We start from the raw sequence: 72,089 nt of genomic DNA, 5'->3' as shown, positions 1-72,089 counted from the left end.
CAAGCCGTCCATACCAAATCCTAGGCTCCACTATGCCAAGCCATCCGCGTCATTGGCTTTGGACCCACAATGCCGGCCTTCCCTATGCGGCTACAAAAACGAAAGCGTGCGACGATCAACGGCCACCCTTCCATCCTAGATGCAAATCCTAGACGTCCAAGGTCGCCAAAAAACGCACAGTAACCTTTGGCACAAAACCATAGTTTTGGCCACGCCAAACCGCGCCAAGGCATGGCATGCCACATTTGCCAATGGCATGCCAACCACCTTGCCGCATCATACCATGCCGGCCTTCCCCATGCGGCTACCAAAACGAAGGCGTGCGACGATCAACGGCCACCCTTCCATCCTAGATGCAAATCCTAATCGTCCAAGGTCGCCACACAATGCATGGTAACCTTTTGCCCAAAACCCTAGTTTTGGCCACGCCAAACCGCGCCAAGGCATGCCATGCCACATGTGCCAATGGCATGCAGACCACCTTGTCGCGCCATACCATGCTGGCCTTCCCCATGCGGCTACCAAAACGAAGGCGTGCGACGATCAACGGCCACTCTTCCATCCTAGATGCAAATCCTAGCCGTCCAAGGTCGTCAAACAACGCATGGTAACCTTTGGCCCAAAACCCTAGTTTTGGCCACGCCAAACCGCGCCAAGGCATGTCATGCCACATGTGCCAATGGCATGCCAACCACCTTGCCGCTCCATACCATGCTGGCCTTCCCCATGCGGCTACCAAAACGAAGGCGTACGACGATCAACGGCCACCCTTCCATCCTGGATGCAAATCCTAGCCGTCCAAGGTTGCCAAACAACGCATGGTAACCTTTGTCCCAAAACCCTAGTTTTGGCCACGCCAAACCGCGCCAAGGCATGCCAATGGCATGCCAACCACCTTGTCGCGCCATACCATGCCGGCCTTCCCCGTGCGGCTACCAAAACAAAGGTGTGCGACGATCAACGGCCACCCTTCCATCCTAGATACAAATCCTAGCCGTCGAAGGTCGCCAAACAACACATGGTAACCTTTAGCCCAAAACCCTAGTTTTGGCCACGCCAAACCGCGCCAAGGCATGCCATGCTACATGTGCCAATGGCATGCCAACCACCTTGTCGCGCCATAACATGCCGGCCTTCCCTATGCGGCTACCAAAACAAAGGCCTGCAACAATCAACGGCCACTTTTTCATCTAAGATGCAGATCTTAGCCGTCCAAGGTTACCAGCTAACACATGGAAACCTTTGGCCCTAGTTTGGTCGTGCCTAAACAAAGCCAAAACCCTAACTTTTGGCCGCGCCTAAACTGGGCCATATTAAAGCCATACTGATCATACTTTCATGCAACTGGCTACCAAACGAAAGGTTGCAATAATCAACGGCTAACTTCCTCTTAAGATGCAAAATCTCGACCGTTGAAGGTCACCACCGAGCCGGAAAGTCTCCCAAGTTCAACTTTCCATACAACAACAACATGCTACATGTTTTCCACGAAAATACTCGAGACATCAACACATGTCACAAACTGGGGGATGCTCATTGGGTATTGGTTTGGCGGTTTACAGCGTGCGGCGTACACTACGCTCGTTATAAGAAAGTGTCATACGGATGAGGCGGTTGGTAAATACAGAGATTAATAGTGAAACACTTTCTTTTATGGAACATCAATTCCAAGCGTTACCGGTTACCACCTCCTCCCATTTACTCACATGTTTTACATTTCTTAATGAGACCAGAGTACGTTTCACTTCGACTTGTATAAATAGGCATTACCTATTTACACCGAACAACAAGTTCAGATCAGGAGGATACAACACTCAGAAAACATTTGCTAGCTTTCCATCTGCTAGCTTCCCACTTTCTGATACAAGTCGTGAAACAACTACTCTTCCAGAATCAACTATTCTGGTCTCAACACTTTCTTCGCTTCCCTCCTCAAAACCAACCCTTCTCCTTCACTTTGTGAACGAAGCAAGTCTGGAACGGACATTTCTTTGTTTAGGCCGGATTTGTACAGATTGCAGTACATTGTTTAGGGTTTAAATTCGTTTCTCACCCACACACCCGAAATTACCAAAATCAGCAGAAACCGTTTTCACCCTCAAACAATTGGCGACCACAGTGGGAGATTAATCTTTCGGTTACAATGTCAATTTTCGACCATCGGTCTCATGCTTCGACCCAGACATCAAGGCGGTAGAAGCAGGCGATCCGTTCAGGGATCGACGACTCAGTTACCAGACGACTCGATTATCAGATGAGACGACTGGGGGTTTTTTTACAATCACGGCGGTGCCTCCCGTAAAACTCGGTCTTACACCCGGAAGATTCCCTTTTCATCAGGAGACCTGAAAAACCGAGTAAGTCTTACCTAGACAAAATACATGGATTTTTATTTCAAGTTTTTACGGGAATGATAAAACCGATAGCCATGTTATGTTTCACCCCATGTCATCTACCGACACGCAACGCTCACGGTTCCATGGTTTTTCTGGTATGTTTGCGTCACTTGCAATCGCAACCAAGACAACATCATTCCCAAAACAATCCATTCCAAAACAATTCATTCCAAAAGAATAATCCAAAACCCTCAAGGTAACATTTGTCTATCAACCCAAAAATCCAGGAAATCAAAACCATAAACTATGCGTTTCATTTGCCTTTCAAAAAAAAAATCTAAAAATGAGAAGTTCAGAAGACAGAAATACATTCAAGAAAAGTTTTTCAACAATGGCTTGCTATTCTTAGCAAGAGCCTCCTTCGTGCTTTGGAGAGCCGCCCTCTTCAACTTCAGCTTCCTAGATAATTTTTCGACTTCCGCTTCCTGCTTCTTCACCATATCCGCAGAAGGACCCTTCGACTGTTTCGACCAGCAACTTTTCAACCTCAGAGAAACCGTCAACGAACCAAGGAACATTGAACTCGAAGTTTACACACATGTCACAATGGAACCTCCAGCTCGAGATTACATCCTCAGAAACAGTATTATCGGTCACGTTGCACATGTCGTCAATCGAAGACAAAGCTTCCTCCACACGCTTAACCAACGCAAATCGACTAGACCTTCTTGGTCGTGGCGATATGTCCGCAGCTTTCCCATATCTTGGTGTATAGCGCCGCATGTTTGGCTGGCACGCTAAATCCCCCGATCAACACATGATCCGGATAAGGAACCAGGTATAAAGGGTTGAAAGTGGCGTACATCAGCAACCGGCAAGGGATGCCAACCATGCCAGCCGCACCATTGTGCCAATGGCAACCCATGCCAGCCACGTCTACCGCGCCAAGGCATGCCAACCATGCTAGCCGCACCATGCGCCAATGGCATGCCAACCCTTTGACCCACCATGCCAAGCCAACCGAACCTTGCCTTGGCCCCAACCATGCTATCCGCACCATTCGCCAATGGCATGCCAAACCCTTGGCCCCACCATGCCAAGCCAACCGCGCCTTTCCTTGGCCCCACCATGCCAAGCCGTCCGTACCAAACCCTAGGCCCCACTATGCCAAGCCATCTGCGTCGTTGGCATTGGCCCCACCATGTCGGCCTTCCCTATGCGGCTACCAAAACGAAGGCGTACGACGATCAACGACCACCCTTCCATCCTAGATGCAAATCCTAGCCGTCCAAGGTCGCCAAACAACGCATGGTAACCTTTGGCCCAAAACCCTAGTTTTGGCCATGCCAAACCGCGCCAAGGCATGCCATGCCACATGTTCCAATGGCATGCCAACCACCATGCCGGCCTTCCCCATGCGACTACCAAAACGAAGGCGTGCGACGATCAGCGGCCACCTTTCCATCCTAGATGCAAATCCTAGCCGTCCAAGGTCGCCAAACAGCGCATGGTAACCTTTGGCCCAAAACCCTAGTTTTGGCCACGCCAAACCGTACCAAGGAATGCCATTCCACATGTGCCGATGGTATGCCAACCACCTTGCCGCGCCATACCATGCCAGACTTCCCCATGCGGCTACCGAAACGAAGGCGTGCGACGATCAACGGCCAGCCTGCCATCCTATATGCAAATCCTAGCCGTCCAAGGTCGCCAAACAATGCATGGTAACCTTTGGCTCAAAATCATAGTTTTGGCCACGCCACATGTGCCAATGGCGTGCCAACCACCTTGCCACGCCATAACGTGACGGCCTTCCCCATGCGGCTACCAAAACGAAGGCGTGCGACGATCAATGGCCACCCTTCCATCCTGGATGCGAATCCTAGCCATCCAAGGTCGCCAAACAGCGCATGGTAACCTTTGGCCCAAAACCCTAGTTCTGGCCACGCCAAACCGCGCCAAGGCATGCCATGCCATATGTGCCAATGGCATGCCAACCAACTTGCCGCGCCATACCATGACGGCCTTCCCCATGCGGCTACCAAAACGAAGGCGTGCGACGATCAACGACCACCCTTCCATCCTAGATGCAAATCCTAGCCGTCGAAGGTCGCCAAACAACGCATGGTAACCTTTGGCCCAAAACCCTAGTTTTGGCCACACCAAACCGCGTCAAGGCATGTCATGCCACATGTGCCAATGGCATGCCAACCACCTTGCCGCGCCATACCATGTCGGCCTTCCCTATGCCGCTACCAAAACGAAGGCCTGCAACAATCAACAACCACTTTTTCATCTAAGATGCAGTTCTTAGACGTCAAAGGTTACCAGCTAACACATGGCAACCTTTGGCCCTTGTTTGGTCGAGCCTAAACAAAGCCAAAACCCTAACTTTTGGCCGCGCCTAAACTGGGCCATATTAAATCCATACTGATCATACTTTCATGCCACTGGATATCAAACAAAAGGTTACAATAATCAACGGCTACCTTCCTCTTAAGATGCAAAATCTCGACCGTCGAAGGTCATCACCGAGCCGGCAAGTCTCCCAAGTTCAACTTGCCAGACAACAACAACATGCTACATGTTTTCCACGAAAATACTCGAGACATCAACACATGTCACAAACTGGGGGATGATCATTGGGTATTGGTTTGGCGGTTTACAGCGTGCGGCGTACAGTACGCTCGTTATAAGAAAGTGTCATAAAGATGAGGTGGTTAGTAAATACAGGGAGTAATGGTGAAACGCTTTCTTTTATGGAACATCAATTCCAAGCGTTACCGGTTACCACCTCCTCCCATTTACTCACCCGTTTTCCATATCTTAATGAGACTAGAGTACGTTTCACTTCGACTTGTATAAATAAGCATTACCTATTTCCACCGAACAACAAGTTCAGGCCAGGAGGATACAACAATCAGAAAACATTTGATAGCTTTCCATCTGTTAGCTTCCCACTTTATGATACAAGTCGTGAAACAACTACTCTTCCAAAATCAATTATTCTGGTCTCAACACTTTCTTCGCTTTCCTCCCCAAAACCAACCCTTCTTATTCACTTTGTGACCGAAGCAAGTCTGGAACGGCCATTTCTTAGTTTAGGCCGGATTTGTACAGATTGATCTCTCGAATCTAAAGTACTCCCTTGGAGTACATTGTTTAGGGTTTAAATTCGTTTCTCACCCACACACCCGAAATTACCAAAATCAGTAGAAACCGTTTCACCCTCAAACAATAGGGTATGCTGAGTATACTTCTACATATAGATTTTTGGTTGTGTTCTGATTTTTTCTGACTTTGGTGTGAATATTATTACGGAATCTTGGGATGTTGAGTTCTTTGAACGTGTTTATTCTTAATCATGTACCTCATTAGAGATGTGATGTTGATCCCCTAGATTTATATTCAAATAGTCAGAACTTATCTTAAAGGAAGATGAAGTTGAGGTTGATCCTAAGAGAAGTAAAAAAATTAGACTTGAGACTTCTTATGAAGCCGACTTCATAACATACATTGCTTAGTCTGAGCCCAGACTTGTAAAGAATCCTTGACATCTACTGAAACTTCATTCTGGTAAGAAGCTTCATTTAGTGAAATGGACTCAGTCCGTCGGGACCAGACTTGACCATGGGATGTAAATGAGTTTCTAAGAGGAAACGTTAGGTAGATGGAAATGTGTAAAAATATTAGCCTAAGCTGGTAGCTAAAGGCTATAAACTAAAAGAAGGTATAGATTTTCTTGATTCGTATTCACTTGTGACGAGAATTACTTCTGTCAAGATGCTAATTGATATTTATGCCATAAACAAAGTTGGAGATACATCAGATGGATGTTAAGACAGCTTTTCTAAAGCCGTGAATTAGATAAAGAAATTTACATATACCAACCTGATGAGGACTTTGTAGTGAAAGGTTATGAAGACAAAGTTTGTAAGTTGAACAAATCTTTATATGTAAAAGAGGGGACAAAATAAGAGACAAAACATAAAAGGAGACAAAGTGTGAAAGGAGGAGAAGGAGAATCAGGTGTGTCTTTCATTTCCATTAGTTCCATTTAAGTACAAGAGGGGGAGAGCTTGTGTTAGTACACTTGTAACCAAGGACAAGATAAAGAGCTACGTGTGTCTAGTAACAAAGGACTAGTTCTACATGTATCCACCACAAAAGAAATGTGCCATGCACTTAGCCATAAGGAGTGGTCATCCATACTATGGACCACTTTACTACAACACTCCCCCTTGGATGACCATCACCACAAACTCATTTTCTTTGTCAAAACCTTGCCAGAAAAAATTTACTGATAAAAAACTGGCCAGAGGAGAAAGACACTTGAGCTTCTGAAATGGCGTCGCTTGTCAGGACTCTTCTTTGTAGAACTGTGTCAGGAAAAATATTTCGCACAAAAACCTGAACACTTATAAAGGAAAGAATAACCTCAATCGAAGCTATATCTCTAGTGTTTTTGTTGTCTCATTAAAAACCTTGTCGAGTAACAAAACCCTGTGGGAAAAAGTAACCTCGATGAAGAAAAAGAGTACAACACATTTTGATGTCATCAGTACATCGCTAGATGCTCCCCCTGATGTCGACATCTTTCCATGATTTTCATTTATGGTATTATTGTTGTCTCATTAAAAACCTTTCCGAGTAACAAAACCCCGTGGGAAAAAGTAACCTCGATGAAAGAAAAGAGTTTAACATACCATATGGTGCTCCCCCTGATGCATGAAAATTTTTTTAGTCTAATACGGTCATGGGAGTGGACAATTCTTTTAGTCCCATGGATTCATGGAAGTTCGGACAATCTATTTAGTCCTATGCTTCTCACATGTTTTTCAAATGTGCACTTAGGTAATGACTTAGTAAATAAGTATGCCACATTTTCGTCAGATTTTACTTTACTGACTTGAATGTTTAGAAGACATTGTTGTTGCTGATTGTAAAAGAACTTTGGTGATATATGTTTCGTATTATCACCCTTAATGTACCCTTGCTTCATCTGTTCGATGCAAGCTGCATTATCTTCATAAATGAAAGTTGGCTCTTCAGTGGTAGAACTCAAACCACATGTGCCTCGAATATGTGTAACGATAGACCTTAACCATATACACTCACGAACCGCCTCATGTAGGGTAATGATCTCATAGTGGTTCGTGGAGGTAGCCACAAGGGTTTGCTTGGTCGATCTCCAGGATATCGTTGTATTCCCGATAGTGAACACATATCCAGTTTGTGATCGACCTTTATGTGGGTCTGAGAGGTACCCAGCATCAGCAAAACCAACCAAAACATTATTTGGGATTCCGGTGTAAGGAGTCGCAATTACATTAGCATCTCTCCTTTCGTCTTCGTAGGGATAAAACAAATCCAAGTCAATGGTTCCCTTTAGGTATCTAAATATATTCTTTATACCATTCCAATGACGCTGCATTGGCGCTGAGCTATATCTAGCTAACAAATTCACTGAGAATGAGATATCTGGTCGAGTACATTGTGCTAAGTACAATAATGCGCCTATTGCACTTAGATAGGGATATTCAGCTCCCAATACATCTTCGCCATCTTCCTTTGGACGAAATTGATCTTTATGTACATCTAAAGTTCGACCAACCATGGGAGTACTAGCAGGGTGCACTTTGTCCATATTAAATTGCCTGAGTATCTTATGGACATATGCAGACTGGTGGATTAATATTCCACAAGATCGATGTTCTAGTTCAAGTCCTAGACACATTCGAGTTTTCCAAAGATCTTTCATCTCAAATTCGGATTTCAAATAGCTTGCGGTTTCTCTTAGTTCATCAAGAGTACCTACTATGTTCATGTCGTCGACATACAAAGCTATAATAGCAAATCCGGGACTTTTTTTCTTTATAAACACGCAGGGGCACAATTAATTATTTGTATATCCCTTCCCAATCAAATAATCACTTAGACGGGTATACCACATCCGCCCGGATTGCTTTAATCCGTAAAGTGAGCGTTTAAACTGAATTGCAAACGCACTCCGTGGTTTAGAGTTACTTGATTTGGGAAATGGAAGTCCACCTGGAACTTTCATGAATATCTCTGTATCAAGATCCCCATAGAGATATGCGGTAAACACATCCATAAGTTGCATGTCAAGTTCTTCTGAAACTACTAAGCTGACTAAGTAACGGAACGTTATGACGTCCATTACAGGAGAGTACGTTTCTTCGTAATCAATCCTAGGGCATTGTGAGAAACCTTGCTCCACAGGCGAGCCTTATATCTCAAGACTTCGTTCTTCTCATTACGCTTTCTAACAAATACCCATTTATGTCCTACAGGCTTTACACCTGGTGGGTTTAGTAATACCGCACCAAATACCTGTCTTTTTGCCAGTGAATCTAGTTCAGCACGGATTGCATCTCTCCATTGAGGCCAATCTGCTCTCTTTTGGAATTCTGCAATAGAGCGTGGTTCGATATCATCGTGCTCTATAATCTCTCGAGCAACAGTATATGCGAATATATCATCAATATGCGTGGAGGATCTTTCCATCAACACGTATGCACTTTCATAATCCATAGAGATTTCTTTGTTCTCTGGAATCAATTCAAACTTCGGGGCGTCCCCCAGTAATGATTCATGGACATAATTGTAATCAGAGACAATCTCATGAGATGGATTATCTGTATTAATGATATATGGATCGGTTTGTGCCTTACTCGCCCTTTTCTTCCTTGGCTGAGTATCGATCGAACCAAGTGGTCTCCCCCTCTTCCTTTTGGGTGCCACGGCCTCAGCTACACTTACACCAAGTGCAGCCTTGGTACCTATATCTATGGTACCTTTTCCTTTGTCGGGAATTTCCAAACTTGCAGGCACGTTTGCAGCTGGTATATGTGATCTCGTCACTTTAGCGATATCAGAAAATGCATCAGGCATTGAATTTGCCACATTCTGAAGATCGATAATTCTTTTCACTTCACTTTTGCATTATGGAGTGCGGGGATCAAGATGAGACAACGTGGGAACACACCACGACAATTCCTGTCGTTCCCTTTGGAAGTCCTTTTCCATACCTCCCCCTAACGACGGGAAGGTTATCTCATCAAAGTGACAATCCGCAAATCTAACGGTAAAGAGATCGTCTGTCAAAGGTTCTAAGTAGCGGATAATTGTTGGGGATTCGTATCTAATATAAATACCTACTCGTCTTTGTGGACCCATCTTAGTACGTTGTGGGGGCGTAATAGGCACGTATACGGCACAACCAAATATGCGTAAATGTGAAATATTAGGCTCATATCCAGTTACCAACTGGTACGCAGAAAATGGTTGGCTAACAGTGGGTCTAAAGCGAATAAGTAATGTTACGTGCAATATGGCGTACCCCTAGGCAGTAATGGGCAGGTTGGAACGCATAACCAATGCCCTAGCTATCATCTGTAACCTTTTGATGGTAGCTTCTGCGAGACCATTTTGAGTGTGTACATGGGGTACGGATGCTCTACGTCAATTCCATTAGACATACAGAAATCATCAAATCCTTTAGATGTAAATTCTCCAGCATTATCAAGTCTGATAAACTTGATTGGATGATCAGGGTGGTGAGACCTTAGTCGTATAATTTGTGTTAGGAGCTTTGCAAATGCAGCATTTCTTGTGGACAATAATGAAACATGTGACCAACGGGTCGAAGCATCAACCAGAACCATAAAATACCTGAATGGTACGCATTCTGGATGTATAGGTCCACAAATATCACCTTGTATTCTTTGTAAAAATGGAATATTTGTTTTGTATCTTTAGCATAGGATGGTCTCGATCATGTCTTTGCCAAAGAACAATCTTTGCAGAATGAGCGATGTGCCTTCGATAAGGACAACGAATAAGAATGAGACAGTGGGTGCGCTTCAATTAATTTTGAAGACGAAGGTTGCGCTTCTATTACTTTAGAAGGCATAAAATGTGCATCATTTACTTTAGAATGCACATTGTTACTCTACATTGTAACAATATTTTGTCTCATTTTCTTTTTCATTCGAAAGAAAGGATGTCCGTGTGAGTTCTTCAAAACACGGATCATCATATCACGACCTGGGTGCCCTAGTCGATCATGTCAAAGCTTATATAAGTCACTGGCCAACAGTTCATCGTTGGCCACCGCATGGGATTCGATAATCCTAATAGTGGTGATATACAATCCACTGGAGTGACTCATTAGTTTCTCTAAGATGCGCTTCCTTCTGCATTCACTAGAGGTCACATATATGTACTCAATTCTCTTTTCACAGTGAGTTTCTAAGTGATAACCATTTGCACGGATATCCTTGAAACTTAGCAAAGTGCGGTGAGCTCTTGGTGCATATAGAGCTTCTGTGACTTTAATCATTGTGCCGTTTGGAAACAAGAATTGAGCAGTATCTCGCCCAATTATTACTTGAGATGATCCAATCATCGTAGTCACAGATGTATTATAAGGAGTAAAATCGACAAATAACTGTCTATTTCTTAGGATAGTGTGGGTGGTTGCACTATCAACTAAACATTCAATTTCTCCTGGAGACATTCCTACAAGTACATTAGGCAGGAATGTTACAAACTAAGAAAAATGAACAAACTATCTCATTTCCTTTAGAGAATTTTGTTCTACTAGAATGGGGTCCTTTCCATTCTAATTTACATGCTAAAAAACAGATTACGGGTCAAATGATACCTCATCAGATGGTTGTATACGAAAGACGGTAGGTTATAGAAAAGAAAAATTCTATAGAACATAATAGAAAATAAGTACTTATAGATAATCTATACACATAACATAAAGATGGTAAGAACATGTTCAGCAATAGTAAAACCTACTCAAACTATTAAATAAACGATAGTCTAAGATAACATAAAAACTTCAAAGCATTTAAAGGTATACAGAGTCTAGCAAGCCATAAAACAAGAAACTAAGTCTTAGGCCCAAGAAAAATCAGGCACATCCATGGTTGGGGCAAAGTCCTCATTTCCCAGGAAGTCTGAAATTGTGAGGTTGACGTCAGGGATCACATCATTTTCTTCCGTATAGTGAGCCTCTTGTTCGAGAGTTTCCCGGTACTTTTTGTAGCTCGCAGCTACATTGGCATTAGCCTTGCAATGCTTGTACCAATGTCCAGAAATTCCACACCTAAAACAAGGCGCATTTTCTTCTGCGGCCTTTTTGTTAGATGGGTTTTTAGGTGTTTTCTCGAACTTAGGATCACCATCACTATGGCCAGAAGTTCCTTCTCTATGCCAAACATTAGAGTAACCTTTACGTCCTCGATCTCGATTATGTCCCTTACGTCCTCTTCCACGAGAGGTGTTATCTTCACGTGGGTATGGATCATGGGGATGTGAATCAGAATTTTGAGCCCTCTTTACTTTGGGATTCTTTCCCTTATTGACCTTGCCATGGTTAGCTTCGGGAACTTTCTTTTTCCCGACAACTCTGGCATTGTTATTGACAAGAATCTCATTATGCCTTTCGGCCACTTGCAGTAGGTTTATCAACCTACTGAATGTGGTGATTCTTTTATTATAGACCTCTAAATGATACTGGTTCGCTAGTATCATGGACGAGGTGGAAAAGGTCGATAGGGTTTTCTGAATCATTTCCTCATCAGTAAGTTTCTTTCCACAAAAGTCCATACGTGCCTGAATTTGCAGCATGTCTTTTTGGATATCATTCACTTTCACATAACCGAGGAAGCGGATATCGTTCCACAGGACGTTCAATTGTGGTATTAAGGAATCATGAATGTTCCCAAAACGGCTATCTAGAGCATCCCATAGCTCTTTTGGCGTTTTCAAGTGATGATAACCCCAACGTAGGTTAGGATAGATATGCCTCTTGAGGAACATAAGAGCATTAGCTTTTTGTTTCTCAATTGCCGGAGCAGCGTCGGCAGATGGCTTGATAGTGGAGGTGAAGTCCTTTGCCACGAAGGTGGTTTCCACATCAGATACCTAACGGTGGTATTCAAGTCATGTTGAGTCCAAAAGTTCGAATTCTGGTCGAATTGGGTCCATCTACATAGACAAAATAAAGGACATTAATATGGTGCTCAAGTCCTTCTGAGTCCACGACAAATCACAGTATCATTTCCCCGTGACCAAATTTCTTTATGGCCAAGATGGATACCAAAACCAAATTTCTTTATGATTTTGTGGGTAATACGGATATGTCATATAGTCCAATCTCTGATCATAACCACGTTCACAAAATTAATTAACCAAGCTTCTTTATGGTTTTAACAGGGGAACTTTGTTTGCAAACCAAATTTCTTTATGGTTTAAAAATTGCAAACAATTGGTTAACAAGGTTGACAAAATAATCAACTGAAAATAGGTCTGTTAAAAAAAATAAAAATAAACTACAGGCCCATTTATCATTTGTATACACATATAAATTATTGGAATTTAAGTCGCATTTAGTTTGCATATTTAGTAACAAACCGTTTGCGGGATAAAAATAGGTTTTGGTCAATATTTGTGACATGCATGAGTAATATTAAACTAAAATATAATATTAAGGATAAAGTACATGTCAAAAATTAAAATTTTATAATTTTGAGGAAGACCTTAAAAAAATAGTATGACATACTAAAGAAAATAAGTATGGTAAATTGTAACATATGGTGGGGATAACATCATGAATGTATACATATATGATGAATATTTGATAAAAATAAAATACTAGAATATTTATGGTTTAAAAGAAAAATAATTAACATACATACATATGCATCATGAGTATAATACTTTTGCTAACAAGTTGAATGATATGATATCCTTCTTAGGTATATCCATACATGTATTTATTTATGTATTTTATTTTTCAAAAAAAAAAATGAAAGAGAAAATACAAAATCACATGAGGAGTTTGAAACAAAATCAGTTGACCCCTATTTATTTATTTTGTATAAGTAAAACAAACCATATTTTTATGTATCACATGATTTTAATTAATTAAACTAGTGATAAAATGTCACTTTCATGTTAGAAGACAAGCATGTGATCATTAAGAAACAAATAAGCTATCACTATTAAGTTGAAAATCAACTAGTAAAAATCAAATGGATTATTTTCTTTTAACTTTTGGCATAACTAAAATAAAGAGTAGGAGCTAATATTATCATGTCATGTGATAGATGAGACAAATATATCCAATAAGAGTAAATAGGTACATGATAATAAAATGAGTGCTTTGAGTTATACCTTCTTTTGGAAAAATCCTACTTATTTTGAGAATGAAGTCAACAACTTTCTTTTGGTTTGTGTTTGAAGGATTGATGCTCAAATGGTTAGGCAAGGGTGTTGATAACGTGTAAAAGAGGGGACAAAATAAGAGACAAAACATAAAAGGAGACAAAGTGTGAAAGGAGAAGAAGGGGAATCAGGTGTGTCTTTCATTTCCATTAGTTCCATTTAAATACAAGAGGGGGAGAGCTTGTGTTAGTACACTTGTAACCAAGGACAAGATAAAGAGCTACATGTGTCTAGTAACAAAGGACTAGTTCTACATGTGTCCACCATAAAGAAATGTATCATGCACTTAGCCATAAGGAGTGGTCATCCATACTATGGACCACTTTACTACAATATTAAATGGATTTTAAAATAAGCACGTAAACAATGACATGGAAAATTTGATCATGTGATAATGAGCAGTGGATTTAAGTTAATGAATCTGACAAGTATGTTTACAAGTAACTTGTTAAGGATGCCTGTGTGATTGTAAGCTTGTATGTTGATGATATGCTTATACTTGATACAAACATAGATGTGATTAATTCCACTAAAAACATGCGCTGAATGAGAACGTTGACTTGAGAAACTTAGGCCCTATTGATGTAATCTTAGGGATGAGGATTAGAAGATAATCTAACGTTTATAGTCTTAGTCGTTCTCATTATGCTGAATTTGTGCTTAAGAGATACAATCAGTCTGATTGTAAGCTTGACTTTTACTCCGTATGATTCTTCTTGTAGACTCAAGAAAAATAAGGGTAATGAAGTATCTTAACTTGAATACTAAAGAGTTATAAGATGTCTGATGAATTTAATGAAGTGTAAGAGTCCAGACATTGCTATATTGTGAGTAAGTTAAGTAGATATACTTGTAGTCCAGAGCAAGAGCATTGAATGCACTTAGTAGAGTATTATGGTACCTAAAATACTCTATTACTTTTTGTTTGATTTATGAAAGGTATCTTGTTGTCCTTCAGGGACTTTGTGATGCAAACTGGATAGTTGAATCAGAGGAGTCTAAGTCTACGAGTGGATATGTTTTCACTCTAGCGGGAGGGTTTATTTTTGGAAGATTTCCAAACATACTTATATTGCTCAATTCATTATGGAATCTGAGAGTATTGCGTTAGATAAAGCACGAGAGAGGGGGCGAGTGCCTAAGATGCTTTTTAGAAGACATTCCTCTCTGGCGTAGGCCTGTGCCAGCTATATCTATACATTGTGTTAGCCAAGCTATAATAGCTAAAGCTAAAAATAACTAATCTCAATTGACGTTATTTCCATTGATTGGATAAAGTCCAAGGAGAATATCGCACAACCTTTGACGAAAGGTTTGTACAAAGAGATAATTAAAAATGCATCGAGGGGGATGAGGCTTAAGCTCATAAATTAAACTTGCCATGAAGGATACTCAACCTTGCTGACTAGAGATCCCAAGATCAAGGTTTCGAATGAGACAACTAATTTGTGGTGGGTAAAGGTAAACACTATCAGAGAATTTCATTCTTTGTTCCTTCCCTATGGTGTAGACGTGATAATGTGACTGCATGTGAAGGATGACTTTTAAGAAGTCTTAACGAGTTCTATAGTTTCAATTTAAGATTGAAGTGGGGTGTAGCGGTAACACTCTTTATGGAAACTCACCTATCTGAATGAGGAAGTGGGGCCTTCCTATGAGAATATGAGCTTTGATTCTCTAGAGCATTCTGAGAAACAGGATATGTCCAGGGCCAAATTGGACAAAACGGCACGAGCTTGGCAGCAACCTTGGAGATATCATCCGTGGTCGTTATCGCGAATTACATCAAACGCTAGCAGTTCAAAACATAGTTCACTGTCTCTAGCAGGTAATTCTGGTAATATCTCACTAAGCAAAGGTCAGGACCGCATGGACACCTCTGCCTAAAAATGATATTTCCTGCGCATTTTATGTGATTTTCGTTTTGATGGTATTGGTATTACTGGAACTTAGGACCTAAGGGTCACTAAGGGTTCACTAGTTCATATTTTTTCACCTTGGTGAAAGTAACCTTTAGTCTCACTTGTGAGTAACTAAAGATGAAAGCTCTCTATACTATATGATTTTTGCAATCCATAGTATGACCCTGGGGTCAACACACTGTTGTGTGAGGGAGATGACGTTGGAATGGCTAGTATGACTTCAACATGCACGATCTGTCTGTCTATTAGGTCAGTTCAGGTCGTGAGATTGGGTTGTTGATTTACCAAGATCTATCTATGTTTTCGTGTTTTATTGAGTTTTCATTCATGTGGGGGATTGTTGGAAAATGATTAATAAAATATTAGTTTTAAAGTTTTATTAAAAATTATAATTTATTGTTTTCTTTTGTGAATGAAAAACTTATTAGTCCCACACCGTGGAGTTTCCATTTTTTAGTTGTTTTAAGAGACTATATAACCTTTTTAGTCCCACATCGGGGAGTCCATCTTTTTAAAGTGGTATTATTCCATTATATAAAGAAATTCACTACTTTTGTAAAATCAATGGGAAGAGGGATTCTATATTTTTTAGAGAGACCCCCAAGAGAAAATATTTTATATTGTTTTCTTATGCGTTCGCGATTTTTCTTAAGGGTTTTTTCGGAGTTGTCAAGCTCAAGTTGAGCAAATACTACATATGCTAGTAGTAGGTGTAGTATGGTGTTTTATCCTGGAGATATCCGTCTTGTGAGAATTATAGCATCACTCTTGAATGTAGCCGGTCGCTAATGTCTTAAGGACAGCGTGTTGAACACGTGACTCACTCTGTTTTTCAAAGCTTTTCCTTGTTGTTGTTGCGGAGATCTGGGGAGATCGTTCGTTTCGTCAAATCGATCACTTCCATCATAAAGGAGCTAAGTATCAGTAACTTTTGCTCATTTGATTTTTCCTTGTTTTTTATTATTGGACCCAACATCATCTTCACGTGGGCATGGCAGACCTGTTTGTCTTCCACAAGTATTCCAGTCCTTGAAGAACCGTAATACAATACAAAGTCAAGAAAAACAGTATAACTGGGCTCATCTCAGAAACAATTTGTAATTCTCATCACAATAAGCTTCACTAGTTTCCATTATTCAATGGACTAACGGATCTGGAGCATTATTCAATTACATAAGAAACATGCCCGCAGTCAAGATTATGTTTGTTTCATTATTGGGAATAGTCATACAGAGAGATGTGGAGTCTCCACTGAAACAAATAACATATGTGAAAACAAGAACTATGAGATTGGTCTCACCTCATATTGATGGGAGATTTTCAGTGGTGATTCCTTCGAAACTGGCCTTTCTTCGGACCATAGTTCCAAGTTAACTGTTCCTGTTCCCCAATGGACCATACACTTGTAAACCTCGTCCATGTTGAATCGGTTCACTAAACCAAATCCCAAACATTTGTCGAACAATATCCATTCTCCTGAGAAGAAATTAAAAATAAATTCACATCTCAGCTTCATAATTTGATAGAACTGAATCAAAAAAATAACTAAGAGGTCTGATTTGCAATGAGGTTGTCATCTAGTCGTAGTCAGCTTTAGTCCATCTCCACCGGTTTAATAAGTCCTTGAAGCCACTTTGAGCCATTTTTGCATGCTCCCTTAATAAACTTTCATCTAGAAGTACCATATCTTACACCATCTTTTATGACCACATGAAATTGATCTAGCCACTTAGTCTTTGGAAAAAGGATTTCTTTGCTATGCTCGGTTAGATTAACTTTTCCACTGTCATCACATGGTTATAAATTCAGCATATATAAAAGGTGCAGTCCATGTGCTACTATACTTGTAATGATAATGGTACTCGTTTATCTGGAAACCTTTTCAGGGTAAATCAGTACCCACTGATAACTCCCTACTATTATAAAAAGCAACAAAGAATGTATACAAAAGTCAAATAAAAGGGAGGTATACCGTTAGGCCGCAGGTCTCCTTCAAACAATTTCTCATCAGATTCTGGCCATAATTCATGCTTAGACCCATCGATAGAAACAAACGACACAAAAACTTCTGTTGGGTGCAAAAGGGTGAAGACTGGGTGCACTCGCAAGCAAACCAACCTTTAACGGGGAAATGTTGGATAAGAAGAATAAACCACTGATAAGTGATAAGTGATAAGAAAGAAATAGTGTTGCTCAACATTAAATGGCTATGTTTTTGACGAACCTTGAAAATCCACCAGAGCCAGCGCCGACGTTACGAGCAATAATACCAGAGTCAATTTGGATAACTTTGGGATCAGTTTTTGGAATGGATATCTGGCGCTCGATAACTAATCCACCACCGATATTTCCTTCTAAGCTAAGAGACTCTTCCTCCTCCCCTGCCAGTCCAACAGTTCTCCTGCAATAACAGTAACATGGACACTTAAAAATACAGAACCCATTTCAGACGGTAGGTACTTTCTTTTAGTATGATAAGCTCAGATTGCACACTATCATATGGGCATGCCAAAAATACAACTGTCCCCTTACTCAATGACAGTATATTCTTCAGAACACCCCGCAGATCGATACTCGACGCCACTGTATTCTTCATATCCATCCACTTCAACCCTGCTGTGGAGCCACTGAGTTCCTGAAAGAAAGCTTTCAAAGTTATAATTTAGGAAGACACCAGTAACTCCATGAGATACGATTTGCCGAATCATATTAAATTTTATTATAAAATCTACAAATTGCTCAGAGCAGACCAAAAAAGGAGAAGCTCGGTATAGATAATGCAAACCCAATTTAAATTTTTTCAAAGTAAATCATAAATAGAGGCAGCTACATTTTTGGTACGAACTATACCTGAAGGAAGATGCTGCATAGAAATCATTCTACCACCAATCCAAGGCACTATTTTGAGAGCCCAATCACCACTTTTGAGTTCTACAGGAGTCTTAGAAAGTTCTACTCCTTTAAGCCCTGCAACCTCCTCCACATCGGGAATTTGTTTCGCGCATTCTGCACATTCCATCACAAAATTGTAGACAACTTATTTATCCTAAAATTATAATAAAATAATTTATCCAATACACGGGAAAAAAAAGAGCAAAAATTTATAATCAGGCTTACAAGAAAATCAACCCTACAAGACGAGTAATAAATAGTGGTTACGCTTAAATCTCTACAATGGAATATAAATATTACCGATAAGATTCTTGTACTGCTCCTGGCTTATGGCTATTAGGTTGGAAATCTCAGGATCTGAAGGCATTTTAATTTGCAGGACTTCTCCATCAATTCCCCATGCATCAACCTTTACAGACGAAAATTATAATAGAAAGAGGATTCAATTTGTCATATAACTTGATTGGTTCGAACATCTGTTGTTTTCCAATAGTTGAGCTTTATATAGCAAGGAAACATACCATAGCACCTCCGCCGAGCAACAATTGAACATGCAAATGTCGTTTTGGTCTAGTCCAGGACCCTTCAGCTTTAGAAACTTTTATTGTAACAACTGATGATTGAAGCTCTGCAGCATAATATGTCAGCAAGTATCCCCCTTCACGAAACTCATATCCATCACCTTCGTCCTCATAGAGAACACCTTCAGCTTTCCCTATACAACGAACTTTAACTTTGAACACTGCTAATACGTATAATCTTACTAAATGAAAAAAGGGACAAGTTGATGCTAAACACGTAGTGAACCGGCTGAGCTGGTGTAAGTTTCTATAGGATAGTAGTGGAGTTGTCTAACAGCTGTAACATCATAGCCACATTACCATGTTGATCTAAAGCCACAATGAGTGACAAGTCATCTGTTGCACTTGCTTCATCAACATGTTGCACAGGAGGACCCACGGGAATCATTGTTCCACCTTGCAAATAGAGTGTTGGCAAGTCCTGGCATTTCAATGCAGAAAAAAGAAAAGAATAAGGAGAACAATATTTTATACATTATCATATAATGGAAAGCATCCACATGATCTATGTTTAATTTTGAAGCATAAGTTACTAGTGCATCCAGACGCTTACGGGATGAGAGTCATCAAAATCAAAACTCAACCAAATGCCTTTAGGAAGCACATGTAGCAACCCATCTGAGCCCTGATCAAGAGAAGTGCTGATTATCAAACCAACGTGGATATTAGTAGCAACACAACAAATAATAATACGTGGAGCAGTTAGAAAATCATATAACCCTTCTCACAGCCCAACAAGTTCTCTTAAGCATCCCCATGAGTATCAAGAGAGCTCTACCTTGCATGTACTAGAAGTGGCCCAAGCAGGAACGAATATTCAATGCTCCTTAATTTGGGATCTTTGGGATCTGCACAAGCCAGTAAATAACATGACCCAATTTCCATATCAATTGAAAGTACTCTCCACGAACTAAAATAAACTAGATGTCAATGTACTATTAAGAAAGAAATCTACCAGCAAAAAAGGTTGGAGCAGCAACAGGAATACCCTTTGTATGAGACAAATAGAAAAGTGTATATATGTGATGGATAAAACGGTAGCGCCTCAACAGAGCCAAGCGACATACTTCTTCACACTAATTAGGAGAAACATAAGTTAGTCGCAATAGAAAGCAGGGCATCAGAAGCACAAGCTTCTTTCCAGTAAAACACATTGTACACATGTTTTGTTATTCACTTATTCTAGTCCAGAAATAGTGAATCAGTGATCACAAGATTATGCGTTTATTTACTAAGATAAAAAACAAACCTCCTTCCCGAAAGACCATGGCTCGTGATCAGTAGTCCCCTTTTCCGAATGGCCTCTGCAAAAAGGAAACATAGAACCCACTCCCATCCATCTTCCATAAAGCTTAGGTGTTGCATCCCCAGCAAACCCACCAATATCAGGACCTGATAGTGGCTGACCACTAAGACCCTGACAATAAGAAATCCAGTCTTTAACAATATAAAGTCTAACTCAAACCTCACTGACATCCTGTTCAAATATCGAGCAAGGCCATGCAGCATAAATCCTTCAAACTTTCTCTGTCAGACTAAGAATAAGATCTTACCAATTGAAGTACCATAGATACACTCATATGGAGGTGCTCCCAATTGGCCAGGTTATCCCCAGTCCAAGTTGCAGCATACCTTTGGCTACCTATAAAGCCAGCTCTAGTAAGAACGAACGGACGCTTTTTCTCATTTCCCAGTTTCATTCCCTCAAATGTGGATCTCGCCATCAGCATACCATAAACCTAAAAGTGCAAGCAATGTGAAAGATTAATGTTCAGACTTTGTTATAAAATCGATACCACCTCCATCCAAGACTTATATATAATACTGTAGATTTCAGTACCCAGGCTTATATAAAATTGGTTCAGAAAGGAAATAAGCATATAATAAAAGCTTCATAACTAGAGCAAAATAAGTAACTACATTGTGATAATGCGAATGATTTTGATGCCCGCCAACTTCAGCATCTCCTCTATGGATGTTGCTCTCAGGCATTGTCTTCGTAACGGTCTGCAGATTGCAAGAAAAACAGCTTGAACTCAAAACCAATAGAAAAAATGGCAAGTTATTGATCATGATCTAGGATCCTTACCTTGAATACAGCAGGTTCATTCATGTCATTCCATATTCCATCAACACCATTTGCAACAAAGTCTTTGACTAATCCGGCCCACCACAAGCGTGTTTTCTCCTGTGTATAATCAGGAAAGACGCATGGTCCAGGCCACACCTCCCCTAAGAAAGAGCCAGAAAGAACTTATGCTCAGAATGCTCAAATAAGATACAAGGCAAGCGCTTCAAGGGCTTACCGACAAAAGGTTGTCCATCTGCTTTCTGGACCCAAACATCATTTACAGAACCACTGTCATAAACAAAATAACCCTCTTCGTGTTTGATCCCTGGGTCAAGCATCCAGATTGCTTTGAATCCATTATGATGAAGGTCGTTCACCAGCGCTTTTGGTTGAGAGAAACGCTCCTGAGAACATTGTTAGTATTAACATTAGCCAAAGATTTCATAGAAGAAAAAAGAAATTTGATAATAATTCTATATTAGTATCACTAGACTTATGTTTGACAAAATGCCTTCATCATTACAAGTTAATAGAAAATAAGAATGGCACAAAAGTAACATCCGTATACTTTATCAAAAGTGAAACAGCGAAAGCCGTCCATGTAATCAATGTCCATCCATATGACATCACAAGGTATTCCCTTCTCCCGGAATGTTCTTGCGACCTGCATGCATATGCACAAGATCAAGTTAAACTGAAATACGCTAAAATATTGTTGAAAAGAAACGCGTCAATTCTCAACAGATTCTAAGCACTTACTTCAAGAACCCTTGAATCAGAGTCGTAGCTCCAACGACATTGGTGGTATCCTAAGGACCATTTTGGAGGCATAAATACAGTTCCTGCATGAAGATGGATTCATCTGTTTAGGAATCAAACAAAAGAAGAAGACAGAGTTGAACAGAAATATAGTATTCGCATAAATGATAGAAAGGTACAAACACATAAAAATGAACGCATCCAAAAAAAAAGCTCTGGAATGTAAACGATATTATTTTAAATGGGTTTTGAAGAAATAACCAATTGCGTGAGACAAAGTTTGGAGGACTGCAGTTGGAGAAGCAAATGGACCAAATGTAATGACAGGATAAGGAGCTAGAGCTTTTATTTTTATCGTTGAATCCTTCCGCAAGTCTATCTGTTTATATGTATGTTAGATCATGGGGCCCTACAGAAACATGTAACGACAATCTCAGACATAAAAGGAAATAATAGACCTCGCAGCGTTGTGTTGTGTCCGCAAGGACCCCCAGTGCCTCTCCATTTGGGAGAACGGCTAGCACCCAAGGATGTGACTGATACAAGGATGTAGTTCCGGAACCATAACCCCATGCATCCGTATTCCAAGTAAAAACCTGTAACTCTTAAATGCTTACAGCCTCAAAAAGAATCTGACAGTTCAAATGATTGTAATAAGAAGGATATTTAACTTACTCTCTTTCCCGTCCGTTCAAGCTGCCCACTAACTTCTCCGGTTCCATACAAAGAGGTTCCAGTTGGAAGCTAAAGCAAAGCAAAAAAGGACCACCAGTTAGTCTAAATCATTTGAAACATGCACTAGTTAAATAAACATAGCAGAATAGAGAGGCGCATCAAGAACTCGTGATAAAACAGCATTGCTTACCTCTATGCTAATAATTTGTTGACCATCCACGCATTCAAAATTAGGGACATATATAGGCACAATGTGAACCATGAGCGGCGTGTCTCTAACTTTGGGATTAGTAAAAGAAAGACTTGGATGTGCTGCACTCCTATCATTTCCAGAAAAATCAAATCGAAAAACCCCTTCCTCCATAATTGGTTGATAACCCATTTTTCCTGAAGAAACATCATCACTAACTGTCTTTGCTCGGTATTCAGACATCTTGCACACAAATCGTTCACACCTCTTCCCTCTGCATGCCAAATTCGTATTCCCTGTTAATTTTAAGTTTCACGAAAATTAGAAGCAAACACAAATAGATAGTACCGAGATCAGAAGATTCACAAGCATGGCCATAACCAAACACACATTCCCAAATGTTAGATCATCAGAAATTATTATAACAACGAAACTAACCTGGAGACTGGATTCAGAGTAGTAGTAGCAGGAATAAACAAGTCTGGATCAACTGAGCTGTGTAAGTAATTGATTGAATTAATGTTCCAGAGCTTTTTCTTCCTCTTCTTGAGAAATCCCGATTTTGAAACCCTAGAAATGAAAGATGATCTACCAACAGTACTAGTACCAGTTAGCGTGAGGATCAGTTGGTTTCCCATTTCTGAAAATCGAGTAAAATAACTTATTTAATTAATTTAATTTTTAAAAAATAGATACTAGAATCTTTTTACTGTGACTTTGTTTTGATGCATTTATGTTCATTATTTATTTTGGATGTTCACTGGGTGTACTGTGCCAACACCTCGACTTCTTCTTGTTTCTCCTTCTCTCTTCTGTATCAGATCATGATATGCACTGCAGTGTGACACGTAGGAAAAAAAAGCTTCGATTTAACATGCTAACCGGATTAGACTTGTTCCACCACAACTCCATTGTGGTTCAACATGAATCTACGGGTTAGACTGTTGAATTCATTAATAGTTATACGTGGGTTAATAGAAAAGATTATAATGTCATGCAAATTTTGTATTACAATCCGCTAAATGATGACTCATTGATTGTTACTAGCTGCCAACTCCACGAAAATTTTAGGGTACATGGCAATAACGATAAACATAGTTTTATCCATGCATGAACTTATGACTAGTTCAAGAGTTGGACTAACAATGATTGATTTTGCAGGAAGAACTACCGAAGCTAGGGGTAGTTGGAGAAATTGTATCACTAGAGAACAGTTAGAAGTAGCAGGGCCGGAGGCGGCTTTTTAGTGGGCAGTTGAAATGAGTGGCTACCGTATCATTTTTCAAAGTGATTCGCAACCCGCTCTCAAGCTGCTGATAGAAATGTATGCTAAAGCTAGAGAAAGAAGATTCAAACAAAGCTCAGACTTTAGAAACAACTCAAACTTTGATATAAATTTTAAAGCTATGGCTTTTGTATTAACACGTAGATTCAATATCATTTGGGCAGCGAACTTGTCAGTTTTTTGTAATAGATTCACTATCCAAAATAATTGGAAAAGTGAAAGTCTCTTAGCCATCATGAACTATTTAGACATCCAAAATTGGAATGTACAAGTCATGAACACAAACGACTTCATCAGAAGACGTTTGTTAACTGTGTAAGTTTGAGGAGTTATCCTCTCTTATGAAAAAAAAAACATGAATCTACGGAATCAGTAATTTCTTCGTTGCGTGTTTCGTAATTGGGATGACAGAAAAGGAATCATGTTTGGGGACTACAATTCTCTACAAGACTGCTACAAACATTACGGCAAAATCAGTTAGCATCGATAAATGAGCACATTTGGCAGACCTGGAGAATGGGTAAATCCAATTTTGGGCAGTGGAGAAAGGGTTTACCGCGAGGAATAGAGTTGACCATTGCTAATTGAGACGAGTCTCGGCACAAGTTGAACTGACACTCGTCTCAACTAGCTACAGGCTAAATCCTAACAACCAAAAAACGGTCACATTTTCAACATCTATAAATATCATGTGCATCTAACTCTCAGTTCACAACAGAATTCACTTTTCTTTTAAATTTTTCTCCACTACAGTTTCTTCGAACTTTTATTCAGCTTCTCTAAATTTCTCAATAGAAATATCTTAAACCTCAAAATAATGGGCGACAAAGAAATATAAAACCACCTCCGAATAAATCCAGTCAAGCTATGCCAATAATGCAACCAGACTCTGGTAAAGAAGACAATTTCAATCTGCTTTGCGAACGAGAATTTTTCAGAGCTCAAGGTCATCTGTCTACAGAAATTGAGCGAGATAGCGATTCCCAAAAACAAAGAGGTGGTTGGTACGACGTTAGCAAAGTTTATGAAGGTCCACCTCCTTTGCGAAACCTTTTATCGGTAGATATTCTTGGATTACTTTCAACCATATTGATCCGAATAAACAACATCCCAAATTATTGTTTGTATTGGTGGAGCGTTGGTGGTATATTACACGCATGTTTCATTTTAAAGGATAGTTTTAATGCGATCAATACGAATATGTGTACGAAATTCACAATTTTAATTTTATAGGAATAATAGAATGAGATTTGTATTTCTTACGTAGGATACCTTTCGGTGTGGGAGGTGATGTTCCATTTAAACATGAAAGTTGGTTGGCAAGAGACAAATATAAAAATGAACTTTTGTTGTATTTTACCGTAACAACCCAGTCGAGGCACTACAACTTAAAAAAGTAGTGGAATTGCTAATTCAGGTTCAAAGGCATTTCTAATGAAAAAATTATATGGCAGAGGCATTTATGATTCGGAAGCGGATGACTCTGAAGTGGATACAGAAATTGCCAAGGTTTTTATTTTATGGTTGCTTGGTACATGTTCTTTTCCCAACTCAAGCGCTAGTACTCAAGAAGGATGACTAAAAGCGCTGCAAGATATGGATAAAGCTCCCACTTATGATTGGGAGCTCGCTATCTTAGACGAGTTTTACATTTCTCTTGATGTCGCATGCTTGGATTCGTCAAGCATCGAGGATCTATAGGACCTCCTCGAGGTAAATTGACAACACATGTCCTTTGGATTTATATTAGTTAAAAAAAATAATTAGCAGGTAACTAATTGTTTGATGTTTACTTTCAGTTTTTGTGGTATACAGATTTTGACATTTGTGTACCAAGACTTTTAGAGTACACCAGAAAATATTTCCTAATTGTAGTGAGGTATAATGCCGATAAATAAAGGAAAAAAAAAAAGAGGAGGGGTAAATAACATGCATGTACGGAAATACCAACATATGTTTAAGAACAAACATATTGTTAGATGGATGTCGTATGAGGATTTTGCGGAGATAATCTATCATGTTTCCCAAAAAAAAATCAAATATTTTTCACTCCACCGCATTTTGTTCTACAACCCAATCAGGGATCCTGGTGTTTATTATTATGGAGAAAGATGTGCTAGACAATTAGGTGGAGTAGCTGGACTGCCAGAAAAGCCTCGATCTATGTCCACCATCTTTGGAACGAAATACACTACAATGAAGAGAATATGTTGGATAAGGTACGAGACATTATTCACCCCTTATGACGAAGACTAATACAACGAGTGGTACAAATTAGAGGCGATAATTGGTCAATATGTTATACACATCTATGAGATAGATTTTGCCGCAGTATTTAAAACATTGCTTAAAGTATCTCGTACAACACGTCCATCATCGATAATCACTTCTTTCACCACTTATCCTTTAGCAGGAGTTTCATCTTCATTAGCGCCTTCTAGAGTATAATCTTCATCACCTGGGTCTAATCTATCTTCATATGAGGTGGGAGCTAGATTCTGTTACTCTATGTGAAAAGAGTCGGATACTTCTAATTGTCTCACCAAGTCTCAATCGTTCTAATTCGTATACATGAACATCGGCTAGTTGTGAACAATTGAATCAAATGGAGTTAAGAGATATATGGAAACTACACATATGTAACCGCACTAGTTACGTAGAATAGGAGAGAGCATGAGCTTGAGTCCTAATTTTCTAACCACTACTGGAACTCCATCATCCCCAGATAGAGTGGAAGACTCACAAGTCAATTATATATGCTAAAAGAAGGCTATTGTTCAGTGCAACAATCTCCATACCGTCAAGTCCCTTAATAAAATTTTCAAGGTTATCAAGATTATATAAGATCATTAAACTTCGAAGGCACTTTACCAGAAGAAATGAATCAATGATTTGTAAATCAAAGGAACTCAAGATGCATGATCATATGGAGGGTTTGAGAGTATGATGCAGGAGGCACGTATAACAGGGAACTGGAATTGGACTAAATATTTATGGTTATTTAAACTTAATGACATTAATTAAAATTATAACTAATTTATGTATAAGAATATTTACATTTAATTATTATTTATTATTTAGAAAGGAAAGTAAAACTAAATACAAGTTCATCAACATCTTGCTAGAGTTGTATGTGTAGTTTTTCACGTCCCATACAGGTTATCAAAAAATTCCTTAAGACTGTATAATGAGCTTCATAAGAAAAATTTGTTCTCTTCCATCTTTGGTGCTCCTCTTGAGCTTGAAATTAACTTCATTGCTTTCACCTTTAAGTCGATATTGACCGACAAGCCGAACTGAAGCTATAAATTCTTCGACTTGTTTTATTATAGTTTGACATCGACAAAACAACGCAGCTACATTACAGTTATTCGGGTTACCAATTTCGGTACATAAGTTTTCATAATTAATGCTCCAATAACTCATACTCACTAAATCATTTTATCATCGTTCCCCACCCCTAGATGGATAACACACTACAAAGTTTCTACATAAAGATAAATCTGGGAAATGTAGAGAATCTACATTGTGAAAGATTGATTTATTATTGATTCAATAGAATTATTCTTACATATACAGAGATACAATGTGAGTTATATACTCAACTCAATCCTACTCCTTCTCTCACGGGCTGTCATTCACTCTCTTACAACTCATACACTCAACACTCAATACACGTGCTTATGGCACACACTCGGTACATTCAGAACTAGCACAATCACAAACCTTACTCTATTATCCCCCCTCAAGGTGATCAATGTGGCTTGTGAAATAAACACTGAGCTTGCGCAGAACTAGCAAATCTAAAAACTTACTCCTTGCACTGAAAAACAAGACGGTAATCCATTGAAGCTGCAAAAAACTGGTGCTGATATACCAGTTGGAAGTGGTGCCAATAGAAGAAGGAATAGCTGAAAAAATAATTGTGTAATGTTGAGATAGTTGTCACAACTTCTTCGTACGAACTCGGAATGACCTCATTCTTTTTGCATTCTTTTTATCTTTCAATTACATTCAATATGGTGATGAGAAATCCTTAATTTGAATGAGTTAAGATCGGTATTTGTCCCTTCTCTTGATTTTGAGCGTTTTGCTCATTTTCGTCGTACTTCTTCCACTTCTCTTAGACTTGGGCACTTGGATACTTCGAATACTTCTCTTCCTATATATTTTTAGCACTTTGTAGCTCTTTTTTGGATGATTCACCTAATAGATACAAATAAGAGAAAACAAGAGTAATAATACGAAAATATGAAAGAATAATATCTAAAACAAGTATGGAATGGACACTAAAATCATATGAATTATGCACTTATCACAGGCTGCCATTCACTCTCTTACATCTCATACACTCAACACTCAATACACGTGCTTATGGCACACACTCAGTACACTCAGAACTAGCACAATCACAAAGCTTACTCTATTAAAATCTACATATACGGTAAACTCTTGAGGATTAGTATATGGCGGAGCCATTCCTCGGAAATCATGGCTGTAAAGGGTGTAATTTTGGAAGTGAAAATAGTTAAATTTATAGAACATGAGGTTAGAATCGTTAGATTGAACTAGCCGTTAACGGAATGACCACACGTAACTCCATCACAATTTCCCATCCACCAAAACAAATAGAGGTAACCAGGTATCACCGGGGCCTATGGCCCCGGCTCAACCTCTTTGGTTGATTTGTATATATTGTTTGTATGTTCACATTGTAGAAGGTACCTACATAATTTTCTTAAAATTTTTGGTTCGACCGGTAATTAAGTACCCTTCCACGATAATATTTTTCTTTAGGTTGTTATTCTTGTTCTTACTCTACTTCCACTGATAATAATGCAAACAATGATGTTTTTGCTTGTGTTTGAATCGATTGTGAAATTTGTTTTTGTTAGCGATCCACGCACCGGAATCATGACGTACGAAATGTGGTTTAAGATTTGGGTTTCATTTCTAGTCTACCAAACTTGTTTGGGAGAAAATAAAAACTTTGTTGTTGTTATCAGTTCGTTCTATTGATTTTTTTTTGTAACGATATAGGTACTTCAATTAACTTTAATATAAAGAGAGCTTATTATTACGTTTCAGCTTTCTCCATAGATGGATCGATGAATGGTGATTTTAAAGTATTAGATGTGAACTTAAATGGATGGTTGGTTATTGAAGGATGAAATAAACCCTCACTATTTGATGGAATTCCCAATAAGTAATCAGTCGTTACTCTAAAATCGAATCAAATATTTTACTAAACCTTAAAAATCGTACATGTGTATCTCCTTTTTAATTCTTTGTACATCAAACTGAACCAAATTAAGTAAAAAGTATAAACCATTAGGTGTTCCCAAAAGTGCAGACATCTTATAAAAGCTTGTTATGAACGTGTTGCAGCAGTCTTGTTGCTGATCTCCTACGCAGAGGTTCTTAATTAGACTTCCACGTAGGATTCTTTACACCCGCTGTTGGAAATATTCATTGCTTCATCACCTAATTATAAAACTTTAAAATTGTTAAATATATGGTGTTTGACATAGAACATTAAATCGTGTATATGGATAGATGTTGTTGGAGAATTTTCGTACTTGGTTTTTGGATTTATTTTCTTCTCTATTGATAAACAAAGAATCCAAAAGAAAAATATGATCTAGTTCATGTCTACTTTTCTTCTTATATATTCGTTTTGATGGAAGCCAGTGGGTAGAAAATTAAATATAAATTGATCCGCAAATATTAAGTAATATCCGCTTATAACAAACCCGAAAATTTTCTTGGTCACTGCAGTCATAGATCATAATCTTTATGGTGGTTTAAGAAGCTAATTATTTGCACATTGAATTTCGTTTTTTCTCTTGTGTATGTGATTGTTTGCACTATGGAAGCTCTTCCTATGTTTTTCTAAGATTGTTTGAACCATCGAAGCTCTTCTCACGTTTTACTAAGATATGTAGTGATCACCATACGTAGGTAGTTACAGTTGCTATAAATATGTAGTGATCATCATAGATAGTATCAGTTGCTACAAATATGATTGTTAAACCAATTCAAGACCTTGTGCGACAAATATGATTGTTAATCTTGAGTTACAAAATTAGAGCATGGATGGCCATAAATATTTGTATATCCATGCTCTAATTTTGTAACTCCTTTTGCTATCATTTATATATGATTTACCAATAAATAAATAAATAACAAGTAACCAGAAACAAATATATTTGATCATGGATTCATTGGATTGGGTGGCACCCATCATATATGACATGGAGTTTTTACTCCGTTGGATTGCCAGGTAAGTTAATCATCATCAAATTTAGTTTTCTTTCCTGCATCCAAAGAGCAGGTTTGGAGTTAGAGTTTGTATTTGAGTAAAACAAACAAAACACGAAACATACATGTTTACAACATAAATTCAGAAATAGAAAGCCCTAACTTGATGGAAAATGGCAGGGGCTTCCACGTTTTCCTATGTCAGCACCACCATAACCTCTGTTGGAACAAAATAAATATCTGAAAGAGAAAATAAAGCCACCATATAAGGACATTATCCTCCCATAATTATCAAGATAATTTGACGTAATATCTTTCATTGTCTCAAATACTTAGGTGTCTTTGAATTCAGTGCCACGATCGCTCCTAATTTTCTTTAGTTTGTGACCATGTTCATTATGGATTTTATTAACAATAATCTTGAACTCACTAAGAGTTTCATTCTTGTGAGCAAGAAAAGCCACCCAAGTGAATCTGGTGTAATCATCCACCATAACTAAAGCATATTTCTTTCCAGCCACAGTAGATTGTTGAATTGAACCGAAGAGGTCCATATGAATTAAATCAAGTGGAGCTTTGGTGAGAATATCTCGAGATGATTTGTGTAGAATTTTCGTTTGTTTATCCTTTTGACAGGCACCACATACACCTTCAACCTTGGCATTGATTTTGGGAACGCCTCTAACAAGTTCTTTGTTAATGATCTTAGTTAGAAGACGATGATTGAGGTGACCAAAACGTTCATGCTACAGGTGTGTAGATTCCACCTTAGTCAAATTGCAACAATTATTAAACTGAGTATCAAGAAGATAACAATTATTTTTACCACGTGATCCTTGAAAAATCACTTTTCCAGATTTGTCAACAATGTCACATCCATTAGCATTGAAGACAATCTTATGGCATTTGTCACATATTTGACTAATAGAAAGAAGATTAGCAGTCATACCTTTAACAAATACGACATCATGTATTTCAGTAATGTCGGGCAATTTGATCGTCCCCTTCTTACTTATGTAGCAGCAGCTTCCATCTCCAAACGGTATTGGTCCACCATCAAAGTCACTTATGTTGATAAACCATAAGAGGTCTCCAGTCATGTGCCTGCTACATCCACTGTTAAGGAACCATTGAAAAGGTGAAGTTGACTTTAGAGCAAAAGCTCCCATGCTAGTGCTACTCGCAAAGTTAGGCTTTCGTATTCATTGTCTTTTAAGAGAAGACACAAGTTGTATAGCTTTCTACGAAGATTACTCACAACTTTTAATATGTTCTTAAAAGGTAAACAAGCATGTTGAAAGTGATTATAAGAGACAAAAAACAAGCAAGTGCCAACATCATTAATCTTGTTCGAAGAATTCTGAGCACAAACAGGTTTTACAAAGCCTATGCCTCGTTTATCGTCTGTCTTACGACAATTGTTTATCGAAGAATTAGAGAAGTTAATTGAAACCATTGAAGATAATTTTACTGATTTCAAATCCTTGAGTTTTGCAATTTCTACAATAAAATCAGAGTTGATCTGGATTTGTTCATCTAACTTCTTCTGGAGATAAGCTACCTCTTCAGAGCATTATTGAACATCAGATTTTTTGATTCGATCTTCGCAATTAAAATTGATGAGGTTTTTCAAATCAGGATTCTCAACCTTAGCAATGGTTGCAAGAACATGCTTGAAGTTGAGTTTATCCTTTCCTGGTGAAGTGTTTTCAGAGACGATATTATTCATCATCAGATCGCTACAAACACAAACTTATAGGGTCTTTAACGTGTTTGCCTGCTCTGATACCAACTGAAAAAGCGGGGTCTAACAACCACAGCCAACAATTCGTTTGGCAATCTGAGAGGACTTACTCTGATACACTTTCTAGAGAATCAACTAGACAGTCAGACTCAATCTAGATAAAAGTATATCAAAGAGTTTAATATCTCTAACTCTTAATTCAATCCGCAATCAACAAATGGAAATATGCGAGCCTGATTGAATATAAGGGGAGTTAACTTGAACGGTACCAAAGACCAATGTTCAAGTGTCAATCAATGTAAATCAACAACCAAAGGTTAGATATTCTAATTGATTGATCTTCACGCACAACCTGTGATATTTCAATTATATAACAAAATATAATGCGGAAAAGAAATAACACAGACACCAGAATTTTGTTAACGAGGAAACCGAATGCAGAAAAACCATGGGACCTAGTCCAGATTGAACACCACACTGTGTTAAGCCGCTACAGACACTAGCCTACTACCAATGAACTTCAGACTGGACTGTAGTTTCCCTAAACAATCTCACACTGATTCAAGTTACAGTTGCTTTCCTTATGTCTCTGATCCCAGCAGGATACTACACACTTGATTCCCATAGTTGATCTCATCCACAACCAAGAGTTGCTACGACCCAAAGTCGAATACTTGATAAACAAATCTGTCTCACACAAAAAAGTCCATAGGATTGAATAAATCTGTCTTCCACAAAAATACCCAAGAGTTTTTGTTTCGTCTTTTGATAAATCAAGGTGAACAAGAACCAATTGATAAACCAGACTTATATTCCCGAAGAACAGCTTAGTATTATCAATTACCTCACAATAATCTAAATCGTATGATGGCGAAACTAGATATTGAGGAATCACAAACGATGAGACGAAGATGTTTGTGATCACGTTTTATCTTGCCTATCATAGAAATTAATCTCGAGCAAATCTTAGAGAAGATAGTACTCAAACGATAAAATCAGGAAAGATCAGAACACGCAACTACAGGATAAATAGTTGGGTCTGGCTTCACAATCCCAATGAAGTCTTTCAAGTCGTTAACTTACAAGGTTTAGGAAAATCTAAGGTTAAAGGAGAATCGACTCTAGATTATGCAACTAGTAACACATAGAAGTGTGGGGATTAGGTTTCCCAGTTGCTACAGTTCTCCTTTATATAGTTTCCAAATCAGGGTTTGCAATCCAAGTTACCCTGGTAACAAAGCATTCAATATTCACCATTAGATGAAAAACCTGATTCAACCAAGCTAATATCTTTCAACCGTTATATCAAACTTAGCTTGTTACACACAAATGAAATATACCTTTATTTAGGTTTATGAACCGTACCCAAATGTGTACACCCATGTTGGTTGAACAATGGTCAACCGAAGTTAGCCATATGATAACTCTCATATCAACCATATTCATCTTTTCCATAACTAGTTCAAATGACTCAAATGAAACTAGTTAAAGAGTCGTTCAATTGTTATATTCTCATAGAAGTTTACAAGAACACAATTGAAACAAAATCGGTTTGATTCACTCGAATCAATTCATGAACATTATAGCCACGGTTTGCAAAGATTGCATTTCTTGTTATACAAATGTTTTAGTTCATGTACACAACCGATTTTATAAAGTAACCCACTCAAGCAAACGGGTACGCATACTTGAGTAGCCGGACTTGAGTTTGGTTACGCCAGTACGCGTACGGGTGCACATACTTCAACACATTCCAAACTCTAGCAGATTTTCACGGACGTGAACTTTCCGCCGGTATGCGTACGGGTACGCATACTTGCCCAGGCATCAGTAACCACCAGTACGCGTACGGGTATGCATACTTCAGGTTCCCGGTTTTGGACTTGTACACTAATGTGATTAAAACACTATTCTTATATCCAAACATGGTTACATGATTTTAAACTCTTTATTTCAATCATTGAAAATTTCCTAGAGGACGTTATATAGTTGTTGTTCACAAACTATTTTTCGTCAAAGCGATTTTCAAGTTATTGAAATTATCATAATGAAACATTCCAAGACGACACCAGATGATTGTATCACAGAAACCATGTAAGATGTGACTCGATAATTTTTATATGATCTTATTTGGACTTTCGTCACGAATGTAAGATGAATTCGGCTGAAGCGAAAGCTTGCCAACACATATTCCGAGAAATATATAAGCGAGATAAACTCAGCTCGAAATCTCAAATGTGTACAATAGAAAACTATATCGTAACATGACTTATGTCTCAATATAGGAGATAGAGTAGAAATAGACTTTCCAAGTGATAGATAAGTTTCAGTCTCCACATACCTTTTATCGATGAAGTTCCACAAGATCCCCTTAGTAATTCTTCGTCTTCAAGAGATGATCGTCGTGAAGTCTAAAGCTCAACTACACAATCTATGTCCTAGTTCCGAGACATCTAAATAGGCTAGAAATCAAGACTCATAGTTTTGATTACTAACATTGACAAACATGCTTGAGATAGCAACGCATGCGAGTTCGACCAAACAATGCTCTAACAATATACACCCCTGCCTATATATATTTTAAAAAGTTCTCTTATACAATGTAAACTATGTCTTAAACTTTTGCTTTGGTCCGCCACAAATTTCCCTAGGATGTAAATATTATTATGTGTTGTACCACTGCCAGAAAGTTACTTACTGACAGTGGGTGCTACTATATATCATGCCCTGAATGCAACAAGATCGTCGAAGATGAAGGCGACCACTGGTACTATTGTCACTCATGTGCTCTTATTTTATGGTTTTTTCCATAGGCTTCCATCCCACACAATATTAATTTACCCCCCTTCGATGTAACATTTCGGTAGGTTGCTATTCCAACTAGAGGCTGAAGATTGAACTGGGCCCACTATCTCCGTTGCTCTCGGCAATGAAGTACATAACTTATAAGCCACATTGCCGCTGAACTGTACTTGGTGGAAGAGGTTTTCCGTTTCAAAACCAATATATTCCCTTAATAGCAAATAATGACGAAGTTGATATGTGCTTCCAATGTATTGAATTCCACGTTCTAATATTTATGATAAAATTGTTTTGGTATAAATAGTATAAGTTGGCTGAAAATGAAGGATGTAAATTTTTGCATATCACAGTTTTCGTCTAACTGATTGTTTTAGCTATAAAATGAGTAGGAATCGTTTGTAGAAACTGAAAAGGATTACTTCTCCTGTTTGGATTGTTGAACTAATCAAATCGTATGACAACAAGTAGAAGTTGGGACTAGAGAAGGTGCATTTAATAACTTAGTGAAAAAATTATTTCTTGGTTGGCAACCCAAAAATCATAAGACACATAACTGCGTTCTGGAAAATTATATAGGGATATGCCAAAATTGCACAGGAGGATGATCATATTTGTATTTTCAAATTCGGCTTACTTTGCACATACATGCAAAATTGAATTTGATAATTCTGTTTTTTTTTGTTATTCCAAAGCCTTGGAACAGAGAATGGGAGAGGCCCTTGCGTTTGTAGTCTTAGGAAGACTCTCAACTGATGAGAAGCTTCTGTATTCGGATGAACTTCATGATAAGGTTTGATTATCAGTCTGCTTTTTGGGTGGGTGGTATAAATAATGAGCGTACTGGGTAGAAGTTGCATGAGAATTGATCTTTTTAGATTAACTGGGAGATGTAATAAGTGTCAGCTGAAATGCATATTCTTCTAAGAGAATTTGTGTAAGCTTACTTATAGTGGATTAGAAGATTTTAGATTGTTTGGATTTTCATATAATTAATAATCGCCATTTAATATATTGTTCGGTGTTTCTCCAAGGTGACTATGTGAAGTTTACATATATCTTTAAATAGCTATTATGTTGCTAAATATTGATTGTAATCGGGTGTAAATAGCCAAAGCGACCATCAAATACTAATTGATTTTGGAACATGAACATTAATTTGTTATATAGATGCAACTACGATAAAACTATATACAGATAAAGTTTAACATGCAAAACTGTTGAGACCGCTAGATTTTTGTTCATGGGATACTTTCACAGCTCCACCTATAATATTAGTTTTTTAGTTCCCATTCGGTTCTTATCATTTGTTCAATTGATGCTTGCACAATTCCATCTCAAACAAACCATACAAGACAATCGAAGAGGTTGAGTCCTGGCCGTAAACCGAGGTGATACGTAGTACAAATATAAAAATGCCATGTACAACATCTCAAGCAAACACCTTAAGAATTTCTAAATAATCCATAATATTTTCTAGAACTATATAAATGTCCTTAATTTAACGGATATGGATGTACAATGAATTTTCAAGGTTGCATCCAGACCCGATCCGTAATCCGATAGATTTCAAAAATTCCATCAACATCCAAACCATTGACCAACGGTTCGGACATCTATCTGTAAAAAAACGGCTGGTCCCATTTAAATTCGCGGGTTACGGGCCAAATGCCCGCCCCTATGCAAGCCAATAGGCCCAATACTAATGTGGATGCGGCCATGTCGGCCATCACGGCAACTGAAAAATACCATAAACCCTGCGTTTGTTCTTAGTTTTTTCTCCACACTTCACTGACTCGGCTTTAAGGTGGAGATCCTAGGAATTGGGGAAAACGAAAAGCTAACCTAACGAAAAAAGTTCAATCCTTCTCTCCACACTCATTTTCATCGGTAAGTTTACTTTCTCATTTAATAAGTTCTTGTATTTCTCTTTACTTAAAATGAATATGAAACCCTAGAATTCACTGTTGAAGACCCTTTCATGGAATGGTAATTGTTGTTTTAATTTTTATTTGATGGTTATTGAATCTATAGATTTAGGTCTGTATCTAGAGTAGTTGTTTCACATGTTAGGTTGTGTTCCTGTATAATTCTGCTGGGAGTTTGGGGTTTACAGATAGCCTCACTGTAATGCTATCTTGTCTCCACTTAGTGTATGTACTATACAGTTATTACTCCTCTTTGGTGGGGCAGTCCTTTAACTATACTGTGTCTATGATCCTAGATTTCTAGAGTTATCATGAATTACTTCAGCCATGATCATTTTTATCTTTATATATGCTAAGCATGAATGCTACTGAAGATACGTTGTTGTGCTCTTTTGATAAGTGATTAAACGTAACATCCTTTTGCAAGAATACTATGGAATATTAAGTATAAAAAAGAGAACATTCTAAAAAGATATTTGGAATGAGCATAATTCTGAGTCCTGCAAGAACAAATTTCAATCTAGAACCTAGCCTTGTGTAGGAAATAAGCTAGACAAAGAAAAAAAAAAAGTAGGAAATAAGCTCTTTTGATTTCTTTCAGTCGCCTCCTTCAAACATTAGTTAATCAGCCTATTATGCGTTGTGGATATCTGGATCATGTTATTAGTCTTGAGTGTACAAACAAACTTCAATTTCGGTTTGCATTGACTACCGAATTTGGCTTAAATTTGAACCTCTTTTCCCGTTGGGGATTTTGACTTACTGAGTTCTCTTTCTTAAGAACATTAAGGGTTTTGTAGTATGTGTGCTACAAAATAACAGGGATGAACTATAGCTGACAAGTGAGTGGTACTCTGATCATGCGCGGTGTCTCACAGTTGGACTGTGAATTGATGGGTTGGTTCAATTTCACATGAGCCATCATTTGTCCTTTCAGTTTCACACCAAAACTTCTCAGCATACTAAGCATCAATCTCTCTTTTAAATAATTTTGTATCTTCTGTTACATTGTGAGCAATAATGATGAGAAGGATATGATCCAACGGTGTCTCTTTGCTTGATACCTATCTGTTGCTTAAGTTTTGTGGTTAGAGTCCCATGTACGGACCCTTTGATGAGTTTAGATCAAAGTATAATAATGCGAAGAGAAGAACACAAAACCTAATCCAGTTTCTTAGTGCAACCATGTTGTCAATTGAATTTTATTTATATGCATTCAAACACTTTTAGGAAATCAATCTTGTCAAAGAGTGGAAGCTTCCTGGTTAATCTAACCACCAAGGTAACTCTGACCAATTTATGCGAGATAGATTTCATTCTTTCTGCAAAATCACGTGTTTGTATCTCGCAAGACTAGCTGCACCGATCGCATTTGCCTGGTTAATTTACCATACATACTTTGTTTTTATCCTCTTTTTTTCCATGCCAGTATTTCATACATAAAATGGTGTAAACTAAAACACCAAGGTGACCACTTTTACGACACAAAAACCCCAACGATAATATAGTTCCATAGACGCTCCAAATTACTATATTAGACAAAAGTGACACAAAAACCCCAATTTTTTTAGAAATATGTAAATTAGATCTTTTTATTTTTTAGAAATACCAAACTCTACCCGCATGTATGTACTTCTTCTACTTCTCTTCCATTACTTTCTTCATTAGATCATTTCGTTAAGATCTTCATTTCACGATGCAGATGGTCTAACCACTGTGAATTCTCTCTAAACCTAATCAATCAATTCATCAAATTCGAACAAGGAAACTATCATTAAATTGCTCCATTTGAATTTTTTACTGTAGTTTGTTGCAATAATTTTTTTCCGTTCTGTCTTCGCCTCTACGGTTCAGATTGCCGCACTGATGGGTTTGTTTGTAGTTATGTATTGTACTATGAAAATTGGTACAACGGTTTGATGTGACACATGTATCAACAAAAAAATCCATCTGGACCTTGAAAAGTTGAAAGGCAATAATACATTGATGCTCTTGAGAATGCAGTTAATTGCTTTGGGGATATGAAAATTGGAGCATGCCCAAACTCGTTAAACATAGACTAATCAGTTTAATGTAGAGTTAGGAAAAGTAGGCACCCTGATTTCGTTTTTCCGTTGGCGTTGGTAGCGTTGGTAGCGTTGATGGCCACGGTCACCCGGTTTAGAAGAAAGGATGAAGAAGAAACGTGACTAAATAGTAGAAGAGATTAAAGTGACCAATCGGTATGAGCTGTCCCGCGTTAGAGGTATCTAGGACAGAAGCAGACACAATGTTAGCTAGGGACCGCATAAACCCAAGAGCAGCTTGAGCCGCGGCATAAACCCAGGCGATTTTGGTTAGCTGGACCAAGCCAAGGTTAGCTTAGTTATTAGGGTTAGTTTTGTTCGGACCACAATATAATCACTACCATCCAGAATTCAGGACGATCTCGGCCGCTCTTTGACCTAGATACATATACACCACCTTTCCTTAGAACATTTGACCTAGATACATATACACCACCTTTCCTTAGAACATTGATTTGGTTTTTACTAGGGGTTTGCTTTAAAAGTACTTCTGCCGGCAATCGGCCTCCTCAATGTTGTTATGAGTTGGTAACAAATGGAGTAGTTGTAAATTGGAAGGTTCACAGTATGAAATAGTAAAAATATTATCTAAGATAAAAACAGAAGGCAAGGGACGCTCAAATTTGAACTTCCTCGGACAAAACCAAAGAAACGAAAATCAGAGTAAAAACGAAGGTTTTTCTTTTCATCCAAACCCATTAGTAGGATTGCAGTTCGTGATTTTGTTTTGTCAGAGAATTGTTTTGCAAGATAACGAGTACAAGAAGTGAAACCAAAGGTGAAATCTAACACTGTATAAAAATTCGAGAAGGTAACTTTTCTTTAAATTTCTTAACCCAACACTGGTTTTGCTTTAATTTACTAGTAGGTTTTTTCATGTTGATCCAGGTTGAAGTTGTTGTTTACTATGTTCGATTTCTTAAATTTAGGATTTACTATTTAGGGTTTACCACGCTTTTTTAACTTTCCTGAGTTTTTTTCTTTTCTTTCTAGGTTGTGATTCATCAATGGACCAAGGATATGAATTACCAAGAGAATTGAAGCTAAAGAAGGCATTCAAGATGATTGCTCGTACTTTGTTAACAGCATGCTCTAGAGAGGTATCACAGTTAATTTGATCCACATTCTTCGTTTTATATACCTAATGGATGACATTAGAGTAATAATAAGGCCTATTTAAATTTCATTACATGACTTTTCCTTACTCCAGTTAGAATTTCTCACTGTCCATTATAGCATAAACTTGGTAACTTCCCCCATGAAGAACAACCGCTGTTTATTTTTGCCTGGTGCATTGGTTAAGAGCTGAAATGTTTGACAATTTTTCACTTTATCGGAAGCTTTGAAGCTGCTTAAAGTTAGTGGTTGCCAGTGAGAACAACACTTCCTGCAACTAGAGTTCAGAACTTAATGTTACTCTTTATTAAGTCACAAGAAGAGATAACTCCTAACTCATAGTTCTATTAGCTAGATAGTTTTGGTAATTAGGTTTTGGAATTCCATACATACACGGGTTGTCTCAAACAGCACTATGTATTCTGAATACTTTTCTGAATCATTTAGAACCAGTGCCATGGATTGCCACTTTTTACGACAATGAATGCTGCTCTACTCCTTTGTGCTGGTTAATCCCTTCATACTGCATAGGTCACACGCCCTTTTCAAGGTCACATGCTTTGTGTTGTAACTCGTAAGTCTTTACGTCTTTTTTTTTGTGATCAGTGGTGTGGGTTGAAATCTATATTAAAGAAGCAAACCTAGCTTTTGTTTTGAAGTGTAACAACATTGATGCACGTACTTGTATTGATCAGAAGCAATATAATTAACCAGTAGCTAATGAACCAGTAGTATAAAACTATTTCCTATTATTATAATCGTGGGTTGGGGCTACTATATGCCCTGTGTTCCTTGTCATTCTTCACGAGAGCGACCAACAGTCCTCAAGGCTTTAAGCTTCATTTTGAAGATGAAGTCATGCTTTTTTTGTATCTCTACTGGATTATTCTGTTAATTTTGGATATGTGGTCTGTGGTGTTAACTTATAACTTTTTCCATTTAGTAGGCATATTATCTGATGTATTTATTTTTTTATAGTCCTTGAGCTTGTCTTACATATTAAGTCTACTTCGCTTTCATGTGAAGATAGTGACAGTGCTTTTGTATATTTTGCAACTTGTAGTATTTGATTGAAAAGAAGAACATGTATCATATGGATTAATTGGTCTGGCTTATATTAGAAGGATGACTATGTGTTTCTCTCTACTCTTTTACTTTTTACAAAATCTTAGGAATTCCTTGAGGCATTTTCAGCATTCCGCAGAGCAAAACAAGATGTTCTATATCAGCTTTTTATTCACGTAAGTGTTCTTTTGACTTGTAAATTAGTCACTTGCTTTAGTATATATGAACTACAAATGCTGGTATTTATGGTTTTTGAGTTCTGACTAATGGTTGATATCTGTCCTAAATTTTTTGGCTTTGACCCAAGTTTGCATGAGTTTAGGTATGTTTGGATGGGCTGCTTAAACTGTTCTATTTTTCAGTTGTGATTGTTGTTTCACGTGCCATCTTGGTAACTGGGAACTCATTGTTATAACATAGACATCATATAACTAGTTCTACTATGTCAAATAAATTATCTCAAAACCCAACTTGATGTAATTGAGATTTGTAAAAAACACTTATTTCTAATTATCGAACTTAGTTATTGATTTCCGCTGATACTGCCTTTAAATCTTAGATTTCACAAGTTATTTATCACCTATCCTGTTTCTTCTTAACTCATGAAGGGTTTCTATGTTGCTTCACGGATCAGTATGCCTCACTTTCCATTTTTGCTTGAAGTTTTTTCAAATTTGACTGATACTTCGTTACTTACGAGCTAACGCTTCGGGTTTTCAGGTAATTGCAGAACTCCATGAGAACATTGAGGTATGCTTTCTTGATAACATGTTCTAATTTTTTTTATTTTCTTTTCATTTTCTCTATTAAAAATATGCGTCTTTAGATTTTTACCCAAGTGTTCATAAGTGTCGTTAGAGTAGTTAACATTTGATTAAGGTAACTCGCTGTTCCACCCATCTCTTTTTACAATAGCTGCCAGCCTGTCTCTACAATCAATTGCAACCTATAAGGTGGTTAAGTAGTTATGTACTTTCACTTCAGTGAGATATGAAATCTTCAACATAAATTATCTTTTCGTACTCGAGGGCAGTAACAGTGCAGGTGACTACAGATGCTGGTGTTAACGGCATTGTTGCGTTTATCATCCCGGCTAGTGCACAAATTACTCTATTAGTTGTCATGGCCTTACTGGTTTTATAAATCACACTAGTAACCTCAAGAAAATTCGTTAATATCATTGGATAATATCATTGGATAATATTGCTACCATCATTTACAACATTACATGTGTTTTCCATTACACAAGCCGTGGATCAAAGCATTGTTCTGTTTGCCACATCATTCCTTTAGCAGCCATATTATGTCCTTTGATTTTTCTTTTGTGTAGATGACACAGCTTTTAAATCCAAGTTAATAACTGACAGTCTCTTTTCAATTATGCAGGAAGATTTTGAGTCGATATGTGCCGAAACACAGGTATCTTATGCTGTGTTTTTTAAGATCTCTGTACAACTTACATGTTCATATATAAGAAGTATAAAGCTAGAAACTGGTTGGCCCACCTTGTTTATGAAGAATAATGTCTCAAACTGGAATCTGGTTGTTCCCTCTTCACATTCTTTGTCACTTGGTAAGTCTTTGTCACTTGGTAAGTTATAAAGCTAGAATCTGGTTGACCCACCTTTTATGTGAATCATAATGTCTCAAACAGGAATCTGGTTGTTCCCGGTCCCATTCTTTGTCACTTGATAAGATTTAAAGCAAGAAACTGGTTGACCCATCTTTTAAATGAAGAATAATGTTCCAAACTGGAATCTGGTTTTCCCATTTTCCATTCTTTGTCAATAGATGGATAGTGTCATATTGACCTCCATGGTAATTTTTAACTGAGAAGTTACTTGCTCGATGGCACAGTTTAGGACTCCTCGGCTCTTTTGGCTATGAGTTTGTTATAGAATTGAAACAAAACACAGAAATTGAACCCTACCGATGTGATTTGCAGGTTGGTATACTACCATGTGGGCTTGCTTCTAGGTATTTGTACTAACCGGGATGGAGGGATGCGACTCTCATTCTAATCTGTAGAATTTGATGTCTAGACTCTAGAAAATATGAATAAGAAGGCATCACCCACAAAGCATTTTGAGTGTGTTAACTAGGAAATTGTGCCAAATCATATGGATTATTTTTTTCTTTTCTAATTGATACAAAGCTTTTCATCCTTTACAGGTTGCTGCCACTTTTGACAAGGTAGAACAACTCGAAGAAGAGCAAAAACTAGACACTCTAGCACAAGATAAGTAAGTAATTTTTTCTGTAGGAGTGTACTGATCACTTAAATTTCCCTTTATGGAAGTTGACTTGTGATTCTAGCTGTTTTATATCTCCAAAATTTCTCACGTAAATATCCCTTGATTGAAGAACCGAAGAAGTTTGGCAACACTTGCCCTAATGATAGCATATTATATCTTTTTAAATACAAAATATCTCTTTCAACACTTCAATATGTGAAATGCAGGACAAATTTACTTGATGTCAAGCAAGAGTTGTCGAGAGCCAAGAAAGCTGAGATTAGTTACTTGACAAGTGCCCTAGAAAAGGTAAGCTGCTTTTGATCCTTAATAAAAGTTTTGTGTCCTTTATACTTCAATAATCGAGAAACAAGATAACATACTAATACCTTTTTCCCCTCCATGAATTACCTACTTTCCTTTTGCCTCAAAATGAAAGAAGCACCTGTCTTGAGTCTCTTGACTTTACTTTAAGCAAAAATAAAGATTCATGGATTTGAACCTCCTTGGCCAATTCCAAGGAGAAATCCTCAGAATTGCTTGGTGCGTATGAGACTAAGGGTCTATATGTGTCCCTGGTCATGCAAAGACAGCATCTGCGTCACCAAAATAAATAAATTCAGGACTCTAATTTGGTAGATTATGCTTTGAACTATCAATAACTCATTTTCCTTCTAACTTTCTGCAGCAGTACTAAACTAACTGTTCGTCCTTTAAATGTCGGGAGACTTTTTAATCAACTTCTTGCGAGACTTCTGCAGGCTGTTGCACAAAACCTCCAAATGAAAACCCATATTGAATCTCTCAAAATAGACAGGCAAGACTATTCTGCGACGCCCGATGCTGTTAAAAAAGTAAATTCTTCCTCCTATCCTATCTGATTCTTGCTTCTTTTCCTGCAAACACTCCCTTATAAAACTATTATAGAAGTGCTCAGGTTTACCGTCTTCTTTTTCGCCATTTGCAGTTGAGGAGCTGGTATCAGAACTTGGGTCAGGCACCCTAGACCTAGAAGCATTAAATTGATCTCAGATAATTAGCGGTTGACTCGAAACTTAGATGCACTTAAAACTTTATTAAGGGTATTCGGTTTAAACCGTTCGGTCACTGTATTCTGTACGTCATTTTCCTGTATGAATGTAAATTGTCAATGTAAGAAAAGTAAGAGAAGAAGTTCCTAATGCCCGATACTTCGTCTTCACCAATCACCATGTGGTAATTTGTTTCACAATTAACCGGAGCTCGCAGTTTCTTCCAAAAGGGTGAAATTTCACCAAGATGAGACAACGTGTCTTAAACCTTTCTCTAAACAGAAGCTATACCACTGTGTTATCTAGAATACAAAACAAAGCTTGGCTAAGTTAGACTAGATAAAGAGCGACCGAGATTTGTCTAGAAGGGATAAATTTACGGCAGTGATTTTTTCATCTAATTAATTGCTCATGATAAATGATTAATTAATTTTTCATGATAAATATTCATTTAATGAATCTAATAAATACATATTTTTATTAATAAATAAGTTTATTTAAAACTATATATATATATATATATATATATATATATATATATATATTAATCGGTAAAGAATTTGGTGCTGGCGAGTTTCGAACACAGGTAACTGGTATCATCACCCAATGATTTTATCACTGTACTACAGTGACCTCGGTTAAAAATTATATTAACAATTTTTAGTTGTGGTAATGAAAGAAGCAGTGGGTGGTGGAAACAGTGGCGGGTATTTGTGAGTGGCGGAAGTGGTAACATTACTGGTGGTGGAAAAAATAGTGGGCGTGACTGGTTTTTACGTACGGTGGTGGATGTTAGTGAATAGTAGTGGACAATAATAGTTTTGTGTCTTTACAAAACAAGCTTATTATATGAGCGACATGGTTTATTAGAGGGACGACATTCTAAGAGGACAAAAAGGGTCATTACATGATCATTCAAGGTGTTCCTTATAAAAAAAACTGGAAATGACAAATTAACCCTCATTATTGATAACCTAGTTTAGTGACGATAATCAAGTTTAGTGTTAATGATTAATTTCACTTATATTAACTCAAAATCAAAACAAAATCAGATTTTTAGAGTTAAAAAAAAAGAAAAGTTCAGAGGAGAAGAAAAAGAAAAACTTTTGTGAAACCCTAAATTTTGATTCACTCAACCAAAATGAGTGATTCCAGTGACCCGGTATACTTCTAAACTAGTTCCCGTTAGCTTTTTCTCGCTCAAAATTATCTAAAGTACGTAACAAAATCAAAACTTTTAAATTTTCAGAAGAACTTACAATTGTAATTTTGCTCGTGACCAACCGTAACTCTTAGTTACAGTTCGTAAGTTATCGAATACCAACCGTAACTGGTTAAATTTGGGGAAGATCCAATAGTAAAATCAGTTACGGTTGGTAATTAAATTTGGACAACAACCGTAACTAAATTACGGTTGGTAACTAATGAATCGATACCAACCATAACTACCCTACAGTTGGTGTGTCAACTTAACTTTTGAACCGTAAATCATTATTTGATAAATTCTTAAGACACGTGATTATTTACGGTTGGTATAGTTGTTTGAGTAACAAACCGTAACTCAATTACGGTTGATAAATATGATGCAAATACAAACCGTAACTGAACATATTTCTCAAAACTAAGAACTTACGGTTGGTATTTGAGTTGAAACCAACCGTAACATCAACCCAATCTATAGTTACGGTTCATATTTGAGTTATTACCAACCGTAACTCACATGCAACCAGAAATTTCAATTTCAATTTTCATACAAAATCCTAATTTTTGATACAAAGTTAACTTAAATCAACACGATAAACTAAACCCTAACTGGGTTTTTCCAAACATTTTTCAAATCGCCGATTAATCGAAGACGATGAAATTTTCAGTTTTAATGGAGGTTACAGTTGATGGAGGAGAAGAGAAGATGAAGAAGAAGATGAAAAAAAAACTGATTTGATTTTTTCTGATTCATTAGGTTTAAAAAAAATTGATTTGATTTTGGTTGATTTAAGGTGAAAGGGTAATCTAGTCAATTTACATCCCCTTTAGCACACCCTCTAACCAACTAAAGGGACATTACTATCACAATGCCGCCCCTCTAATAAACCATGTCGCCTCTATAATAAGCTTGTTACAAAATGGGCAACATTTTATTGTGATAGATGTTGTTGGTTGTTTCTAGCACAACTGGTAAGGACATAACACAAATATTTTGAGGAGGATACTAAATCATATAAGACAATATGATCATGACCGCTGGATCGCCCAAATGGGATCCCAGCTATTTATAGTACCCGATCGAATAAATCACGGTTTTTAATATCAAAATAAAATTGATTACATTTCCAGAATACAAAACAAAGTTTGGACAAGTTAGGCTAGACAAAGAACAATCTACTGATATAAATGATCACGTTTAATTAAAATTTAATAATAAATGTTCAATTGATATTTCATAATAAATGTTTCTTTAATTAATCAAATGAATATATTTTTGTTGATACATAATAAATTTATTTGATATTAACTATATCGGTAAGCATTAATGGTGGTTGTGATGATGGGCAGTGGTGGGGATAATGGTGGTGGGTATTGGTGAGACTGGTGGAGTAGTGACGATGATGTGGTGGTGGAAGAAGTAGTGGTAGTAGGGTGAGAAAAGGGGTTATAAGAGGTGGTTTTGATGGTGGGTGGTGGTGGTGGATCGGCGGTGGGGATAATGGTGGTGAGTATTGGTGAGACCGGTGGAGTGGTGACGATAATGTGGTGGTGGTAGAAGTAGTAGTAGTAGGGTGAGAAAATATGTCCTAAGATAGGTAAATTATTCTTGGTTAATTTTTCTTTGTTTTGTTTTAATCTGATTTTAGTTTTCAAATTATTTTTTTATTTTATTTTTTTTAAATTAAAACAATTTTTAAAGGCCAGATTTTCCAAAAAAGAAGATGTTGTGATTTTAAGATTTGCCGAGTAGGGGGCAGGAAGAAAAATGAAACCTATAAAAAAAATGACCAAACACAAGGCTACACGGGAATTAATTGTAATCGGTTCAGTTTCTCACGTCTCTCTTTATTCCGCTCTTTTGTCATGGTTTCTGTTTCTGTCATTATTTCTCCCCTACTTCATGGGATTATGCAAGGCTACACATGAATTAATTGTAATCAATTCAGTTTCTCACACTTCTCTTTATTCCCTTTTTTTGTCATGATATTTGTTTTTGTCATTTCTCCCCAACTTCGTGTAATTATGCATGCTTGAGAAATAGTTCATGATAATAGGTAAAGAGACAAGAAATGAAATAGATCAAGAATTAGATATTATTATAAAGTTTAGGAAAATGAATAAACACAAATCTATGTAAATTTGAAACCCAACAATTTAAATCTTACTCTAGTTTTCTTATTTATGGCACCGCTTTAATGTATAATCCTTTACAGATTGTTTCCTAGTCTCTTAACATTGACTGAGGCATTAATGACACTCTGATTGAAACTCTGCATGCTTTATCTTAAATTTGATTGTCGTGTTTTGATTGGTTGAGGTATATTTGAATTAGATTTTCTTTTCAATTGTTTAAGGTTAGTTTTTCGAGGTTTCTTGTTGTTGGGATAAAGTAGACAACTTTAACAAACTGTTTTATAAGTTTGTATGTGTGCCCGGCCCTTTAACCATCCATCTTCCTTTTTTTCCTTCTTTCTTTGAATGTTAATTTCCTTTCTTCTTTCACTGTCTTCTCCCTAAGTCAGTATGAGCAATTATGATCTTTACAAACATTTAAGTGGTCTTTCAGTAGCTCAGAGATATGCGAATTACACTAATGTGGGCATTCTACCAACTCCACCTGCCTTAAATGAGAGAATTTGGCATTAAAGAGAATATCATACTTGCCAGAGTTTTCTCCACCCAAGTCTATAAAACTGAAGATATAAAAGAAGTTCTACGTCATTTTGGGGGCCTTAATATTGGATTTCAAATCCGTGATGTAGATCCAAATCTGTTCATTATCACCTTAAGAACTGCGGAGGATCTCAAATGGATAGCTCTCAATGGACCGTGGTATCCTTATGGGAATCTTTTATATGCAAAATCAGCATATCCAGGAATGCAAATCTCTTCTAATGTAGTCAAGGAAATTCCTCTTTGGGCTAGCATCTCAAATTCAAAACAAGAACACAGAAGAGGCGAGTGTTAGACTTAATATCAAGTAGAATGGGAGTAGTAAGCAGAGTTGAAAACGGGAGCTTCGATAGTGAACCAAGGGTTCTGGTTTGGGTAAATATTGAGAGACCTCTAGTAATGAAGCTTTTGGTTAAAGCGGAACACTTCCCGGTTCGAGAGCTCACATTTACCTACCATGACCTACCATCAAAATTTTGCACTCACTGCTTTCGCTTAGGTCATAAAATCTCCAACTGTGCTATTCGTCAAAACCGTCACTTAGAGGATATTTATGATATCTCAATGCATTTCCCTGGTCCTGCTGATGATATCTTTTGGCTAGATAATACACCTATTCAGATATGGAATCCACAAGATAACACTGATGCTCATGGTAATATGGAACCAGTAGAACCATTCTTGGCTATTCCGGGAAATAGGGAACACTCTTTGAACTCTTTGGTGAAGTACATCACATAGTTGAACCATCTATTGTCGTTCCTCTACATGCTGATCGTAACTATGAGGTTCTAGGGCCGGTCACTTACGATGAAGATATGATGGAAGCTTCTAACTCTATACTAGGAAAAAGAACTTACCCTTTCAATCTGCCGGAAAACTTTATTTCTATCAATGGAGAAGGCTCTAAATCGGGAGAGTCTGGTAACTCGGAAACCAGAAGATTTCTTAGTGTTATGGTTTCTTTTGAGAACGTATCGGAACAAGAAAGGGAGTTGGAACCAGTTCATATTAACCCGGTTGTTGAAACGGAACCAGTTTTAGTTAATAGGAGATTATCTTTTTCTTCTTCCCTTTTTGAAGATGCCCTAGAAAATCTTTTATCCCCAACCTCTGCTGACTCAACGGCTACTTCGATTTTTGTTTCTCATGATAATTCAGTTCAGCATGCTAATAATGAATTGCATACAACACCTGTATCATCCATTGCTCATCCTAAATCTGCATTCAAGTTATCAATTCCATATTTTCAATCATCCTCATCTTCTGAAGGCCTAAGAATTTTGGTTACAGATTCAGATAATCTGTTAACCATTGATGAATATGGCTCAAATTTTAAAGAATCGAATCAAGCTACAGATACCCATGCTCCAATTTCATTCCTTTTTGAGTCCCCATATGCGCAAATGGTCGAAATTCAGGTACCCTTCAACCATAAGTTTTCCTTTTAATTTGCTCTGATAATTTTATTTGCATGTCTGCCTACATTGCCTGTTTGATTGTTTGGTTTATTGCTTTAGGAATTGAATGCTTTATTGCTTGTTTGTTCTGATAATTATATTGCTCTGTGTACTTGCCCATTAGGAATGCTTATTAGAATCTGTATAATATGAAAATTATAGCTTGGAACTTTCAAGGGGGTGGTAACCCTTTTACCCAAAACCATCTGAACCAATTGATAACTAATGACAAACCAGAAATTTTATTTCTTTCTGAAACTAAATCTAAGAGGTCCTTAGTCAAAAACTTACTTCAGGATTATCCTAATTCACATATTATTGATCCTAAAGGGCTAGCTGGAGGATTAGCATTAGCTTGGGTAGATGGATTCTACTTTGAAATTGTTCAATGGAACCTTAATATGATTAACATATTAGTTCAGACCAACGCTGCATCATAAAAGTGGTTGTTAACATGTTTTTACCGTAGTCCTTATCACCATAATATAAAGGAAGCTTGGAAATTTCTAACTGACATCTCTGAACAAATTGACAAGACATCTATGTCATGGGTTCTTATAGGAGACCTTAATATAATTTTTTGTCAGGAGGACAAAATAAGAGGGCTCCCATTCAAATCTTCTGATTGTGAATTCTATCATAATATTCTTTCAAATGCTGGTTTGCTAGATTTAGGCTTCAAAGGTTATACTTTTACTTGGAATAACCATAGGGAAAAAGAGGCTAATATACAGGAGAGGTTAGATAGAGCTATAGCTAATTTGGAATGGAGTACTAAATTCCCTAATGCAGAACTAACTCACCTGGTGGCAGCTGCTCTGACCACTATCCTATAGCTTTTAACCTAGATACTTCCAATAGGAACAACTCTTACGCATTCAAATTCTATGATACCTGGCAGAAGGAGGTCACTTGTGCGCAAACTATAAAAAATTCTTGGGATCATATTATTAGAGAAAATCCTACTAATTCTCTTCTTTTAAACCTTCAGGCCTTACAAATTAACTAAGATTACTGGAAAAAAAAAATCTTTGTCCTTCCATAAAAAAAAATAAGCAAACATTGTACCTAATTACCAACCTAAATAACTTCACTCTTGTGTATAAAAAGGAAGAGAAAATAAAGGCCAAACTTACTGAGCTGGAAAGTCTATATGCAACACAGGAAGCCATAGCAAAACAACAATCTAGGGACAATCTAGTTTAGTTAGGAGAACAAAACACAAAATATTTTCATACTAAAACTATAAAAAGAAGAAAATGGAATCATATTGAATGTTTAAAGAGAGGTGATGATACTTTAACTTTTAACAGAAGGGAAATGCAAAACTCTCTCTATGATTTCTTTCTCAACCTTTTTTCTGCTCCCTCCACACCTCCATCCCCAAATCCACTACTTTTCCAGAATATTTTGCCTTGTATCTCTCCCGCTGAAAACCTTATCCTTAACTCCATTCCATCTCCTGAGGAAATTTGGTCTGTAGTTAAACTACTTAAACCAAATAAATCTCCAGGGCCTGATGGCTTCCCGGCCAGTTTCTTTAAACTTAATTGGGAAACTGTTGGTGAACAAGTCGCGGCGTCCATTCAACACTTTTTTGAATCAAGTGAGCTGCACCCTGATTTTAATAAAACTTTCTTATTTCTTCCCTATGCGTAGACATCCTTCTGATCCTAGTGGCTTTAGGCCAATTGGATTATGTAACATCATATAGAAGATTATAGCAAATCTTTTAACAAACAAGATAAAGCCTCTTCTTGATAATATCATCTCCCCATTCCAGACAACTTTCTTTTCTAAAAGGCATATCTCTGACAATATTATAATTGCTCAAGAGATTATACACTCTTTTAAGAAAAAAGGTGAAACATGCGGGGATGGGCATCAAGATTGATATGTCTAAGGCTTTTGATAGAGTAGATTGGGATTTTTAATTTCTGCTATGAAAGCTTTTGGTTTTGATAATAACTTCTGCAATCTTATTCATCAATGCATTTCAACTTCATCTATAGCTGTCTTATTAAATGGCTGCCCTGGTGATTACTTTAAACCTACTAGAGGTCTTAGGCAAGGGGATCCACTTTCTCTTTATTTATTCATCATTTGCATGGAAATTTTCTATAGACTGCTTTTATCTAGTGAAGAGTCTAAACTCATTAATGGAGTGAAAATAACACCCAAGAATAGTCCAATCTCTCATCTATTCTTTGTTGATGATTGTCTTCTCTTTATTAGAGCAGACTTTAAAGAATGTCATAACATTCTTTCCCTTATTGATTCTTTTGGAAAAGCCTCGGGTCAGGTAATTAACTTTGAGAAATATGGAATTTTTTTAGTAAAAAAGTCCAACCAAAACATCAGAGAATGATTAGTAAAATCTTAAAAATTAAGAAAATCAACCCTCAAGACACTTACTTAGGAACTCCTCTTTTCATTAGTAAGGCCAAAATTAAACTTTTTGATGGTTTAGTGGATAAAATGGGACAGAAAATTCAAGGTTGGATGGGCAAATTTTTGGCCCAAACCAGTAAGCTAATTCTCAATAAGTCTACTTTGACTAGTATGTCCAGCTTTCAAATGAGCTGTTTCATTCTACCAAAGAAAATCATTGACAAAATTGACTCTTTACAAATAGACTTTTGGTGGTGGAAGGAAACAGATTATAAGGGTTATTACCCTAGATCTTATTCCTGTCTTTGTAAGCCAAAAAGTAAGGGAGCATTAGGATTCAGAAATGCTCGCCTTTTTAATTTAGCTATGATAACTAAATTGGCTTGGAAACTTCTAACTGAGCCAACTTCTATTTGGGCCACTCAACTAAAACCTAGATATTTTAGAAATAGCTCTGTTTTTAGAGCTAAAACTCCAACTACGAGTTCTTGGATCTGGAAATGTATTGGGAAGGGTATACATTTGGTAGAACAAAACAACATTTGGGAAATTGGATATGGTTGTAGTACTAATATCTGGGATTATAGATGGGTTTCAACTATGGAACATAACCTTAGTAGCCTAAAGAACACTACTAATTCTCACTTAACACTTGTGAAGGATCTGATTGATCCAATCACTAAAAAGTGGAACTCTACTTTAATTTTTTATTTACTCCCTGAGCCAATAGCTAAGAAGATTATTAACACTAGAATAGCTAAAAATAAACCTGACACACTCAAATAGCTTCTTACTAAATCTGGTATTTTCTCAGTGAAATCTATGTACATAAAGCTAACTGGGAGAACTGTGAATCACTAGAACTTATGACAGCCAGATTCCTTTTGGAATAACTTATGGAATCTAAACATGTCACAAAGAATTAAAATCTTTACTTGGAAGTGTTTGCAAGGAGCTCTTTCAACAAATCTGAAACTGTCCAGGTTTGTGGAAGACATTCAACCTAATTGCTCATTTGGTTGTAATGCTGCTGAGTCTATTGAACACCTTCTCTTTTTATGCCTCTTTTCTAAGACAGTTTGGGCTCAAGAGCCATCTCCTGTTAATTTGAGTCTTAATAGCACAATATCCTTCTTAGACATTTTGCAGGAAGGGTTGAAGAATAAAAATTCTAATTTTTCTATTGAAATCATGCTGACAAAAGCTTGGTTTATTTGGAAGGAGAGATGCAACAAAGTATTTGAACAAAAACAACAATCTAGTACACAAATAAGTTTAGAAATACAGAGATTTATTGACTTATGGTATAAAGACAATATCCCATCTAGAAGTGTACCATTGGTTAACCAGAAATGGAGTCTACCCAGGAAATCTCAATTTAAACTCAATATAGATGCAACTTGGATTTCCATGAATTTGCCTGCAGGTTTCTCTTTAATATTTAAGAATGATGCAGGAGAGTTTGAACTTGGAAAAGCAGGACCAATCTCAGCAACTACCTCTGAAGAAGCGGAAGCCTTAGGATTAATTCAAGGAGCGCGAAGAAGGAATGGCAGATTTCACAGTGGAAGGCGACTGCAAGAACTTGTTTGACTACTTGAATGGGAAAGCTTCTCCATTGGAATGGCAGAACCAAACTATTTTGGGTGAAGTCAAAAGAATTTTCAATTTATGTCAAAAAAATTTAGGTTTTTATTTTGTTCCCATAACTGCAAATAATGTGGCAGATACTTTGGCAAAAGAAGCCAAATCTTTTAGGGATACCCTCACTTGGAGGAAGACTCCACCTTTTTGTATTAATAATGTCCTAGAAGTAGATAAATCAAATGTTAGGGAGGAAGCTCATCCCCTGACATTAGATGGCTCTACTCTGATCGATGTAAGGGTTACTAACTCCCTAAGTTAGTTGGTCTGAAATGCACATAACTTTCTAAAAAAAAACAACAATTTATATCAAAGAGAAAAATTAAATTCTAATGCTAACAGATTTTTCAAGATTAATCTAATTGATTTTAAAGTAATTTTAGGTGTTTTTAGTTTTGTTACAAGTTTGGTGAATGACCTTTGATGATATTTTTTGAAGTAGTGAACGAAGCAATGTTCCACTACCCATAGGATTTTCTCTAACGATTAACTATGTTTGTCCCAAAGGGTTGTATGACTTACATACACAATATTAAAATATTCGAGGATAATGACATGCTTATTAACCAACTCCTCAAAACATTTAGACCTGAATCGATCGGTTCGATTATTCTCAGACAATTACGACATGTATGAATCGATGGATACATTTGAAACATGGATCCTTGCCCGTGCCGTTACGGCACGGGTTGAGACCTAATACTACATAAAATATGGTAGACCCTTTATTATTTATTTATTTTTCTTGAAACATTCATTAATAATTTGGACTATTTGGGTTGGTAGGACTTTGTCATGTACCTGAGTACAATGACAAGGTTGGGTAGGTAATTTGAGGATAAACCTCTCTTGATTCGTGAGAGTCAAGCCTCTCTGAGTTCAAATGAACACAACCTAAGAACAAAGTTCTGTTGATTACTATTTGATAACACTAACTATTACAGGACTTTCATCTTATAAAGCTAGACCCTTACTCTTAGATCCAACGGCTACAATGCCACAAGATGTTTACATCTAACCCACTCATTACAAATGATAAAGGCACACGCTCATAACTAAAGGCTACAACTACAACTAATGCTAAATACTGATAAGTAAAATGATAAGAGCACTCCCCTCCGATACTGGGTACATGATATTATCGACCCCTTAAAAACATCCTTGTCCTCAAGGATGTGAGTTAATTGAATCGACTCAAGTGTTAATTGAACAACTCTATAACTAGTTTCATTTGAGTCATTTGAACTAGTTGTGGTTAAGATGAATAAGGTTGATATGAAAGTGTTCATATGGCTAACTTCGGTTAACTATTGTTGATCCAACCTAGTGTACACGTTTAGTTACGGTTATCCATATCTAAATGAAGGTACATTTCATTTGTGTGTAACAAGCTAAGAACATCTAACGGTGGAGAGATATTTCTTTTGTTTCAAGCAAACTTAGCTTGACTCTTAGATCAGGTTTCGTCTAGCGGTGAATATTGATTGCTTTGTTTCAAAGCTATCAAACCATGATCTGAAGACTATATAAGGGAGAACTCTAGAAACTGGGAAACCTAATCCCCGCACCTCCTATGTGATACTAGTTGCGACTAGAGTCGATTCTCCTTTAACCTTAGGTTTATTCCAAAAACCTGTAGGTTCACGACTTAAAGACTTCATTGGGATTGTGAAGCTAGACCCAATTATTTTCTCTATAGTTGCATGTTCTGATCTTACTTATACTATCGTGATTGAGTATTATCTTTTCTAAGATTTGCTTGAGATTTATGTCCGATAGGTAAGATTAAAAGAAGTCACAAATATCTTCGTCTCATCGTTTGTGATTCCATAATATCTTGTTTCGATTCCTTACGATTAAGATTATTGTAAGGTGATTGATAATACTTGGTTGTTTGATTGATAATATTTGGCTGTTCTTCAGGAATATAAGTCTGGTTTATCAATTGGTTCCTGTGCACCTTGATTTACCATAAGACGGAACAAAACTCATAGGTCTTTCTGTAGGAGACGGATTTATCTATATCAATAGACTTTTCTGTATGAGACAGATTGGTTTATCAAGTCTTCGACTTTGGGTCGTAGAAACTCTTAGTTGTGGGTGAGATCAGCTAAGGGAATAAAGTGTGTAGAATCCTGCTGGGGTTCAGATACGTAAGGAGCGCAACTGTAACTTGATCAGTGTGAGATTGGTTAGGGATCAACTATATTCCAGTCTGAAGTTCATTGGTAGTAGGCTAGTGTTTGTAGCGGCTTAATACAACGTGGTGTTCAAAGATGGACTAAGTCCCGGGGTTTTTCTGCATTTGCGGTTTTCTCGTTAACAAAATTTCTGGTGTCTGTGTTATTTTTTCCGCATTATATTTTGTTATATAATAGAAATATCACAGGTTGTGCGTTAAGTTCAATCAGTTCTTGAATCCGGTCCTTGGGTTGTTGATTGAATTTATTGACATTTGGATATTGGTTACCGTCCAAGTTATTTCTCTTATTCAATCGGGCTCGCAAATTCCTATTTATTTGATTGAGGATTGAATTGAGAAATTGAGATATAACTCTTTGATATACTTTGCTAAAGATTGAGTCTGACTGTTTAGTTTATTCTCTTGAAAATATATTGGAGTTAGTCCATTCACATTGTCGAACGAAATATTGGGTGTGGTTGTTAGACCCCCACTTTTTCACCTTAATTAAAAAATTCTTAATTTATCTCGGCACAGGATCTCCTTGAGTACTAAAGAATATCTTTGAACAATAAATGATAAGAGTTACTGTACGTGTTCAAAGTACGTTGACATCTTTTCTATGTAAATCCTTATTTCATATTCACATTGATTTACATTCTTGGACTCGGTCATACCACACTTCCAAACAAGTTTATAATTGGTTTCCCTGTATTCCAAGACAACTATGTGATTGATCAAATATCAAATCACATACATGGGTTCAATCGGTTCTACCAATCACTAGGATCCGTTATACCTTATTTTGGAAATACTTATGATTTGTCACACCAGTCACTAGGATCGATTACACCAGTTACAAGGATCGATTCCATATTCCCATGATATTGCTTGTGATCGGTCACACCAGTTACCAGGACCGGTTAGTTACACCAGTTACCAGGATCGGTTACCAATTACCAGGATCGATTACACAACATTCGTGATCGGTCACATCAATTACAAGGATCGATCATACCAACACATGGTGATTACTTAGGATCAGTTACACCAATAAATAAAAACCAGTTAAACCAAATCATAAGTCAGGCATTATGATTAGTTATAAAAAGATAGATAACCAAGGTTAAGATCAGTTCTACCATCTCACACATATTGGTCATCCAAAGATTTGCAATGAATAGCCGGACCAATAATCCTAATGATTTCCATTTCGATTCACGAAACAAGTTCATGAATGTACTTCCTTTAAACAAATGTAAAACATTGTTTCCTAGGATGAAATCTTCACCATAACCCATTCACATAATCATAACAGTATATGCAAGATTATGTGGATGTCATACCTATGAAATTCAAAAGATAAGCGTTATACTTCGTAGTCTAATTCCCTAATACTATGATCATACCATTATGACCATGTCACATCACTAGATTATTATACAATATGCACAGTGCATACAACTTCACAGTTATGTTTTCAATATAACACGACTTGAAAGATACGTTAGGAATGAAACGGTTCAAGTCAATATTACTAACCTCAAGCAGAAGGATGATGTTGTCGTTGTAGTTCGTTACTTATTCACATTCTTCAGGTCTTCAGAGCAATACTTGTATGTCTCAACATTCCTAGACTGTCTAGTCTAACCTAAACGAAGTTGACTCTAGTATTTAATCAAGCGACTTTTAGATGAGTTTTCACACACTAAAATATGACAACCAAACTCGACATACCAATTAACGCTTGGTGAGTTCAACCGAGCTATGATCTAACAATCTCCCCCCTTTGTCAATTTTAGTGACAAAATTCTTATTACATATGGATAAACAAATTACAAAAGAATTCATTTTACATACGCTTGATTCCAAGATTCAACAGCACAATAACATGCATATATTCAATCAATAAATGTCGTTGTTGACATTTGAATAACAAAAGCTTTTACTCCCCCCTAAAGGTAAGTGAAAATGCGGGGGTACAACAACCACACCCAACAATATGTTTCGCAATCTGAGAGGACTTACTTCAATACACTTTCTAGAGAATCAACTAGACAGTCAGACTAAATCTAGATTAAAGTATATCAAAGAGTTTAATATCTCTAACTCTTAATTCAATCCGCAATCAGTAAATAGAAATCTGCGAGCCTGATTGACTATAAGAGGAATTACTTGAACGGTACCAAAGACCAATGTTCAACTGTCAATCAATGTAAATCAACAACCAAAGGTTGGATATTCTAATTGATTGATCTTAACGCACAACCTGTGGTATTTCAATCATATAACATAATATAATGCGAAAAATAAATAACACAGACACCAGAATTTTGTTAACGAGGAAACCGAAAATGCAGAAAAACCTCGGGACCTAGTCCAGATTAAACACCACACTGTATTAAGCCGCTACAAACACTAGCCTACTACCAATTAACTTCGGACTGGACTGTAGTTGAACCCTAATCAATCTCACACTGATTCAAGGTACAGTTACGCTCCTTACGTCTATGATCCCAGCAGGATACTACACACTTGATTCCCTTAGCTGATCTCACCCACAACTAAGAGTTGCTACGACCCAAAGTCAAAGACTTGATAGACAAATCTGTCTCACACAGAAAAGTATATAGGATTGAATAAATCTGTTTCCCACATAAATACCCAACAGTTTTTGTTCTATCTTTTGATAAATCAAGGTGAACAGGAACCAATAGATAAACGAGACTTATATTCCCGAAGAACAGCCTAGTATTATCAATCACCTCACAATAAAGAGACGAAGTTTTTTTGTGATTACTTTTTTATCTTGCCTATCGGAGATATAAAATCTCGAGCCAATTATTTCAATTGCATTCAACACGATAGAAACAACAAGATCAGATCACACAACTACAAAGATAATAGTTGGGTCTGGCTTCACAATCCCAATGAAATCTTCAAGTCGTTAACCTACAGGGTCTCGAGAAGAAACCTAAGGTTAAAGGAGAATCGACTCCAGTTATGCAACTAGTAACACACATGAGGTGTGGGGAGCTAGAGTTTTTTTTTTGTATAGTTTTCAAATCAAGGTTTGGAATCCAAGTTACCTTGGTAACAAAGCATTCAATATTCACCGTTAGATGAAAAACCTGATTCAACCAAGCTAATATCTTTCAACCGTTAGATCGAACTTAGCTTGTTACATACAAATGAAATGTACCCTCATTTAGGTTTCTATAGCCGTACCTAAACGTGTACACCATGTTGGTTCACAAATAGTTAACCGAGGTTAGCCATATGATTACTCTCATATCAACCTTATTCATCTTAATCATAACTAGTTCAAATGACTCAAATGAAACTAGTTAAGAGTTGTTCAATTGTTTAGAAAACACAATAGAAATCAAACCGGTTTGATTCACTTGAATCAATCATGAACATTGTAGCCACGGTTTGCAAAGATTACATTCCTTATGAATTAAATGTTTAAGTTCATGAACTTGACCGATTTGACAAAGTAACCAGCTTAAGTATGCGTACTTAAGCAACTGGTTTTGAGTTTGTGAAGTTTCCAAACTCAGCAGAAATTTTCGGTTCAAAAACTTCCGCCAGTAAGCGTACGGGTACGCATAGTTAAGGTGACTGGTTTGTGAGTTTTCCAAAACCAAACTCAGTAGAAATTCTCGATTTGAGAACTTCCGCCAGTATGCGTACGAGTACGCATACTTAACCTGTCTCCTTCACCAAATCCGTATACACACATATGCATACTCTTGGCTTCCGGTTTATGGACTTATACACTAATGTGAGAACACACTATTATGCTTATATCCAAAGATGGTTACATCATCAACTCTTTATTGCAATCATTTAAACATTCTTCTATAATGTTAATAGAAGAATGTCCTATACTTGTTCAAAAGTTATCTCTATTATGTCGGTATGAATATATTGATAGAAGATAGAATGAACTTTTGACATTACAAAAGTTAAAGCCTTTTATGTCATTGTTTTGATGGAAGAAAGGATAAAACTTTTGTTTACAAGGATTAAGTCTATTGTATGTCATTGTGCAAATAGTGATGAAAAATAGAATGAATCCTTATCTATTCCGCAGTATTGGTCGATCTCCGATCCATATTTTTGTGTATTACTGTGTTGTTCCATAAGTTTTCTTATGTTTGAGCATGACCAATTGAATTGATCATTCTCCTGTGGTCAGTTTAGTTGTTGCTTAATAAGTTCTCTTATGACGAGCATGACCAATTGAATTGATCACTTTTGTGGTTAATTTCGTTGTGTAATTCCAGTTGAATTAATTATGGGCTTTCTTGTGGTTAATTTAATTGTGCATTTCGATTGGATTAATCATGAATTCTTTTGTGGATAATTCAATTGAATACTTTGAATTCAAATTCATGTTTTCATGTGATTTGGTTATGTCCAAAGAAATCCTTATTTTCTTGTGAAAGTAAGGTCGCATTTGTTGTTCCTTCGGGGATGACATTTTATGGGGGAGAGTTCATTTTGAACTTGTGCTTAATTGCCAAATCTTTGTGAGGAGTGCGGCTGTGGAATTTTCAGGGATTATATTGTATCTTCATTAACTCCTTGATGAATGCATTTAGCTTCGGCTTTATGATTGCATCTAAATTTGTTGTTATGTTAATACACCTTTTGGTCATGATGTATCTCCGTGGAAATTTCATTAGGATCCCGCTAATTTTCGTACCTTTGCCAATTTTGTTGACAAAAAGGGGGAGAATTAATGTGTAGTTCACACTACAAACATATGGTTTATGGATCATTATGTAAGGGAGAGTGGTTTTCATGCTGAGATATGTATTGACTAAGGGGGAGTGATGCATATCACCATAGTGTTATTGTCAAAGTTGTGATACACTTGAACTTTGATGTTGTGTAATAATACTATGACACTGTATAACAATGATCGAGAATATTTTGTTTTCTCATTGTTATAGCTACGGATCTTCAACAACTGTGATGCTGAACTTACAACCTTTAGGATCATGGAGTACTTGGAAGTGACGAATATTTCGAGTCGCATTGAAGATGCCAAGGAGATCAAGCATGTGGATAAGAAGCTTATTTTTTTATCTTTTTTATAATACATATGTATTGATAGTTTTGTCACTAAAATTGACAAAAGGGGAGATTGTTAGAGCATTGATCGGTCAAACTCACATGCGTTTCTATCTCAAGCATGTTTGTCAATGTTAGTGATCAAAACTATAAGTCTTGATTTCTAGCCTATTTGTAGATGTCTCGGACTAGGACATAGATAGTGTAGTTGAGCTTAAATCTCTCGACGTTCATCTCTTGAAGACGAAGAACTACTAAGGGGATCTTGTGGAACTTCTTCGACAAAAGGTATATGGAGACTTGAACTTATCTATCACTTGGAAAGTATATTTCTACTATCTCCTATATTGAGACATAAGTCGTGTTACGATATAGTTTTCGCTATACACATTTGAGATTTCGAGCTGAGCATATCTCACTTACATATTTCTCGAAATATGTGTTGGTAAGCTTTCGTTTCGGCCAAGTTCATCTCATATCATTGAAACATTCTTCTATAATGTTAATAGCCGTTTTCACACACTATCGACATCAAAGCAATTTTCAAGATATTGAAATAATCATTATTGAAACCTTCCAAGTCTTACACCAAATGATTGTATCACACAAACCATGTAACATGTTACTCGGAAATTTTCTCATGATATGAGATGAACTTGGCCGAAACGAAAGCTTACCAACACATATTTCGAGAAATATGTAAGTGAGATATACTCAGCTCGAAATCTCAAATGTGTATAGAGAAAACTATATCGTAACACGACTTATGTCTCAATATAGGAGATAGTAGAAATATACTTTCCAAGTGATAGATAAGTTCAAGTCTCCATATACCTTTTGTCGAAGAAGTTCCACAAGATCCCCTTAGTAGTTCTTCGTCTTCAAGAGATGAACGTCGAGAGATTTAAGCTCAACTACACTATCTATGTCCTAGTCCGAGACATCTACAAATAGGCTAGAAATCAAGACTTATAGTTTTGATCACTAACATTGACAAACATGCTTGAGATATCAAAACATGTGAGTTTGACCGAGCAATGCTCTAACAATCTCCCCTTTTGTCAATTTTAGTGACAAAACTACCAATACATATGTATTATAAAAAAAGATAAAAAAAATAAGCTTCTTATCCACATGCTTGATCTCCTTGGCATCTTCAACGCGACTCGAAATCTTCGTCACTTCCAAGTACTCCATGATCCTAAAGGTTGTAAGTTCTGCATCACATTTGTTGAAGATCCGTAGCTATAACAATGAGAAAACAAAATATTCTCGATCATTGTTATACAGTGTCATAGTATTATTACACAACATCAAAGTTCAAGTGTATCACAACTTTGACAATAACACTATGGTGATATGCATCACTCCCCCTTAGTCAATACATATCTCAGCATGAAAACCACTCCCCCTTACATAATGATCCGTAAACCATATGTTTGTAGTGTGAACTACACATTAATTCTCCCCCTTTTTGTCAACAAAATTGGCAAAGGTACGAAAATTAGCGGGATCCTAATGAAATTTCCACGGAGATACATCATGACCAAAAGGTGTATTAACATAACAACAAATTTAGATGCAATCATAAAGCCGAAGCTAAATGCATTCATCAAGGAGTTAATGAAGATACAATATAATCCCTAAAAATTCCACAGCCGCACTCCTCACAAAGATTTGGCAATTAAGCACAAGTTCAAAATGAACTCTCCCCCATAAAATGTCATCCCCGAAGGAACAACAAATGCGACCTTACTTTCACAAGAAAATAAGGATTTCTTTGGACATAACCAAATCACATGAAAACATGAATTTGAATTCGAAGTATTCAATTGAATTATCCACAAAAGAATTCATGATTAATCCAATCGAAATGCACAATTAAATTAACCACAAGAAAGCCCATAATTAATTCAACTGGAATTACACAACGAAATTAACCACAAAAGTGATCAATTCAATTGGTCATGCTCGTCATAAGAGAACTTATTAAGCAACAACTAAACTGACCACAAGAGAATGATCAATTCAATTGGTCATGCTCAAACATAAGAAAACTTATGGAACAACACAGTAATACACAAAAATATGGATCGGAGATCGACCAATACTGCGGAATAGATAAGGATTCATTCTATTTTTCATCACTATTTGCACAATGACATACAATATACTTAATCCTTGTAAACAAAAGTTTTATCCTTTCTTCCATCAAAACAATGACATAAAAGGCTTTAACTTTTGTAATGTCAAAAGTTCATTCTATCTTCTATCAATATATTCATACCGACATAATAGAGATAACTTTTGAACAAGTATAGGACATTCACAGGTTCACGGACGTAAACAACATATCCCATAACACTTTGCAATATATAAAATAAATAAAGATTAATAATGCAAAAACAATCTTTGCCTTTTGAAGGTAGAATCAATCTTTTTCGCACGGATTTACACCAAGAGTGGTTACCAAAGGCGTATAAAAATATTTTCTTAACAAAGAAGAACATACAAAGTCATTAAAGACCATGCATCATAGTTCCCATAAGATGACTGTGAACATTCAAGAATCCCATAACAATGCGCACTACCGCCTATTCTTGAACTTACTTCTTTGTGATTCACCAACATCATTCTTGTAAAAGCTACAAATAATCTTATAATAGAATTACTCCAAGAATCCAAGTGCCCAAGAGAAGTAGAACAAGTGCGACGAAACGGAGCAAATTACTCAAAAACAAGATACAGGACAAAGACCAACCTCAACTCATTCAAATTTAGGATTTCTCATCACCATTTTGAAGGGAATTCAAAGAGGAATATAATGCAAAAATAATAAGGTCATTCCGAGTTCGGACGAAGAAGTTAAGGCCAATTTTTTTTACCAAATATCGATGTCAAGTATGCATATGGGTTTGCAAGTCTCCACATACCTTTTGTCGAAGAAGTTTCACAAGCTCCCCTTAGTAGTTCTTCATCTTCAAGAGATGAACGTCGAGAGATTTAAGCTCAACTACACTATCTATGTCCTAGTCCGAGACATCTACAAATAGGCTAGAAGTCAAGACTTATAGTTTTGATCACTAACATTGACAAACATGCTTGAGATAGCAACGCAAACGAGTTTGACCGAGCAATGCTCTAATAGTAAGCTAGGTAAATAATCAATCCGAACATCTTTTTTATTCCCCTTTTTTTAGTCTGAAATACTACAACAACAATATGATATGTTTCTCCCCCTTTGTCAATGCTTTACTCTTTTGTTAGATATAATGTTTAAGCACAATTTTCCTTTCCTTAGTGATTGCAAATCACTTGTTTACTCCATATATTGCTCCCCATTTTTGTCACAAAATGACAAAGGTTCGAGCAAATAAATGACAAACCAAAAGGATCATACAAATCTAAAAGACTTGTAAACAACCTATAAGAGTTAAGCACGAAGGTTTCACATGCCACTTTAGATAACCAATATTAAAACCGAAACTACAAGTAATTTATTTTTAATATGTTATCAAGGAAACAATTGCCCGAAGCAATTTTACTTTATAGTTTAAAAAATCGACTAAAAAATTTAATTCCCTTGTTAAACCGATTGTGTATGTACAATCGCTTATTTCGATAAGACCAAAAGAAAGATCAAGATTAACTTTATTTCTCTCATCAGGCTCTAATTATTCAGATAATAACTAAGACCTTTCTTTTTAGACAAGACAAACACTAGGTTAGTTGACTAGTTTTTCTTGTCAAGGCATTCGATTAGACTTGAATAACCGAACCCTCCAATTTGATAAGTCTAACTAAGATCAAAATTAACTTAGTTTCTCTTATCCGGAATCAATTTGGACTAAACAAATGATCCCGTATTTCGTTAATCCATAAACAATACATACAAACCAAAATAAATTGACTTGCACAATTATTTTCTTAACTGGAAGCAATTGAAACAAACATACACATTATAGCACCGCAATTGCACCGATTTTCTTTAAGCAAAAACACTTGATACCCAACAATAGAGAAGATACCAAACAATAAGCCAAATAAATTGACACAGTTTTTCTTAATCGAAGACAATTGAATCACATACACACACATCCATACACAATAATGGAACATATCAATTGTACCGAAATTTTGTTAAGCAAAAGCAAAATATATGCAATATAAACAGGCTTTTCTTAACTAACAAATTCGTTACCTAAAATTCCGCAACCTCTTATCCCCATAAAGATATATATATCATTAAGCACAAGTTCAAATAAGAACTCTCCCCCATTGTGTTGTCATCCTCTCGCAAGAACAAAATAATAACAACAAAAGAAACCTTTACCAGAGAAAGGTTGAATCGGTTTTAACTAATGCGTGCCAATAACAAAAGTTGAAAACCCAAAACACATATGTTATGCTAAATACAACTCATGTAAACATAAATTGATTCAACATATTGTGACTTTTCATATATGAGTTTCAATCGGAACACCTTATGGTCCTTTGATAAAGCCTACCAACATGTGCTAGAACTTAATCCCGCTAAATCAAAAATCCACACAAACTATAAGGGTCACATCATATGAGATTGAATATTAAGGTTGATGAAAACCGAAATCAGACATCTCATAAACCAATTACACATAGCAAAAATATAAACATTCACTCAGAGGCTATGTAATCGGTAACTATCACAAGAAAAATTATAAACTAATAATTTTATTCATAAATAATGATAGTTTTATTTAAAATAAACCTTATACAATAATTGAAGTAAATCAAAACATTGATGTCTATTTTCTCTAAATAAAAATCTATTTTTTTTTATTCCAAGAGCAACTTAATCCTTCATATAAGTACTAGAGGAAGGTAGGTTATTACTTTCAGTCTTGAGCTTGTGAATTTCTTCAAGAAGATAACCTTGTTGCTTGACCAGAATTTCTTGCAGTTGAGATGTTTTCGTGAAGGACTCTGCAAGAACATGTAATTTTGTCTTTGATTTAACACAAAATTGTGTTAATATCTCTATACACTGATCTTTCTTCAGTATATTCTCTCTTTCCTTCTTGCTAAGCCAATCTATCTTTTTGATCTTTCTCTTAGGTTTTTTAGCATCAAGAGATGGTGCAGACTTATTCTTAAAGAGGTCTTTCAAATCAAACACTTTTGCAAGAGAAGACATAGGATCCTGACTCATAGTTCAGACAAGGAATGACCAGAGAATGAGAGAGATCTTTTTATATTTTTCATACTACCAAAAATATAATATTCCTATAAATACGAATATCTTAAAATATATTTTCAATTACTAGATTTTATTCCCATAATCTACACATAAGTGCCTTGATTTTTGCTTCCTCACACACATAATTGGCACACAAGTTGAGGATGCAATCTAACACCGATTAGGTGGTATTAGTATGAGATTTTCTCTCATCATGGGATTTAGAACAAATAGGGTGTTCTTGATCTAGTAAAGTATGATTCAAAAATCTTCTCTTATTACCTCGAATTAATGAAGTTTCCTGAGAAAGGTTGGAATTGCATATGCACTTCTTAGCAATTCTTGTTTTTGAGACAGTTTTACACTTTGTCTTATTTTTTCCTTCACCATTAGATGATTTTCAACATCGGAAGACATGCCCATTTTTAAAATGGTTAAATCACTAATGGAACATGAGGGAATCAAATTAACAACTAGTGCAATATTAGTTGTTTCCTCTTCTTCAGAATTATATGAATCAAAGGTCTCGTCTAGAGTTACAACTAATGCCTTGCTTCCAGTGTATTTTCTAAGATTAGGACAGTCTTTAGCTAGATGACCAAAACCTTTACACTTAATGCACCGTGGCTGATATTTATCATCTTCTTCTTGATCTTTTTTAGTCGATCATGGGTCCGAGAAGATAGATGAACATCTTTTACAAATCTCCTATTTCTTTTCTTTAAGAGATCTCGAAACTGCCTTGTGATCAGTGTTAATATTTGTTCTACATCATCATCAAAGTCTTCTGCAATCAATTCATCAGAATCTTCTAACAATCTATTTTTCTCCACATGAGCTTTTGGAGAATTTTCATCTTTGAAAGAGATTCCCTTAGCTTGAATAGATTGTGATTCATGATCGAAGATCTTTAACTTCACAACAAGTGTGCTTCGTGAAAGAGTTGAAAGATCATTTGTCTCTATGATTGCATGCTTCTTAGATTCGTATCTAGATGGAAATGACCTGAGAATTTGGCACACTATATCCTTTTCAGAAGAGAGAAAAAGCCATTTACTATCTCAGAGAGTTTGATATGAAACTCTTCAAAAGTATCATTGTCATCCGTTCAAAGGTTTTCCCAATCAGATGTGAGAGTCTGAAGTCTAGCTTCCTTTTCTGATATGTTTCCTTTGAATACGATCTGAAGATTATTCCAAGCTTCATGTGAAGTTTGGCATGTGGATATATGATGTTTGTTAGAGCATGCTCGGTTGAACCCACCTAGCGTTGGTATGTCAAGTTTGGTTGTCATATTTTAGTGAATCAAAACTCATCTAAGAGTCGCTTGATTATGTACTAGAGACAACTTCGTATAGGTTAGACTAGAAAGTCTAGGAATATGAGACATACAAGTATTACACGAAGACCTGAAGAACGTGAAGAAGTAACAACCTACAACGACAACCTCATCCTTCCTCTTGAGGTTAGTAATATTGACTTGAATTGTTTCATTCCTAACATATCTTTCAAGTCGTGCTATTGAAAACATAACTGCGAAGCTATGAATGAATATTTTACTCTAGTAGTGAGACATGATCATATGATCACAATATTAAGGAATTAGACTACGAAGTATAACGCTTATCTTTTAAACTTCGTAGATATGACATCGACATAATAGTATGAATGTAGTTGTGATTATGTGTATGGGTAAAGGTGAAGATTTCATCCTAAGAAACAATGTTTACATTTGTTTAAAGGAAGTACATTCATGAACATGTTTTATGAATTGAAAGGGAAATCTCTAGGCTTTTTGGTATTGTTATTCATTTCATATATTTGAATTACCAATATTATGAGATGGTAGAACCGATCATAACTTGTTATGTATCTTGGTATAACTAATCACAATGCCTGACTTATGATTTGGTATGACTAGTTTTGATTAATTAGTGTAACATATCCTAAGTAATCACCTGAGATGGTATGATCGATATTTGTAATTGGTGTAACCTGTCCAAGTAATTTGTGTAATCGATCCTAGTGACTGGTGTGACCGATCACAAGCAATACCATGAGTATATGGTGACCGGTCCCGGTAATTGACGTAACCGATCCTGGTAACTGATATAACCGGTCCCGGTAACTTGAGTGACCGATCACAAGTGTTCCATATTAAGGTATTACCAATTCTAGTGATTGGTATAACCTATTGAACCAATGAATGTGATTTGATATTTGATCAATCACATAGTTATCTTGGAATACAGATGAACCAATTCTAAACTTGTTTGGAAGTGCGGTATAATCGATTCCAAGATTGTAAATATGAAAGATGATTTACAAAGAAAAGATGTCAACATACTCTGAAGACGAACAATAACTCTTATCTTTTATTGTTCAAAGATATTCCTTAATTACTCAAGTTGATCCCGATCCGAAATAAATTAAGAATCTTTTAGTTAAGGTTGTTAGTTTTATATGCCTTAATTACCATCAATTAAATGCATATCTCTAGAGAATAAAAATTAGTAATGTGCATTTATTAATTGGAGATTTTCTACTGAGAGATTTCGGAAAATATTGGACGAAGCATTTCCTGGAATTATGAAAACCGATTGGGCATTTATTGCATATCTTGAGAGTACTTTCGGTTTTGGAAATTCCTTGGTGTCTAAACATCCTTGGTCTATAAATACCTAAGTTTGCATTTCTAGCAAACTATCCTAAGAGCCAGAAAACTTCATCTTTTTGTTGGTTCTGGTGAAGCCGTCTATCAGGAGAGGAAAGTAACCTAATTAGGCGAAATCTCTTATGACTGCTCGTTTAAAGACTTCCGTGGGATCAAGAATCTCTACGAGTATCATTGGTGGAAAACTAGATAATTGCAGTTTATTAGTTTTCGATTGATTTGATTGACTAACGGTTGTTGAACCTTGATTGCACCTAGTTGATTTATTCTTGAGAATCTTCTCTTCTGATATAAGATTCACTCAAACTAGATTGAAGTGTCGACGGGATCTTTAGAACTGTTTGTAGATCTAAAGATATCTTGTGATAATCCATTGTTAACAGACTCCGTTCTGTGCGTGATTGATCACAAGAGATTCAAGTATTGTTGTGCAGGTTTAATTGAAGATTAAATAAGATTTGAAGACGAAAAAGATTTCTTATTGGTTTCTCATATCTTTGTTTAGCATAAACCTTGATTGGCTGGGATCCAACTAGAATCAGATTTATTCGATTGATTAGTTGCGTGAGATCGGTAACACCTAATAGTTCTCTTGAGATATATTTTGATTGTTACAAATCCGAATCTTATTACTTAGGTAATAGAGATTGGATTAATCTAACCAGGCAAAGAAGTTTATTAGCTTAAATGGAAGAGCCTTTGCATATGACTTGAGATATCTTTATCTGGAAAAAATCAAGAGAGTTGTTACCAAAAAAATTTGTTGTTCCTTTACTGTTTGGACTACAATCCAGAGGAATTGTTCCAGTGCGTGCACTTATTGAATGTCGGAAGCGCATGGATACTGAAGAAACTAAGTGAACTAGGGTTAGTTGCTTGGTCTCAACTATACGAAGTTAGATTAGATTTTGTGTAGCGGGTTAATTATGAGAGTATTCAATTCTGGACTAGGTCCCGGGGTTTTGCATTTACGGTTTCCTCATTAACAAAATCTTATTGTGTCATTTACTTTTCCTTTCCGCAATTATAATTGTTGTTATTATAATTTAAAGTAAATTACACAAACTTTAACTCCGCTTTACTTGATAGTGATCCCATAGGGTTTGGTTAAGTCCGAACCTATTATCAAGTAGTCGCACTTTGATTGTTGTATTTTCTCGATCTCGTATTCATAGATGATCACACAAAGTGTGAATACCGATTTGTTATATTGTCTCGACTTTGTCCATAGACAATCACTTTCGGTAAGAGGACATATAGGTGGATAATTTAAAGATTTTGGTGTATTTGGGTACCCTCGTCTTTTTAATTGGTATCAGAGTAGGCAAACACGAAAATATCTAGAAATATGTGTTTGGTGCGATCCAACCTATAATAAATGAGTCAAAATAAGAAAAGAAAAGCTAAACTTATTAAGAACTCAGTTAACGAGCATCAAGATGGTGACAATAAGCTCACAGAGAAGGTCAATAGAAATTGGTCTCGAAAGTCTTTTCGAAAATCAAGAAGAAAGTCCAGGACTGATAACTTGATTAAGAATCATGATCATGATCACAAAAGAATGTATGCAAAATCGAAACATGTTTTGGATCTGAATCCAATTACTGGTGAAAAATCTTCTGTTTCTATTCTAGAAAGAGAGAAGATATTTGATTCACTATCCTTCCCAAATTCTGAATTCGTAAAATATTACAAAGGTTTTTCTAACATGTTGAAACCTAATTAGAAGCAGGAAAAATCATTGATAGCCTGGATGATGTCCTAGAACTTATTGTTCGATTAAATGTAAGAATCTGTGAAGGAAAGCGAGAAATACTCAGCCTTCAAAATAATTTTGCAGATTATTTGGAACAAAAATTGTCTTTGTGTAATAAAGTAAATCAGCAAACTTCAGAGTGTGAATATCTTACACAATCACTGGAACATTCACAAATAAGGAATAACATCCTTATAGAAGACCTTCTTACAGAGACATGTAGAATGGTATACTTTGATAAGTGTTTAGAAAAACATTTTCGAGAAGGGATGGATATCTTAAGGAGACATATAAAATGTCTTGAACACAAGAAATCTGCATTATGTTTAATGGCAGATCAAGATCACACGGGCTCGAATACAAAGAACATACCATCCTGGGCTCAAAATGTAATCAAGGATATAAAATCACGCAGTATTCCTGATAAAAAGGATGAATTCGAAACCCACACAAGGGCACAAGATCATGTCCCTGAAGATAAGAAGGAAGATGCTACTTCAATGGTACTCGGTGAGGAAGGTTCTTCTCACCCATAACACTTAAACGTGTTAGAAATTGCATCCTTAGAATTCCCAATCGTTTGATGTAAGGAAGCACACGTATATGGGCATCTTGTATCCTATTAATATCTCTTATTTAACATAGAGAGTATACACAATCTACCTGAAGATACTTAATAAGTCCTCATGTGTAGAAAAAGTTGTCTTACAACAACTTGTGTAAACTGGATAAGTTTTCTTGTATAAAGTATTTTTAGAAACATGATCTAGAAAATTGATTCTTTTCGAAGAATCTTTGTGATTTGATAACAAATAAGATGCGAAAATCTTTTCAAATCTGGTCAGAATTATTTATTTAAGGTCGACACCTATGTTTGGTATGTGTTAAAATCCTCTGATATATGCACTCATCTTGTTTGAGAACTTATACTAAAAGATGTATCCTCAAACCAGATCTCAAGCTAAGATTCTGAAAGCTTTGAGGGGAATGGCTTCTAATAAAACTATTAATCTTGATGATTCCTTCAAGAAATCTGGTTGTGAGGATAAAGGAAAACAAAGGGAAGATATGACTAATCTTCTTGTCCAAAACAGTTTGGATGCTAAGATTGATATTCTCAATCAACGTCAAGTCCGCCTCAGTACTATTGAAACTCATCACAGACATGCAGCATTACTAAGAACTGTTATCCGTAACCAAAGAAAGTTGATTAAACTTGGAATCAGTAATAAGGAGTATGCTCGGAATATTAATCGGAAGGTTAATGCTTTAGCCTATGAACATAATCAAGGTACTGTGTGTAGAATTCGGGAAATCAGTCGCGATGATGTTGATGAAGATCCTGAGAAATTTGAGGATTTTGAAGATGATCTTTGAGAAAAACTGTCCAAAGATCTTTCCAAGAAAAATAGACAACAATTTTTTATTTATTTCGATTATTATATAAGATATATTTTTGAATAAAACTATCAATTTTATATGAATAAAATTATTATTTTATAATTTTTCTTGTGACAGTTCCGATTACATAGCCTGTGCTTGAATGTATATATTTTTAGTATGTGTTTTCGGTTTATGGGATG

At 36.6% G+C, this 72,089-nt stretch overlaps 3 protein-coding genes across 7 annotated transcripts; 1 reads left to right on the top strand and 2 right to left on the bottom strand.

Moving 5' to 3' along the window:
- Nucleotides 1–11,267: 11,267 nt before the first annotated feature.
- Nucleotides 11,268–13,142, bottom strand: LOC113305711. The gene is made up of 2 exons (XM_026554723.1): nt 13,095–13,142; nt 11,268–12,299 (listed from the first exon to the last, which is right to left on the bottom strand). The coding sequence occupies exons 1-2, from the start codon at nt 13,140–13,142 to the stop codon at nt 11,268–11,270; spliced, it is 1,080 nt and encodes a 359-aa protein (XP_026410508.1).
- Nucleotides 13,143–16,602: 3,460 nt separating this feature from the next.
- Nucleotides 16,603–23,411, bottom strand: LOC113301799 (alpha-glucosidase 2-like). 3 transcript variants are annotated; one of them, XM_026550624.1, is made up of 23 exons: nt 23,130–23,411; nt 22,692–22,965; nt 22,502–22,570; nt 22,285–22,422; nt 22,088–22,205; nt 21,827–21,909; nt 21,636–21,731; nt 21,303–21,471; nt 21,086–21,228; nt 20,917–21,003; nt 20,550–20,735; nt 20,246–20,413; nt 19,952–20,072; nt 19,775–19,844; nt 19,550–19,637; nt 19,297–19,417; nt 18,937–19,130; nt 18,716–18,824; nt 18,374–18,529; nt 18,056–18,158; nt 17,748–17,924; nt 17,496–17,641; nt 16,603–16,999 (listed from the first exon to the last, which is right to left on the bottom strand). In XM_026550624.1, exons 1-23 carry the CDS (start codon nt 23,327–23,329, stop codon nt 16,806–16,808), a joined length of 3,210 nt encoding a protein of 1,069 aa, XP_026406409.1. In that variant the 5' UTR covers nt 23,330–23,411; the 3' UTR covers nt 16,603–16,805. The 3 variants fall into 3 exon arrangements, with proteins under 3 accessions (XP_026406409.1, XP_026406411.1, XP_026406410.1); XM_026550626.1 differs by having other exon boundaries at nt 22,692–22,987; nt 23,130–23,272; XM_026550625.1 differs by lacking the exon at nt 21,636–21,731.
- A 13,103-nt stretch (nt 23,412–36,514) lies between these two features.
- LOC113302649 lies at nt 36,515–44,374 on the top strand. Of its 3 annotated transcripts, XM_026551593.1 has the most exons (10): nt 36,524–36,670; nt 39,509–39,585; nt 39,768–39,874; nt 41,063–41,131; nt 41,676–41,705; nt 42,342–42,374; nt 43,128–43,198; nt 43,417–43,498; nt 43,951–44,043; nt 44,157–44,362. In XM_026551593.1, the coding sequence occupies exons 3-10, from the start codon at nt 39,782–39,784 to the stop codon at nt 44,193–44,195; spliced, it is 510 nt and encodes a 169-aa protein (XP_026407378.1). In that variant the 5' UTR covers nt 36,524–36,670; nt 39,509–39,585; nt 39,768–39,781; the 3' UTR covers nt 44,196–44,362. The 3 variants fall into 3 exon arrangements, 2 of the variants coding, with proteins under 2 accessions (XP_026407377.1, XP_026407378.1); XR_003336994.1 differs by lacking the exon at nt 39,509–39,585 and having other exon boundaries at nt 36,515–36,670; nt 43,878–44,043; nt 44,157–44,374; XM_026551592.1 differs by lacking the exon at nt 39,509–39,585 and having other exon boundaries at nt 36,515–36,670.
- The last annotated feature ends 27,715 nt before the right edge of the window (nt 44,375–72,089 follow it).

This window comes from Papaver somniferum, chromosome 8 (genome assembly GCF_003573695.1).
Source record: "Papaver somniferum cultivar HN1 chromosome 8, ASM357369v1, whole genome shotgun sequence".
Classification (NCBI taxonomy): Eukaryota; Viridiplantae; Streptophyta; class Magnoliopsida; order Ranunculales; family Papaveraceae; genus Papaver; species Papaver somniferum.
Note: the sequence above shows the minus strand (reverse complement) of the source record. Positions and strands in the feature narration are given on the sequence as shown.

Coding starts and splice junctions, on each gene's coding strand:
- LOC113305711 (XM_026554723.1), bottom strand. CDS start 13,142: ATGGATATACCTAAGAAGGATATCATATCATTCAACTTGTTAGCAAAA. Junction 12,300..13,094: donor CATTCAACTTGTTAGCAAAA/GTATTATACTCA, acceptor TACCACCGTTAG/GTATCTGATGTGGAAACCAC.
- LOC113301799 (XM_026550624.1), bottom strand. CDS start 23,329: ATGGGAAACCAACTGATCCTCACGCTAACTGGTACTAGTACTGTTGGT. Junction 20,414..20,549: donor TATCTATGGTACTTCAATTG/GTAAGATCTTAT, acceptor TCTTATTGTCAG/GGTCTTAGTGGTCAGCCACT. Junction 17,925..18,055: donor GAAGAATATACTGTCATTGA/GTAAGGGGACAG, acceptor CTGTTATTGCAG/GAGAACTGTTGGACTGGCAG.
- LOC113302649 (XM_026551592.1), top strand. CDS start 39,782: ATGGACCAAGGATATGAATTACCAAGAGAATTGAAGCTAAAGAAGGCA. Junction 43,199..43,416: donor GACACTCTAGCACAAGATAA/GTAAGTAATTTT, acceptor TGTGAAATGCAG/GACAAATTTACTTGATGTCA. Junction 43,499..43,950: donor TGACAAGTGCCCTAGAAAAG/GTAAGCTGCTTT, acceptor AGACTTCTGCAG/GCTGTTGCACAAAACCTCCA.